The following is a 67509-nucleotide window of genomic DNA, read 5'->3' as shown; positions in this document are numbered from 1 at the left end:
CCTGGTGCGTGGTGCTGGCTTGGGATGTGCCAGACTGGAGACACGCACCTCGCGGCCAGTGCGAGGAGCGGGAACAGGATACACTGGACCGTGAAGACGCACTGGCGGTCTCGAGCGCAGCACTGGCTCCACCCTTACTGGCTGGATGCCCTTCCCCCTGGCAAATGCGGGGCACTGGCACCGCGCACACTGGCCTGTAAATACTTGGCCTTGACGCAGTGTGCATTACTCCAAAGCACGGGACCTGTCCAGTAAAAGGGGTTGTTTGTTATTGTAGTTTGGTCAGGGCGTGGCAGGGGGTGTTTGTTTAGTGTGTTTCGGGGTTTTTGGTTGATGTTTTCTATTTCTATGTAGGTTTTCTAGTTTTTTCTATGTCTATGTTAGTTTTGTCAATGACCTCCAATCAGAGGCAGCTGTTTGTTGTTATCTCTGATTGGAGGCCATATTTTGTGTTTGTGGGTGGTTGTTTCCCTGTATAGTCTGAGCACCTTACGGGACTGTTTTCGTCGTTTGTTTTGTATGAGTATTTTTTCCCTTCTAATAAAAAGATGAGCATTCTAACCGCTGCATATTGGTCCGATGATTTCTCCACCTCAGACGACAGAACCACCCACCATAAGAGGACCAAGCAGCGGAGGAAGGAGCTACAGAGGAGCAACTTAGAGTCGTGGACATGGGAGGAAATAATGGATGGAAAGGGACCATGGCACCAGGTTGGGGAGTCCCGGCGTCCAAAGGGGGAGCTGGAGGCAGCAAAGGCTGAGCGTCGGAGGTATGAGGCACTATATAATCCATTTCAGGAGGTAAGGAGACAGCCCCCCCAAAAAAATTTGGGGGGACACACGGGGAGTTGGAGTAAGTCAGGCAATAGGCCTGAACTAACTCCTCGTGCTTATTATGGGGAGCGTTTGGCATTGAGAGCACCGTGCTATGCGGAAGTGCGCACGGTCTCGCCCATCCGCACGCACAGTCCGGTACGGGTGATACCAGCCCCCCGTAAGTGACGTGCTAGAGTGGGCATCCAGCCAGGGAGAAGTGCATCTGGCCACCAGTGCGTCTCCTAGGCCCAGGCTACCCTGCGCCTGCTTTACGCACGGCAGTCATCATGCCTCAGCACAGCCCAGTTCGCCCTGTGCCAGCACTCCGCCCGTGCAGGGCTACAGTGACAATCCAGCCAGGACGGGTTGTGCAGGCTGTGCGCTCCAGACCTCCAGTGCGTATTCATGGCCCAGTGTATCCAGTTCCTGCTCCTCGCACTAGCCCTGTGGTGCGTGTTACTGTTCTAGCGCCCCCAAAGCCAGCACCACGCACCAGGCCTTTAGTGCGCCTGCCCAGTCCAGTACGTCCTGTTCCTGCTCCTCGCACTAGCCCTGTGGTGCGTGTCACTAGTCTGGCACCTCCAAAGCCAGCCCCAAGCATCAGGCCTTCAGTGCGCAGTCCCCGTCCAGAGCTTCCGGCAACAGTTCCCCGTCCAGTGCTTCCGGCGACGTCCTACAGTCCGAAACCGACACAGATGGCCCACAGTCCGGAGCCGGCAGAGACGGCCCACAGTCCGGAGACGGCCCACAGTCCGGAGCCCGCAGAGACGGCCCACAGTCCGGAGCCCGCAGAGACGGGCCATAGTCCGGAGCCTGCAGAGACGGCCCACAGTCCGGAGCCTGCAGAGACGGCCCACAATCCGGAGCCTGCAGAGACGGCCCACAGTCCGGAGCCTGCAGATGTCAAGCAAAGAGGCACTGAGTTTGAAGGTAGGCCTTGAAATATATCCACAGGTACACCTCCAATTGACTCAAATTATGTCAATTAGCCTATCAGAAGCTTCTAAAGCCATGACATAATTTTCTGGAATTTTCCAAGCTGTTTGAAGGCACAGTCAACTTAGTGTATGTAAACTTCTTGACCCACTGGAATTGTGATACAATGAAATAATCTGTATGTAAACAATTGTTGGAAAAAGTAGATGTCCTAAACGACTTGCCAAAACTATAGTTTGTTAGCCTCTTACATCTACACGTTCCGCTAGCGGAACGTCTGCTCCAATATCCAATGATGGGCGGGGCGCGAAATACAAACTCCTCTAAAGCCGAAAACTTCCACTTTTCAAACATATGACTATTTTACAGCTATTTAACCTGTCTGGGCTAGGGGGCAGTATTGAGAATTTTGGAAAAAATATGTTCCCATTTTTAACTGCCTCCTACACCAACTCAGAAGCTAGAATATGCATATTATTGTTCAGGTTTGGATAGAAAACACTCTGAATTTTCTAAAACTGTTTGAATGGTGTCTGTGAGTATAACAGAACTCCTATGGCAGGCAAAAACCTGACAAGGTTTCAAGCAGGAAGTACCCTGTCTGACAAGGAGTCGTGCGTCTTGCATCTTTTTATTGAAAAGTAAGGATCTTAGCTGTAACGTGACAATTCCCAGGGCTCCAATAGGCTCTCAGAGTCCGCGAAAAACCTGAAGGTTTACGAGGGAGCCTCAGGTTGAAACAGATTATCGCCTTTTGTAAGTGGATGCTCAGAGGACCTTTGAATGAGGCGCGTGCATGAGTCGCTCCCGAGGAGAAATTTTATTCGGCTGTTTAGGCTCAATGCATACTCCCGGTCGGAATATTATCACTTCTCTACGACATAAATGGCATAAAAATTGGTTTTAAACAGCGGTTGACATGCTTCGAAGTACGGTAATGGAATATTTAGAAATTTTTGACACGCCAATGCGCCATGCGCGGGACCGTGAAGAAGCATTCTAGAACTCACGAACAAAACGTCGCTGTTTGGATATGACGATGGATTATTTGGGACCAAACCAACATTTGTTATTGAAGTAGAAGTCCTGGCAGTGTATTCTGATGAAGAACAAGCAAGGTAATAACATTTTTCTTATAGGAAATGTGATTTTGGTGGAGGCTGACCTGGGTGGGTATCTAAATAGCTATCCCTGTAATGCCGGGCTATGTACTTAGATTATTGCAAAATGTGCTTCATCCGAAAAGCTATTTTAAAATCGGACATATCGAGTGCATAGAGGAGTAATGTATCTATAATTCTTAAAATAATTGTTATGCTTTTTGTGAACGTTTATCGTGAGTAATTTAGCAAACTGTTAGTAAATTCAACGGAAGTTTGCCGGGGGTTATGCGTTTTCTGAACGTCACATGCTAATGCAAAAAGCTGTTTTTTGATATAAATATGAACTTGATTGAACAGACATGCATGTATTGTATAACACAATGTCCTAGGTGTGTCATCTGATGAAGATCATCAAAGGTTAGTGCTGCATTTAGCTGTGGTTTGGGTTTGTGTGACATTATATGCTAGCTTGAAAAATGGCTGTCTGATTTTTTCTGGCTGGACACTGCTGACATAATCTAATGTTTTGCTTTCGTTGTAAAGCCTTTTTGAAATCGGACAGTGGGGTTAGATTAACGAGATTCTTGTCTTTAAATAGCTGTAAAATAGTCATATGTTTGAGAAATTGAAGTAATAGTATTTCTAACGATTCAAAAATCGCGCCACTGGAATTTCAGTAGCTGTTACGTAGGTGGGACGAAATCGTCCCACATACCCCAGAGAGGTTAAAGACAAGACTCTCCTTTATCTAACCACACTGTCCGATTTCAAAAAGGCTTTACAGCGAAAGCAAAACATTAGATTATGTCAGCAGAGTACCCAGCCAGAAATAATCAGACACCCATTTTTCAAGCTAGCATATAATGTCACAAAAACCCAAACCACAGCTAAATGCAGCACTAACCTTTGATGATCTTCATCAGATGACACACCTAGGACATTATGTTATACAATACATGCATGTCTGTTCAATCAAGTTCATATTTATATCAAAAACCAGCTTTTTACATTAGCATGTGACGTTCAGAACTAGCATTCCCACCGAACACTTCCGGTGATTTTACTAAATTACTCACGATAAACGTTCACAAAAAGCATAACAATTATTTTAAGAATTATAGATACAGAACTCCTCTATGCACTCGATATGTCCGATTTTAAAATAGCTTTTCGGATGAAGCACATTTTGCAATAATCTAAGTACATAGCCCGGCATCACAGGGCTAGCTATTTAGACACCCAACCAGTTTAGCCTTCACCAAAATCACATTTCCTATAAGAAAAATGTTCTTACCTTGCTTGTTCTTCGTCAGAATGCAGTCCCAGGACTTCTACTTCAATAACAAATGTAGGTTTGGTCCCAAATAATCCATCGTTATATCCAAACAGCGGCGTTTTGTTTGTGCGTTCTAGACACTATCCCAACGCTAAATCTCGGTCACGAGCATGACGCAGAATGTGACAAAAAATTTCTAAATATTCCATTACCGTACTTCGAAGCATGTCAACCGCTGTTTAAAACCAATTTTTATGCAATTTATCTCGTAGAAAAGCGATAATATTCCGACCGGGAATCTGCCTGTCTGTAAACTGAGGAAAAAACCGAAAGCCGGGGGCGGGGCGGGTCGCGAGCGTAAGGCTTACTCCACTGAGAGACCACTTAGCTTTTGCTCTCCTTTGTTTCAGCCAGGGCTTTGAATTACGTCATTCCTGTTTTTCCCGGGCTCTGAGAGGCCATTGGAGACGTGGGTATTGTCACGTAACAGCAGAGATCCTTAGTTTTTGGAAGAGATGTCAAAGAAAGAAAATAAATGGTCAGAGAGGGTACTTCCTGAACAGAACCATCTCAGGTTTTTGCCTGCCATAGGAGTTCTGTTATACTCACAGACACCATTCAAACAGTTTTAGAAACTTTGGAGTGTTTTCTCTCCAAAGCTAATAATTATATGCATATTCTAGTTTCTGGGCAGGACTAATAATCAGATTAAATCGGGTACGTTTTTTATCCAGCCGTGAAAATACTGCCCCCTAGCCATAAGAGGTTAACAAGAAATTTGTAGAGTGGTTGAAAACGAGTTTTAATAACTCCAACCTAAGTGTATGTAAACTTCCGACTTCAACTGTAACTAAATGATAACTGTCACACCCTGACTTGTTCCACCGGTCTTGTGCTTGTCTTCACCCCCCACCAGATGTTGCCTATTTTTCCCCATTATCCCCTGCGTTTTCTGTTGCCAGTACGTCTTACCAGTGTGTTTTCCTGTTTCTCAAGTTTTTGTTTCCTAGGTTTCCCGGTTCTGACCATTCTATCTGTCCTGACCCTGAGCTTGCCTGCCGTCTTGTACCTGCCTGACTCTGACCGGATTACAAACCTCTTCCTGTCCTCGACCTGCGCTTTGCCTGCCCCCGTGTTATAAATAAATAATCTGAAAACTATACTATCGCCTCCTGTGTCTGTCTGCATATGGGTCATATCCTAAGTCGTGATAGATAACACAGGATAAGCAAACACTTAATACATGAGAAAAGGTCCCTAGCGGACACAATATGGTGGCTTTTTACAAAGAAGATGAAGAGGGAGGGAGAGAGAGAGAAAAAGAGACGCTTATTATTGATACATTTTAGAAACTATTCTCACAGTAATCATAGACTTTGCACACGAACTGCCGCCATTTGGAGTAAGAAATCATGAATGTATTTATGTGTGAATGCCTTCATTTGCCGTTTGTCTCTGTTGGAACCAGGCCTTCTTAGGAAGGGTGTTGGGCCTTTAAACAGTATGCTTATAAGGCTCTAATTGTCCAAAAGGGTTCCCCCCTCTCCCGTCTTCTACTGTTGTTCAATCTGGAAGATGCTCCTTGGAAGATAGGCTAGCCAGACGTGTCGACGGTTCTCAGTGGTGATGAGAGTTGTAGAATATGTTGGTTTGAAGAGTAGTAAAGTGGTCCCACTTAAATTCGCTTTTGTCACGACTTCCGGCGAAGTCGGCTCCTCTCCTTGTTTGGGCGGCGTTCGGCGATTGACGTCACCGGCTTTCTAGCCATCGCTGCTCCATTTTTCATATGTCCATTGGTCTTGTCTTGTTTCATACACACCTGGTTTTCATTTCCCCAATCAATCTACTTGTATTTAACCCTCTGTTTCCCATCATGTATTTGTGTGTATTTGTTCATGTTATTGTGGTGTTTTGTTATGCGCCTTACTTTTGTTATGCTCCGTGTTTTGAGCACGTTTGATTTATGTAGTGCTCTCGTTTTGGAACAAAAATAAAAGTGCGCCTGTTATCATTAATCTGGTCTCCTGCACCTGACTTCGCCTCTAGTACACCCCTTGACAGCTTTTCTATATACTTTTCTTAGGACAGTTAATCAGCTGTGCCAGTGATTGTCTGAGAGGGGAGTTTTCTTCTATACCTTGTGTTGGTATTCAGGGTTCAAACCACTTTACATGTGCAGCTGCCTGGCGATGTTCTGATCTATATGTTAATTTCTTTACCATTCCTTTTATGCACTCTGGTCGAAATGGACAGTTCTGTCAGGCTGACATGCTCTCTGACCTCACTCATGTCGTGGCTACATACTGCAAAGTTTATAGGAGACAAATCCTCTTATGGCTCCTAAAATATATATCGTAACAAAAATACTCTCATCATATTTCATATACAACGTTAAGGATGAAGACTTCGTACATGTAGTGAATATACTTTCCAAGTTACAGTATTTCCTTTATAACACTTAATAACATCACAAAATAACATCCCATATGACATTATTATTCTTTAGATCACCACTGGCCATTCCCCACGTTCTCTGTTAAGAATATTTTTACAATCTTCACTTTAGAATATGTTAGAGTTTCAGCGGGAAAAGTTATCTGGAGACAAAGGAACATTCCTGTGTTCATTTGGAGAGGGATGTTCTCTGGATCGCCTTTCCTTTAATTTATGACAGGGTGTGAGCTGTTAACCCTATCGTAAACCCTGTCATGAGGTAACATACCGATTACAGCTCCCCACTAACTACCGGATCTCATCCTCTTTTCATGTTACTCTCCTCGGGCCGGTGGTTCCTGGTCCCCTGGCTGATGCCTTCCCCCTCGACACCCATGCGCCTCCCTTGGACATTGAGGGGAGTCCCGCCTATGCCGTCAGATCACTCATGGACTCCCGACGTTGTGTGGGTCGGCTCCAGTACCTGTTGGACTGGAAGGGGTGCGGTGCTGACTTCCGGGGGACGACATTCTAGATCCCAACATCATCCGAGAATTCCACCTTCGCCGTCCGGACCGACCTGCTCCCGGGGCCCTCCTCCTTGCACTCTATTGTATTCACCCCTCAGGTATTGGTTATGTTTCCTTGTCAGACGTTTCTCTTATTTTACATCGTTCTATGTTCGTTAATATTAAACTCACTAACTGCACCTGCTTCCTGACTCCCTGCGTCGACGTTACAGTAACAGAGATATGGCATGGCTGGCCCTTTTGAATTATGGCGTGTGGGGCTGTCTGTGGTGCCGTCTCTAGATTATGGAGTGTGTTACCATTTTAATAACGGTATGTTTTGCCGTACGTTTGCTGTCAGTCAAACTGTGCAAAAGTGGAACTGAAACTAACCTGGATAGTTAAGCTTAGGCATTAATTCAGAGATTTTGGTCAAATGTAGGCATTAGGGTTAACATTAGGAAATAATTCAGAGTGGTTAGGGTTAATGTTTGGGATAGGGTTAAAACAGAAAAAAATACAAATACAAAACGAGTGCCTAGCACTGGGATTGTACTCACTATCCTTTGAGCCGTAGCTCGCAGTTAAAGCCCATCCTTAACCCCATCCCCAACGCCCTAGCTCGTTGCGAGCCTACTAGATGGCAATGGGCGCTCACGTTGCCCCTAGTGGATGGTATGACATTGCCATGGAAATATAATGCCAGTCCATGCCATGATTTCACCATTTCAAATATGTCTAAAGACACCATAATCCACTAGACTGGCCTGTTATTTTCACCATCATCAACAGTGTCATAAAGATGGAATAAGCATAATGGTCATAATATCATATCACAATACTATAGCCTGGAGCCCTGAATCCCTGCATGGCCTCCTTGTAATGCTTCTGTTAATGGGTCTCACCTAAGATTGTATCGTAAAACACATACGCACACACACTCTGATGGCATCATCTATCCTTTCCTCTCCATCAACTGCCCCTTCGGTCCCCTAACGACTGCAGACCGTCCAGGCATGACAGATACCCCTGACACTAACTACAGACAGAGTTTAGCCTAATCACCTCACAGATATCATCTGAGGAGGGGTGAGGGGAAGGGTCAGGGAGGGGAGCTGATTCTTTAGACAGAGTTTAATCACCAAGCAGCTCTCTTATCTAAGGGATGAGGGGAGGAGAATGCAGTCATCAGAGCAGTCATTCCTAAAAACAATTATACATTATAGACAGAAGAGGGGTAAGAAGGGAGGAGAGGTAGGGGTGAAAAGGGTGATGAGGGTGGAGGGAAGGGTGAGAAAAGGCTGTAATGGACCCTTGTCCTCCCCTGTCAAACTGTAACGTCTCATTTCTGAATTACACTGAAGAATATCAATGGGACGAGAGACAGGGACACACACACATTCACTTTTTCTCCCCCCCACACACAAAGGCATGCACACACACACACATAGACACACACACACACACCACAGGAGGACTTGATTTTTCAATAATAACATCAATGTTCAAACCCAGTGAGTTGCCAGTGGGTATGACTGACATAATGTGACATTATGATAAATGTAGCTGAGCCTGTCCAAACTGGGAACAATCACTGAAAGTTCACGAGATACATATTCCGGCAAATAATACATAACATAAATATACAACTTAGATGCACCGCTCTTTAAAACAACCTACCTTTGCCTATAAGGTTGTGAAGTACGATTGTTGATTGTAGAACGCTTTCTAAACGAAGAATAGTTTTCCAAAATGTCCAAAATAAGCATTGCAAGTAACTGCATCAGCCAGGTATGAGACACATCCTCAAATTTCACTTCCTGGATTCACAGCGTCATTTATAATCATTAAACTCTTGAATTACTTTCTACTAAGTATACATCCTAAAAATGCATAAAGTGTTCCCTTAACGTTTCCTATTATGTGAGAAAGAGACTGGGTGTCAATGAGGTTCATGTTCCAGAGATACTGTAGGCATAATTCTGTGGCGGTTGGTGCCGTTTAAGATGAGGGAGGACGATTCTTTTTTTTTTACGAGCATGGCCTTATTTCTATTACAGATATTGGATGACTGTTATTCAAAATCCATTCACCCAGCTCAATGTAACATCGATAGGTTTAGGCTACTTTCTACTTGATACTTGAATTTTCCCTATACCTATCGTAAGATTGCTACAACCTAGCCTATGAATGAAAGTTTACAGCGTAGGTGCACAGGTCGAGAGAAATTTGAGTAATCAAGGTGACAGACGTTGCTCCATTCAATACCGCCTTGCACAATCTTCCCTGCATCTAGCTGATCTAGGGTGTAATCATTGGTCCAACATTTGCAAACAAGAGTTTCTATTGGACAAATTCAGGTACGTTTATCCATGTTTCGTTCTGTTTGTTTCCGTTTAAGAAATGTTTTTCAACAGAATGAGTACACCCCTGATCACACGCAAACGGAGTTCACTTTCATAGCAGCCAGATCATTGTACAAATCCTTCTCGCAACTACGCGCTCTCCTCCTCTCACTTTTTCCCGTTGCATGTGGACTTCAGTGCACAACACACCAGCTGTCTGTGACCAGGTGAAAAAACCTTCCAAGCAAACCTTATAACCGCTAAACGTTACACACACATATTGTCACCATATTAGCTAATGTCAAGTCAACATCAACATAGCTACTAGAACTAACGCATTGGTAAACCCGCTACAATCATGCAGTACAGTGTACAGATAGCAAGAAGTTTAACAGTTACACCGGCAGGCCCCGGTGGCAATAAATTAATAAAACAAAAAGCTTACCTTGACTTGGAAGAGTTCCAGTGTTGGATAGTCATATCCAGCTAGGTAACATAGCATCCCTCTCTGTTTGAGCTGGGTGTTTGAGTAGTAAAAGTGAAAAAACGAAACAAAATATACAGTAGTTATCTCTCTCTTGCTTCTCCTTCATTTTTGAAGAAATGAATTTATTAAAAACTGTTCAAATAGTTTCTTTCCCTCTCTGAGTCAACTACTCACCATATTTTATAGACCGCAGTGCTAGTTAGCTGTAGTTTATGCTTTCAGTACTAGATTCATTCTCTGATATTTTGATTGGGTGGACAGCATGTCAGTTCATGTAGCAAGAGCTCTGATAGGTTGAAGGATGTCCTCCGGAAGTTTTCATAATTACTGTGTAAGTCTATGGAAGGGGGTGAGAACCAAGAGCCTCCTAGGTTTTGTATTGAAGTCAAAGTACCAAGAGGAGGACGGAAGCTAGCTGTCCTACGGCTACACCATGGTGCTACCCTAGTGCTGTTGAGGCTATTGTAGACCTTCATTGCAAAACAGTGTGTTTTAATCAATTATTTGGTGACATGTGAATATATTTAGTATAGTTTTATCTCAAAAGGATCACTTTTTTAATGTTTCACTATTTTTATTTTTAATAAATTCACTGAGGAGGATGGTCCTCCCCTTCCACCTCTGAGGAGCCTCCACTGGTATAATTACACTTCTGATACTTACAGGGCAGCTGAGGTGTTTATTAACCACTGTATAATGTGACAATGTGTAATGTAGAATGGGAGACTTCTACTCTGGGATTCTCAGTGAGTGTGGTTACATGCACACAATAATGCGATTATTGTGGATAGTCCGATTAATATAATAGTTTGATTAAAACGTTTACATGCTTTGCAAGAAAATTGATTCCCCTAAAAATCCTGTTTACATGGACACATCTGAAATCAGGCTACCTGATGGCATTGAAAAATTCCCAAAATCGTCAATCAAAATAAATATTCTACCACAGCGAACATGTTACTTTTGGGGAGCATATTTGAATCGGAGTTCGGACATATACAGTTTGTATGTGAAAACCACTTCTAAGACGCATACATTCAGTGTTCCGAACACCCTTCACTCCTGCTAAAGTGGGAGGCTCGCTCGGCTGGTGCTGGCACATACACAGATCAAATACACCACTGGAACAGCAGTTAAGGTGTTTACCTATTCATTCAAAAGATTGCTCAGAAACCCAGATGTTTTACTCAATGTATGCTTACTTCAATTTTTACCTTATGCCGATTAAGATAAGCAGAGTAAGGTGTTTACATAGCTATTACATAATCTGCCTACTGCCATAATCAGTTTAATATCAAATTATTAGTGTGCAACTAAACATACTCAATGTCTTCATGTTATCTTGATAACACTGTGATAGTGGACCTTATCACGGCTCTGGGCTGAAGTTGACCCAGGCACATATCTAGGATCAGCTTCCCTTCCCACAATCCTAACCTCAACCATTAATGGGGAAAATGCAAAACTGACCCATGACCAGTGTCTAGGAGAAACTTCACCCTACACCTTATTGACATAATGGCCATGAGCGTTCAAAATCACAACTAAGGAGGTAGCAAGCTATATTGAAGTCAATGGAAAATTGTGAAAACTTGAATTCAGGAAGCCAGCGTATTGGGGATGTATGTGAAACCACAATAAGCTGCTCATTTTAATACACCAAAGGCTACGTCTTATTCTCTTACCAAACTTAAAGATGCAGTATACAGAAATTGCTCCGCCATTTCCTGGTTGATAGCATTCTAATAGTTTGGCTAATTTCAGTTTATGTGAGAAAACAGGTAAGTATAGTGTCATTGTACCATTTAAAAAGCTGTGAAATATACACTACATGATCAAAAGTATGCAAACACCTACAAGTCAAAGATCTCATTCCAAAATCATGGGCATTAATATGAAGTTGGTCCCCCCTTTTCTGATATAACAGCCTCCACTCTTCTGGGAAGGCTTTCCACTAGATGTTGGAACATTGCTGCGGGGACTTGCTTCCATTCAGCCACAAGAGCATTAGTGAGGTCGGGCACTGATGCTGGGCGATTAGGCCTGGCTCGTAGTCGGAGTTCCAAATCATTCCAATGGTGTTTGATGGGGTTGAGGTCAGGGCTCTGTGCAGGCCAGTCAAGTTCTTCCATACCGATCTCGACAAACCATTTCTGTCTGGACCTCGCTTTGTGCACATTGACATGTTGAAACAGGAAAGGGCCTTACCCAAACTTTTGCCACAAAGTTGGAAGCACAGAATCGTCTAGAATGTAATTGTATGCTGTAGCATTAAGATGTCCCTTCACTGTAACTAAGGGGCATAGCCAAAAGCATGAAAAACAGCCCTAGACCATTATTCCTCCTCCACCAAACTTTACAGTTGGCACTACTCATTCGGGCAGGTAGCGTTTTCCTGGCATATGCTAAACCCAGATTCGTCCATCAGACTGCCAGATGGTGAACCATGATTCAACACTCCAGAGAATGCATTTCTATTGCTCCAGAGTCCAATGGTGGCGAGCTTACGCCACTCCAGCCGACAATTGACATTGCGCATGCCAAGGAAACCCATTTCATGAAGCTCCCGACAAACAGTTATTGTGCTGGCATTGCTCCCAGAGGCAGTTTGGAACTCGGTAATGAGTGTTGCAACTGAGGACAGATGATTTTTATGTGCTATGCGCTTGCGCACTTGGCGGTCCCGTTCTGTGATTTGTGCGGCCTACCACTTCGCGGCTGAGTCGTTGTTGCTCCTAGATGTTTCGACTTCACAGTAACAGCACTTACAGTTAACGAACTGACTTGTAATGGTGGCATCCTATGACGGTGCCACGTTGAAAGCCACTAAGCTCTTCAGTAAGGCCATTCTACAGCCAGTTTGTCTTTGAAGATTGCATGGCTGTGTGCAATTTTATACACCCATCAGCAAAGAGTGTGGCTGAAATAGCCAAATCCACTAATTTGAAGGGGTGTCCATTCTTTTGTATATATAGTGCATTTTCCATAACCAAAAATATATTATTTTCACCTGTTTAAAGCTGGTGTACAAAACCAAAAGTAAAAGATGCAAATATGAAACTTAAGAACAGGAAGCATAGAAATAGCATACATGGAAGAGATCTACAGCTTCTTAAACTTGCTTTCAATGATAATGATAGATCTATAACACACATTTCATTGTGTGTTATATTCGGTTGGGTCGCCCAAAAAGTTACATATTGCAGCTGTAATAAGACAATTCACAATCACATATTTAATCAGTCCGTCATCATCTCAGCTCACTGTGCACACGCACACACAAACAGTGTTTTTTTTATGTCCATTGCGAATGATAGTTCCTCAGAATTTGAATAAATCTTTCCAACACGCACAAACACACCAGGCAGAAGGAAATTACAATCACGAGAGATCATTCAAAAACATGGCTCTTCAATTAAGAAAATGTGTCTACTGTCAGAAACAACTACTCCTCTATACCACACCTTTCTTTCCTCTCAACCACCCTCTCTACCTCTCTCCAGTCTCTACCTCTTTCCCCTTTTCACCCCATCTCACAAATCTCTCTACTGTACCCCACTCTCTCTCTCTCTCTCAGTAAATCATTGTATGTATGATGGCATGTTGATGTTAAGGCCTTTGGTTGCTGCTCTACTCCAAGTCTGGGCCGATTGCTTTGCTGTCTTGTCAGCCGCCTCACCAATCAATCAAGCTTCGCTGTGTGTGTGTCTGTGTATCACTAGTGTTTGTGTGTTTATTTGTGCGTCAGTGTGTTTGGAGACTCCATTAAAGCTGATCATATTCCAGCGCAGTGAACCTGGTGCCTTGGGATACCAACTCTTGGAACGGTGGAACATGATGTATGTAATCCATTTAACAGACCCTGGGGTTTTGGAAAAATAGGTTTCCCAGTGCCATTCCCAGAACCCAGAGCGCCGGAGCGCTGTGCCGTGCTGTTGGCTGTACACATGATTAAAGTAAAAGGATTTACAAGCTGACAAATAATTTCCCTGGGGTTTTCTTGTTTCGTTTGCCTGTTAAAAGTATTGATTTGTTTTTAGGGTTTGACTGACTGTGTTGTAGTAGAGATGGGAGTACTTTAGTAGCACAGTCAAGTCAAGATTCACACATTCTAGGCAGGTCTGTGCAGATTACATTTCCTTGAAAAGGCCCTGGAAAAGTGTTTAACTTGTCAAGAGCCATGTCAATATCATATAACGATCTAGCCATTTTATACTGTGTCTCAAAGAATCCTGGTATTGTTGTTTGAAGCTCTATAATTTGTATTATGTTGCAGGATGGATGTGTAGCATTTTATCATACCTTCACATCACACAGCTAAAGTACAAAGAAAACTGCACCTTGGTTATCAGATCATGGAGCACATTACAAGCATATCATATGTGCTTATTGCGAGTCTTGATCATGTGCTTGAAGTAAAGTGTTACCAAGTTTTATGTTCCTCTTAACTTCTTACCATGGCTTTTGCTGACCCCAGCATTGAAAGGGGATGAGCAGGGTGTGTGCAGTGTGTGTGTGCAGTGTGTATGTGTGTGTGGTAACGAGCTGTCAGTCAGGACATACAGTATCTCCTATGGCAACCTGGCCTGAGGCTGACAATGGTGATTGAAGCCATTTTGGAAAAGATACACACACTGTTCTGCCCCCTGGCAGTACCAGCAAGGCAGACAGAAACACAGACAGAGATAGGAATGGTTGGTTGTGACAAAATTACAGTTGGTTTGCAGTTAGTTTTGAAACTTTAACTTCTCAACATTTGGGTTGCTTATTTTGAGGGTCACAATCGCAGGGTGTAAAATCCACAAACTATTATCACTGAAATGGAGGTGGTTGCTTTCAGCGTTCTGCAACAGAACAGCAAGTGTTAATACATTTGTTACATTATGAGATTGTTGTGAGGATTCTAAGAACTGCATGAAACAGCTGATTCAACATTCCTTTAGCAGCAGCAAGTGTTCTCATATTTCCCACTGACACTTCTGCTCATTGATGAAACGAGTGTGTGAATTGTATATGCGTCAGTGTGTGTAAATTCTGTGTGTACTATCTGGGTCACATTAATCTTTGACTGTCTCAGTTGTTTTAGTTTGGTGTTTGTGTAAGGATGACGGTCATCATTATACTGTTTTCGGTAAAATGGGACTCAGGGTGATTTTTCCTTATGTTAAACTGGAACCTCGTTTAGAGTCCACCTTTTCAACTAAATTTAACCTATGTAGAATGCAAACCACAATCATTCATTATACAGTATCACTGAGCTATTAAGGGTGAATGACCAGTGCGGCTTGGACCAGCAACCCTGCAGTTATTAAAGGGCAAGCTCACAACAACCTTGACATGATATGTTTGAGTGGGCTATGAACTACTTGGGGGGAAAAGTTTATTTATTCTGTTTATAGTGACAAATGACTGAAAGACTGACAGTTTGACTAGGACCTGTCCACTTTAGTGTGTGTTTGTGTGTGTTTTGTTCAGATATTGACTAGAGCTGTTCTCCTGTCTAAACTAACTGACTGATTGACTACCAGTCCACCCACATTGTTTCCCTGTGGCACTATCTTTCAGCTTTCAACAGAACGTGTGTGTGTAGGTAGGGCTGTGGCGCTCATGAAATGTTGTCAGCTGGTTAGTGTCATGCAAATGTATGCCTGTCTCATGGTAATTGGCCGTTAATTAACATAAACATGTTTAGCATCTCCAGGCCTCCACACATACAAGCCGCTGATGCATGCCTTTGGAACGGCAACATTCTAAAAAGTCTATTAAATCCATGTAATATAGCCTACACCTTCACAATAAATCCATTATTTATTTTAGGCAGGTTTAAAGAAACATGATATGAAGATGAAGAACTGAAAATGTGACTCGTTTCAGGAAACTAGGTGTAGGTCGCACGTCACTAGTTCACAGGAGCAGCATTTAAACAAACATTTGGCAGAAATGCCTTCTCGAACATGTAGACTTTCATGTGCTTTAATAACATACGTGTATTCCATCCATAAATACAAATAAAATTGTTAAATTACGAGCCTAGTTGGTTTAGCTATAGAAAAAAAGACGAACCTTCCCACTAGCCATGATTGGCTGAGATAATGTATGGGCTGGACATGCCGGGAGATGAGTTTGGATTGGTCTGCCATGTACCACGCTTCTGTCTATAAAGTGAGCTGTTCAGTATGTGTTGACAGTACTTTCTACTGCACCGTTTTTGAAATATATAACGTTAGCCATCGAGAACTATGAAAGTTTTGCTACTTTTCTCAACAACATTTATGCCCTGAATTTAGCAGGCGCAATCGACAGATCAGTAGGAAAAAGTGATGGGCTACTTTTTGCACACGCCACGGTCAGTGTGAACCGGAGTGACTTGACACAAAGCTGGCCCAACAAGATGTAGCTACAAACAAAACTGAGTTAAATGGCTCCAGTCTGCCATGAAGCATTCATCTATGTGTACGGGTAAGAGTCTAGCTACATTTTACAGATATAAGTTTAAAATTTTTATTGCAAGTTATAGCATACTGTTTGTTAGCTAGCAAACGTTAGCTTGCTGGCACGTTAGCTAACATTACATGTATGATCTGTGTAGTAATATTATTCTAATCAGAAATCCATTTGCATTGCTAGTTATAGCCTAATTGTCACGTCCTGACCAGCAGATGGAGCTATTGTTTTAGTTTTGGGGTCAGGACGTGGCAGTTTTGTGTATGGGAATGTTTGTATTGTTGATTGGGACTTCCAATTGAAGGAAGGTGTGTTGAGTTGCCTTTGATTGGAAGTCCTATATAGGTGTGTGTGTTTTTCTTTGGGGTTGTGGGTGGTTGTTTTGCACTGCGTTTGTTAGCCTGCAAACTGTTGCTGTCGTGTTCTTGTCATTGTGGTTGCACCTGACAGGACTGTGTTGGCTGTCAGTTTTGTTGTTTTTGTGAATTGCATAGTGTTCGTTGAATTAAATATGACGAACCCTAACTCCGCCGCATTTTGGTCCACTTCCTCCTTAGACAGCCGTTACACTAATGTTAGCTAGTTAACATTGAACCTAGTTTGTTAGCTTACCTGCAGATTCCTCTCCTACCATTCCCTCTGTCGGAACATAATGGCACCGCCTCCGGTGCCATTATGTTCCGACAGAGGAGCTGGCTGCCATTTCCGACAGAGGAGCTGGCTGCCATTTTACTGGCTCCTAATCAACTGTGCTATTTTGTTCATTTTTCTGCATTGTTTGTAACTAATTTTGTACATAATGTTGCTGCTTCCGTCTCTTATGACCGAAAAGAGCTTCGGGACATCATACCAGCGATTACTCACCTCGAACTGGACTACGATTTTTTCTTTAATGAGTCCGACGTGAAGGATATACTGCTTTGTCAAGGCAAGGCCCAAATCCCATTATCAGCGTGAAGAAAAGACGGAGGAAAAGGGGGAGGAGGACGGGGTGCCTTGTAAGAATTCGCCGACGAATAGGTAAACCACCACTTCCCTCTGCCTAATTTTCCAATGTGCAATCATTCATAAAACAACCTGGACAATCTACGATTAAGACTATCCTACCAACAGGACATAAACAACTGTAATATCTTGTTTTTCACCGAGAAGTGGCTGAACGATGACACGGATCATATAGAGCTGGCTGGCATCTCTGTGTATCGGCAGGACAGAGCAGCTATGTCTGGTAAGACGAGGGGCGGGGGTGTGTGTCAATAACTGCTGGTGCGCGATGTCTAATATTAAAGAAGTCTCGAGGTATTGCTCGCCTGAGCTAGAACACCTCATGATAAGCTGTAGACCACACTATCTACCATGAGAGTTCTCATCTATATTATTCATAGCCATTTATATACCACCAGAAACCGATGCTGGCACTAAGAGCGCACTCAACGAGATTTATAAGGCCATAAGCAACATCCGCACAGAGCTAAAGGCTAGAGCTGCCGCTTTCAAGGAGTGGGACACTAATCAGAACGCTTTTAAGAAATCCCGCTATGCCTTCAGACGAACCATCAAACAGGCAAAGCGTCAATACAGGACTAAGACTGAATCCTACACCACCGGCTCTGACGCTCGTCGGATGTGGCAGGGCTTGCAAACTATTACGGACTACAAAGGGAAACCTGCCCGCGAGCTGCCCATTGACGCAAGCCTACCAGACAAGCTAAATGCCTTTTATGCTTGCTTCGAGGCAAGCAACACTAAAGCATGCATGAGAGCACCAGCTGTTCCTGAAGACTGTGTGATCACACTCTCTGTAGCCGATGTGAGCAAGACCTTTAAACAGATCAACATTCACAAGGCTGCAGGGCCAGATGGATTACCAGGACATGTACTAAAAGCATGGGTGGACCAACTGGCAAGTGTCTTCACTGACATTTTCAACCTCTCCCATATTGAGTCTGTAAAACCTACATGTTTCAAACAGACCACCATAGTCCCTGTGCCCAAGAAAGCGAAGGTAAGCTGCCTAAATTATTACCACCCCATAGCACCCACGTCGGTAGCCATGAAGTGCTTAGAAAGGATGGTCATGGCTCACAACAACATCATCATGCTGGAAACCCTAGACCCACTCCAATTTGCATACCACCCCAACAGATCCACAGATGACGCAATCTCAATTGCACTACACACTGCCTTTTCCCACTTGGACAATAGGAACACCTATGTGAGAATGCTGTTCATTGACTACAGCTCAGCGTTCAACACCATAATACCCACAAAGCTCATCCCTAAGCTAAGGACCCTGGGACTGAACACCTCCCTCTGCAACTGGATCCTGGACTTCCTGACGAGCTGCCCACAGGTACTAAGGGTAGGCAACAACACATCTGCCACGCAAATCCTCAACACTGGGGCCCCTCAGGGGTTCTTGCTTAGTCCTCTCCTGTACTCCTGAACAGGCCCCCATTAACATCGACATGGCTGAAGTGAGCCGGGTTGAGAATTTCAAGTTCCTTGGTGTCCACATCACCCACGAACTATCATGGTCCAAACACAGCACAAAAACAGTTGTGAAGAGGGCACGACAACCCCTTTTCCCCTTCACGAGACTGAAAAGATTTGGCATGGGTCGCCAGATCCTCAAAAAGTTCAACAACTGCACCATAGAGAGCATCCTGACCAGTTGCATCACCGCCTGATATGGCAACTGCTCGGCATCTGACCGTAAGGCCGTAAGGGTAGTGCGTACGGCCCAGTACATCACTGGTGCCGAGCTTCCTGACATCCAGGCCCAATATACTAGGCGGTGTCAGAGGAAGTTGTCAAAAATTGTCAAAGACACCAGTCACCCAAGTCATAGACTTTTCTCTCTGCTACCGCACGACAAGCTGTAACGGAGTAACAAGTCTAGGACCAAAAGGCTTTACCGTCAAGCCATAAGACTGCTGAACAATTAATCAAATGGCCACCTATATGCTAGATTTAGAGTTATTTGGGAAACCTTAGAAATCAAACATACAGTACCAGTCAAAAGTTTGGACAAACCTACTCATTCATTGGTTTTTCTTTATTTTTACTATTTGCTACATTGCAGAATAATAGCGAAGACATCAACACTATGAAATTACACATATGGTAACCAGAAAAAGTGTTAAACAAATCAAAATATATTTCATAATTGAGAATCTTCAAAGTAGCCACACTTTGCCTTGATGACAGCTTTGCACACCCTTGGCATTCTCTCAACCAGCTTCACCTGGAATGCTTTTCCAACAGTCTTGAAGGAGTTCCCACACATATTGAGCACTTCTTGGCTACTTTTCCTTTACTCTGCGGTCCAACTCATCCAAAACCATCTCAATTGGGTTGAGGTCAGGTGATTGTGGAGGCCAGGTCATCTGATGCAGCACTCCATCACTCTCCTTCTTGGTTAAATAGCCCTCTCACAGCCTGGAGGTATGTTGGGTCATTATCTTGTTGAAAAACAAATGATAGTCCCACTAAGCGCAAACCAGATGGGATGGTGTATTGCTTCAGAATGCTGTTGTAGCCATGCTTGTTAAGTGTGCCTTGAATTCTTAATAAATCACTGACAGTGTCACCAGCAAAGCACTCCCACACCATCACACCTCCTCCTCCATGCTTCACAGTGGGAACCACACATCCGTTCAACCAACTCGGATCATCCGTTCACCGGAGATCATCCGTTCACCTACTCTGCCTCTCACAAAGACGGTTGGAACCAAAAATCTCAAATTTGGACTCATCAGACCAAAGGACAGATTTCCACCAGTCTAATGTCCATTGCTCGTGTTTCTTGGCCCAAGCAAGTCTCTTCTTATTATTGGTGTCCTTTAGTAGTGGTTTCTTCGCAGCAATTTGACCATGAAGGCCTGATTCACGCAGTCTCCTCTGAACAGTTGATGCTGAGATGTGTCTGTTACTTTTCTTGTCTGTTAGCATTTATTTGGGCTGCAATCTGCGGTGCAGTTAACTCTAATGAACTTATCCTCTGCAGCAGAGTTTTGTGATTATGCTGCGGGATTTAGAGGTAATTTGTGGTTTAGTACGGTACCCTGCGTCACTACTTCATTGCTCCAGACCCGCGCACGCGGGAGTTAGAGCAATGATTATGCTTTTGGGTCCCAAGGTGCTTCTGTGTCTCCAACTGACAATGAATGGGCAACATAAAGCTAAATAGAAACTGATAAATTGTACACGACTTCAGTATTAATTACTAAAACTGTTCTTACACTAAGGTTTTTTTCTAAGAGAAACTTAGACTACAATTAGGATGTGGAAATGTTAGGATTATTTTGTTCTTACTGTAGTACTGTAGTCTACTCCCGACCGGTCATGTTGTACAGCCCCTGAGTGGTGCAGCAGACTAAGACACTGCATCGCAGTGCCAGCTGTGTTGAAACAGATGCTAGTTCAATACGCGTGCCGGCCTCGACTGGGAGACCCATGAGATGACTGTAGGTTTTTGGTTTCCCTCCCTCTCAAAACATAAATAAATAATTCTAAATAACAAACTGGCTTTATTTACAAATTAGTAACAATGTCTTACCCCATGTTCAAGAATGTCCTTTTTCTCACTCAAATCATCTCCAAAATATTGTTATTTTTTAAACAAAGCTATTATTATTATTATTATTATTATTAATTTGGAATTATATAAAAGTCCCTTGGATATTCTCACAGATATATTATTAACTCTGTTATTAGCTGGACAATATATATTGGTCATATTGGTCATGGCACCCGAGTTGCGAACAATGGGATTGCCTTGCAGTTCTCCAGCTCTATCCACTGTCCAACGGTGGGCGTGCGAGGTTCAAGGCACGAGGGCAGGGGGCATGGGATGGGCCGCAGAGCCGCGCACAGAAGACATACCTAGCCCATGGGGAAGGGAAGAGGAGGAGGGGGGGTGTACTCCCACCCCGCCCCACTGGGTAGCACAGAGCAACACTTTAAGGGGAATTGCACTAATAATGGCGCTGACTAGGGAAACGTTCCCGCTGTTCTTAGTGTCAGTCTGTACATTCAAACTAAAACAATGTAACTAATAATGCTGTGAAAAATGCCCCTTAGATATACATTTGGAGGGCAGATATTATTAAATATCAAAGCATTACACCTCTCACTAAAGGTGTCAGTGTCACATCCTGACCATAGAAAGATGTTATTTTCTATGGTAGAGTAGGTCAGGGCGTGACAGGTTTTCTATTTCTATATTCAGGTTCTAGTTTTGTATTTCTATGTTGGGGTTTTGTTTGGGATGATCTCCAATTAGAGGCAGCTGGTCCTCATTGTCTCTAATTGGAGATCATACTTAACTAGAGTTTTTTTCCACCTGGGTTTGTGGGAGATTATCTTTGAGACAGTGTATATTTCACCTCTGTGTCACGGTTTGTTGTTTTTGTCATTCAGTTTATTTATGTATTGCATAGTTTCACAGTGTAAATAAACTGTGGAACGACACACACGCTGCACTTTGGTCCGCTTCTCCTTACGACAACCGTGACAGAATCTCCCACCAAAGAAGGTGGAAAAAAACAATGAGGACCAGCTGCCTCTAATTGGAGATCATCCCAAACAAAACTAGAACCTGAACATAGAAATAGAAAAAGAAAACCTGTCACGCCCTGACCTACTCTACCATAGAAAATAACATCTTTCTATGGTCAGGACGTGACAGTCAGTCAGAAGTTATACTTCAATCCGAAAAATGACATGAAAAGCACACATTTGTAAATCCTAAACTCTAAAACTAATTGGAAAGGTAGATACAGTTGAAGTCGGAAGTTTACATACACTTAGGTTGGAGTCATTAAAACTTGTTTTTCAACCACTCCACACATTTCTTGTTAACAAACTATAGTTTTGGCAAGTAGGTTAGGACATCTACTTTGTCCATGACACGTCATTTTTCCAACAATTGTTTACAGACAGATTATTTCACTGTATCACAATTCCAGTGGGTCAGAAGTTACACTAAGTTGACTGTGCCTTCAAACAGCTTGGAAAATTCCAGAAAATGATGTCATGGCTTTAGAAACCTCTGATAGGCTAATTGACATAATTTGAGTCAATTGGCGGTGTACCTGTGGATATATTTCAAGGCCTACCTTCAAACTCAGTGTCTCTTTGCTTGACATCATGGGTAAATCAAGAGAAATCAGCCAAGACCTCAGAAAAAAAATTGGAGACCTCCACAAGTCTGGTTCATCCTTGGGAGCAATTTTCAAACACCTGAAGGTACCATGTTCATCTGTACAAACAATGGTAAGCAAGTATAAACACCATGGGACCACGCAGCCGTCATACCGCTCACGAAGTAGACGCGTCCCCTAAAGATGAACGTACTTTGGTGCAAAAAAGTGCAAATCAAGCCCAGAACAACAGCAAAGGAAAAAGGGGGAGGCTTGCAAGCCGAAGAACACCATCCCAACCAAGAAGCATGGGGGTGGCGGCATCATGTATTGTTGGTGCCTTGCTGCAGGAGGGACTGGTGCACTTCACAAAATAGATGGCATCACGAGGAACAAAAATTATGTTGATATATTGAAGCAACATCTGTCTCTCCTAGGTGAGGTTATCTTCTTCTGTAGAGATTGAGAATTTCAGAGTTTCACCACTTCAAACGTATAGACTACCGTCCCAAGTTTTCTGGTTTGTTGAGTTTAAACCATTTCGTAACGTTCAGCTCACGCTGTACGTCAGGCTGGACCATGGCATCACATATTTTTGGTCTGTATGTTCATTCTTAGCGAGTTCTTTTAAGCACTCTGGCCAAAGGGGGCATTCCGTCATGCTGACAAAGACCAGTTTAAATGAAAAGCAATTATCTCATTTACAAGGCTAAAATCACATTGCTATCTTCACAAAAGTATTTTCATATTTAATAATATATTTTATACAACATTTAGATGTAAACTTGATACATATGATGCGTACACTTTCAGAGTTACAGTTACTTTGTCATACCGTCCTTAACCTATTCACTCGTGAGTTCCAAATATCTCTAATGGTTGCCCCAGCGTGAGATGTTTTATGCACGTGACGTCAAAATGCACTCACTGTTCCAAAATGTGATTAATACGCAACAAGACAGTAAACACGCGCTCCTGCTAATTATCCATAGGCTGTTTCTCAACTTGTCAATTTCAAATTATTTTCTAACAACAATTTGAATTGAGGGGTGTTCTGCCTCCTCATTCATTCACATAGAAGTAGCCATTTTCAGCATTGCGGACAATTTATGTTTGAGGCTTTACTGAGCCGGATAAATCTCTCTTCGAGGAGAGCCCACCGCACTTCACTCATGTTTACGCAGATCAAGTATGCATATATTTGCGCAGTCTTGCAAGATTTGGAACATTTTCTTGCTGGCGCTCGCTTTGCCATCCGTATTATTTTCCTTGCAAATAATAACTTTGGACATGTGTGTGTTCCTCTCAAAGTGACTTCCTTATTTTCTGTATATCTGTAATGATGTGCGCTGAGAGTCGGGAAGCAAGTTCAGGGACTGAGTGATTTAATCAATAAACGAAACAATAAACGCGAACAACGCACAGACATGAAACAAACAGAAACAATAATGCCTGGGGAAGGAACCAAAGGGAGTGACATATATAGGGAAGGTAATCAGGGAAGTGATGGAGTCCAGGTGAGTCTGACGATGTGCAGGTGCGCGTAACGATGGTGACAGGTGTGCACCATAATGAGCAGCCTGGTGACCTAGAGGCCGGAGAGGGAGCACACGTGACAGTAACCCCTCCCTGACGCGCGGCTCCAGCCGCAGGACGCCGACCAAAGGGACGATCCCGGGGATCAGGAGCGGACTGGTCACCCCTGCTGATGCGCTGGAACCTGTCACCGGCTGGGGAGCGGGAACCTGAAAGACCTGCTGAGGCAGGGGAGCATAGCGATCCGGCTGAGGCATGAGAGCCTGACGAGCCGGTGGAAGCAGGGGAGCCTGATGATCTCGTGAAGGCATGAAAGCCTGACGAGCCGGCTGTAGCAGGGGAGCCTGGCGATCCAGCTGAGGCATGAGAGCCTGACGAACTGGCGCAGGCAGGGGAGCTTGGCAATCTGTCTGAGGCATGAGAGCCTGTAGCGACTCCCGGACAGGAGGTCATTCCCACCGAAACAAAAAAACACTCCTGATGCTTCCCTTAGGTGAGGCGTCATTCTGTAATGATGTGCGCTGAGAGTCGGGAAGCAAGTTCAGGGAGTGAGTGATTTAATCAATAAACGAAACAAAACAAGAAACACGAACAAAGCACAGACATGAAACAGAAACAATGACGCCTGGGGAAGGAACCAAAGGGAGTGACATATATAGGGAAGGTAATCAGGGAAATTATGGAGTCCAGGTGAGTCTGATGATGCACAGGTGCGTGCCATAACGAGCAGCCTGGTGACCTGGAGGCCGGAGAGGGAGCACACGTGACAATATTGTGTTGTAATTTCAACTGTAGGCGCATACAGTATGTATGTATGTATGTATGGAGCATAACGTATTTACAGTTTTATTAACATGTTTTCAGGTACTGGTGACATAATGCATATATTGTAATGGACACCTATGATGTGTGTAAAATACGTTTTTGAAGGTTGTACTGATTATAATGAGCTAAGCTATTTGCCAGCTATGTGTGGCACCAATGCATTCTGGGTGTCACATAATCTGTCAGACCAAAGATGCCATAATGAGGTAAAGGAATGGTTCACTCATCTTTCGGGCAAACTTCCGGAAGTGAATGAAGGGCAGTGGATGATCGTAGACGATACACCCCCTTCAAAATGCATACTGTAAACAGACCACACTCATCTTGTCTCCTCTTATTATCTTTGGTAATAAGAACCATTAAATGCTGGTCTGACCATTCGGAATCCTCGCTTCAAAATAGTTTTTATCATGCGGTCTGGGATATGTTCCGGGCCAGCCTCAGAGAACATCATCGATCTAAACGCTGACTCGGCGAGAGAGATTATAAGGAAATGCATTGGAGATGTTGTACCCACCGTCTGGGCCAGCAAGGCTGCTGGCCCAGACGGCATCCCTAGCCAAGTCCCCAGAGCATGCGCAGACCAGCTGGCTGGTGTGTTTATGGACATATTCAATCAGTCTCTATCCCAGTCTGCTGTCCTCACTAGCTTCAAGATGGCCACCATTGTTCCTGTTCCCAAGAAGGCAAAGGTAACTGAACTAAATGACTACCGCCCCGTAGCACTCACTTCTGTCATCATGAAGTGCTTTGAGAGGCTAGTTAAGGATCCTATCACCTCCACCTTACCGGCCACCCTAGACGCACTTCGGTTTGCATACCGCCCCAACAGGTCCACAGATGATGCAATCGCCATCACACTGACCTATCCTATCTGGAAAAGGAATACCTATGTAAGAATGCTGTTCACTGGTGCCCTTCCATGCCGTCCCTAGGAGGGGTGCATCACTTGAGTGGGTTGAGTCACTGACATAATCTTCCTGTCTGGGTTGGCACCACTCTCAGGTTCGTGCCGTGGGGGAGAGCTTTATGGGCTATACTCAGCCTTGTCTCAAGGTAGTTAGTTGCTGGTTTGAAGATATCCCTCTAGTGGTGTGGGATTATATCCTGCCTGGTTGGCCCTGTCTGGGGTATTGACGGACAGGGCCACAGTGTCTCCCGACCCCTCCTGTGTCAGCCTCCAGTATTTATGCTGTAATTGTTTGTGTCAGGGGGCTAGGCTCAGTCTTTTATATCTGGAGTATTTCTCCTGTCTTATCCGGTGTCCTGTGTGAATTTAAGTATGCTCCCTTTAATTCTCTCTCTTCCTCCCCTCCCGGGGGACCTGAGCTCTGGGACCATGACTCAGGACTACCTGGCCTGATGACTCCTTGCTGTCCCCAGTCGTGCTGCTGCTCCAGTTTCAACTGTTCTGCCTGCGACTATGGAACTCTGACCTGTTCACCGGACGTGCTACCTTGTCCGTGACTTGCTGTTTTTCGACTCTCTCCACCCCACCTGCTGTCTCTAACTCTGAATGCTCGGTTATAAAAAGCCAAATGATATTTACTCCTGAGGTGCTGACCTGCACCCTCTACAACCACTGTGATATAATTTAACCCTTCTGGTCATCTATAAACATTTGAACATCTTGGCCATGTTCTGTTATAATCTCCACCCGGCACAGCCTGAAGAGGACTGGCCACCCCTCAGAGCCTGGTTCCTCTCTAGGTTTCTTCCTAGGTTCCTGCCTTTCTAGGGAGTTTTTCCTAGCCACCGTGCTCTACATCTGCATTGCATGCTGTTTGGGGTTTTAGGCTGGGTTTCTGTATAGCACTTTGTGACATCGGCAGATGTAAAAAGGGCTTCATAAATACATTTGATTGATTGATTTTAAGGGTGGGTGTGGGCTGCGGGGTTGAAGCTACAAACCAGCTGTATAGTGATAGCGCAAAAAACAAAACGTGCACCCCTTGTGCAGTTTGGGAAACCCTGTGATAGAGGGACAATAGAGCACTAAGTACCAGGCCATTAGCGACCTATCGGTCGTGAGTTAGTTGGGTACTACCAACGTATGTCCAGAGTGCATAAAAAGAGATTACCGTGACTCAATGGTCACATGGAATTTGACTGCGGTCATGACTCATGACTGCTGATGTGGGTCAGTTCGTGCATGAGTGTGTTTGTGTTGTGAGTGTGTGTGCGTTTTTGTGCCGGCCTGGCCAATAAGCGACATAAGAAGCCACAGGGCCCGCGGCCACTAGGGGACCCAACCAAATCTCGCTTAGGGCCCCCAAAGAGCTAGGGTAGGATTCAATAATATTCAAAACTATATTGAAGTTAGTAGGGAAAAAACTTTATGTAATGAACATTTATTAATTTGCCCAAGTTTATCATAATACATGAACATAATGCATCAGTGATTCGTATTTCCGGAAACTTTCTGAAGAGGCAACAGGAATTCCCCGTCTGTATATGCGCAGTGCGCGTGTCTACCACTTTGTGTAGCCGTTAGTGATGATGCTAATGAAAAATCTTCTATCTCTCCCAAAAACCTTCTCAATTAAATATTAAAGAGTGACTGCCTCAAAATAACAACTATTCCTTTTAAAAACAGCCTATGAGGCATAATTTATTCAAGCGCCAAAGATAATTCGTAAAAATCAAAATAACTTCACATATCTTCATTGTAAACGGCTTAAACACTGTTTCCCATGCTTGTTCAATGAACCATAAACAATTAATGAACATGCACCTGTGGAACGGTCGTTAAGACACTAACAGCTTACAGATGGTAGGCAATTAAGGTCACAGTTATAAAAACTTAGGACACTAAAGAGGCCTTTCTACTGGCTCTAAAAAACACCAAAAGAAAGATTCCCAGGGTCCCTGCTCATCTGCGTGAACATGCCTTAGGCATGCTGCAAGGAGGCATGAGGACTGCAGATGTGGCCAGGGCAATAAATTGCAATGTCCGTACTGTGAGACGCCTAAGACAGTGCTACAGGGAGACAGGACGGACAGCTGATCGTCCTCGCAGTAGCAGACCACGTAACATCTGCAGGATCGGTACATCCGAACATCACACCTGCGGGACAGGTACAGGATGGCAACAACAACTGCCCAAGTTACACCAGGAACGCACAATCCCTCCATCAGTGCTCAGACTGTTCTCAATAGGCTGAGAGAGTATGGACTGAGGGCTTGTAGGCCTGTCGTAAGGCAGGTCCTCACCAGACATCACCGGCAACAACGTCGCCTATGGGCACAAACCCACCGTCGCTGGACCAGACAGGACTGGTAAAAAGTGCTCTTCACTGACGAGTCGCGGTTTTGTCTCACCAGGAGTGATGGTCTGATTCGCGTTTATCGTCAAAGGAATGAGTGTTACACTGAGGCCTGAACTCCGGAGCGGGATCGATTTGGAGGGTCCGTCATGGTCTGGGGCGGTGTGTTACAGCATCATCGGACTGAGCTTGTTGTCATTGCAGGCAATCTCAACACAGTGCGTTACAGGGAAGACATCCTCCTCCCTCATGTGGTACCCTTCCTGCAGGCTCATCCTGACATGACCCTCCAGCATGACAATGCCACCAGCCATACTGCTCGTTCTGTGCGTGATTTCCTGCAAGACAGGAATGTCAGTGTTCTGCCATGGCCAGCGAAGACCCCGGACCTCAATCCCATTGAGCACGTCTGGGACCTGTTGGACCGGAAGGTGAGGGCTAGGGCCATTCCACGCAGAAATGTCTGGGAACTTGCAGGTGCCTTGGTGCAAGAGTGGGGTAACATCTCACAGCAAGAACTGGCAAATCTGGTGCAGTCCATGAGGAGGAGATGCACTGCAGTACTTAATGCAGCTGGTGGCCACACCAGATACTGACTGTTACTTTTGAGCCCCCTTTGTTCAGGGACACATTATTCCATTTCTGTTAGTCACATGTCTGTGGAACTTGTTCAGTTTACAGTATTCTCAGTTGTTGAATCTTGTTATGGTCATACAAATATTTACACATGTTAAGTTTGCTGAAAATAAACGCAATTGACAGTGAGAGGACATTTCTTTTTTTTGCTGAGTTTATATACACTACCATTAAAAAGTTTGGGTTCACTTAGAAATATCCTTGTTTTTGAAAGAAAAGCAATTTTTTTTGTCCATTATTAAAATAACATCAAATTGATCAGAAATACAGTGTAGACATTGTTAATGTTGTAAACGTGTTAATGTTGTTCAACAGTGAAGAGGAGACTCTGGGATGCTGGCCTTCTAGGCATAGTTGCAAAGAAAAAGCCATATCTCAGACTGGCCAATAAGAAGAAAAGATTCATATGGGCAAAAGATCACAGACACTGGACAGAGGAGCTCTGCCTAGAAGGCCAGCATCCCAGAGTCGCCTCTTCCCTGTTGACTTTGAGACTGGTGTTTTGCGGGTACTATTTAATGAAGCTGCCAGTTGAGGACTTGTGAGGTGTCTGTTTCTCAAACTTGACACTCTAATGTACTTGTCCTCTTACTCAGTTGCGCACCGGGGTCTCCCACTCCTCTTTCTATTCTGGTCAGTTTGCGCTGTTCTGTGAAGGGAGTAGTACACAGCGTTCTACGAGATCTTCAGTTTCTTGGCAATTTCTCGCATGGAATAGCCTTCATTTATCAGAACAAGAATAGACTGACGAGTTCCAGAAGAAAGGTTTCTGGCCATTTTCAGTTTATGTCTCAAATGTTGAATCTTATGTTCATACAAATATTTACACATGTTAAGTTTGCTGAAAATAAACGCAGTTGACAGTGAGAGGACGTTTCTTTTTTTGCTGAGTTTATATGTGTCAGATATCACCGATCTCTTACTGCCATTGGTAATAGAACAGTGACTGTGTGTTTCTTAACAGATGCATGAGATGCAGAGAGACCTGGCACTCAACACATTCACAATGAGGTGATTACTAATAATACAAATGTCCAGTAATAGCAACGCCCTTTTCATTACATGTGTCACTGATAGGCAGTTGAGGCAGACTTAACTTCTACAGATGGAATGAAGATGCTTTTGCCAGATGGCAGCCTCAGTCGTTTTATGGGGAGACCATAATTGCGTAGGTTTTAAATGACCTGTTCAAACTTCATCATAGTACCTGTTTGTGTATCAGATATTACCTATCCTAACTGCCATTGATAATAGATCATTAACTATCTGTGTATGGGTTCACAGAAACATGTATGGAGCCAGTACATGGAGACTTGCAAGATGATGTGATGAAGTCCAGACTGACAGACAGCTTGATACTGATGTCTCTGAATGGAGAGAGACCTGGCACTCTGCATATCTTTAAAAAAATTGCATCAATCAAGCACGGAGGGTCTTGCCTCCATGTGTTGTTTGTGCTATTCGACGCAAATATCCCTTGCCGACAGGAGTCTACGTGGGATTCAGAGGCAGATCTGATTGGCCTATAGTAATTACACTACGATGACTCAGCTTCTCAGCCAGACATTGCCTAAACAACCAATTTTGTTAAATCACTCCAATAAACCAGTACATTCTATTTTGTTACAATCACAGTAATAAGTGCCATTATTTGAACCAGTAACACCTGTTTTGTTACTATCTACTATTAGTGATTTATTACAGTATGCCACATGATAGTATTGTGTATGTAATAAAGCAGTCAGATCAATGTATCAGTGACATTTGAATACTGAAGTTATATTGGTAAAACCCCAAACATCATAGATGTTGTAATGTAGATATGTAATGACAACAATCAATGAACTGGCAAAGACCGCTATAGATTTTTTACAACACAGACTTGGGGTCTGTATAATGAACAATACACAGTGTAGACAAGGCATTCTCAAAATTCGCATCAATAAAAGGTCAAATATACAATAAAATAGACAGTATAAAGTAGGTATACTTTTATGTACAGTAGCAGCCTACATTGAATGGATTTTTATCAAATGCTACAGATGCAGAGTGATAAGGACCAGAGGCTAACAAATTATGTTACAATAGAATGTGTTTGTATTAGGTTGTAGTGCAAGGAGGACAATGTTGGGATGGGGGCCATGTTGTCAAGACCACAGCCTCTTCCACAGGATTTTGGCTCCTAGTATTTCAATTATTTGTCCATGCGTCTCTGTAAGACACACTCCATCAGGACATTCCTGAATGTTTGAGTGATGGGCGATATATTGGCCAGGCAATCCACTGTTTTGATTGTTTAGGGTAAACAATGCATCTTGGAGTGCCTGAAATTAGGAAAGGAACATAAACCAGTGAATACAATATAAACACAAGGACACTTCTTGGTTTCCTACATTGCACTCAGGCTGGATGCAAATGATCAGATAAGTGTAGTGATTAGTGTAGTGGAGATAGTCAGGCCCCCGTATCCCCCACAGAGGGAAAAAAGGTGCCTCTGAGCACAATTGAAAGGGAGCACCATCCCCCAAGGAAACCCCCCACTTTCCCCAAGCCAACCAAACTATCCCGGAGGGGGAATTACCTGTCCTTTTGTTAGACTAGATCTGTCTGGACAGGCCAATGATTGTATACCATGCCAATATGACTGGTGCCAAATAGACATTAAGTATTTGCTTTTGAACACCTACACACAAATCAGAGCCCAATAATAATAGGATTAAAAGAAAGCATTTCTCATCAGTGAAAAGGAAAGGTTATATGTGTGTTTCATTTGATATACATGCTAATTCAATGCGGAACACACCTGTGTGCTTGAACAGTGCCATCTGATCAAGATCCTTCTGCAGGTGTTTGTCCATGACCAGAGAGTACAGTGCTTTGTAGGTTGGTGAATCTTCCTGTAGCTACCTCTTCTTCCTCTGCTGGTCCTCTGTTAGCTATCCATGGTAACAGTGGCGTTCCACTCCGTCCTCTTACCAGCGATGGACCCAACAGATCTGATGGAGCATTGACTTGAACTCCTGAAAATGACATTTGATCAGAAACAGGCATGAGTTCAACAGACAAGCATTGCTGATATCTGCACACTGTTCTGGGAAATGAAGTGGTGAAAGAGTGGGGACTCTCAGGGTGAGTAGGTTGTTGGCACCTGATAGACAGGGCAGATTTATATCCCTAGACCTGTCACAAACACTTCAATGTGGTCTGAGACCAACTGAGGGGAGTGAGACATGGGTGGGGTTGTTTTTCTACAGTTACACGATTGATTTATGTATTTCCCTCCATCTCCTCCACATGAGCTACAACTCCACCACAGATGAATGCATATACTCTTCACCCAAGGCATGAGGTCTTTGTGTTTGGCCAGAGCCACCAATTTCCTCTTCAGTCCTATTATTCAACAGAGAAAAATGACAAGGCAGAGTAAATCGAGACTAATGAACTAATTCAATACAGTCTAGCTGGAAGACAAAGGTTGTATGTTGAATAAACATAAGACATTGACAGCATCGAATATTAACCTTTATGTGAACAAACTTGAAGGCCATAGGGTGCATTCTGAAAGTATTCAGACACCTTGACTTTTTCCACATTTTGTTACGTTACAGCCTTACTCTAAAATTCATTACATTGTTTTCCCCCCTAATCAATCTACACACAATACCCCATAATGACAAAGCAAAAACAGGTATTTAGAAATGTAAAAAACAGAAATATCACATTTATATAAGTATTCAGACCCTTTACTCAGTACCTTTTTGAAGCACCTCTGGCAGCGATTACAACCTCGTGTCTTCTTGGGTATGACGCTACAAGCCTGGCACACCTGTATTTGGGCAGTTTCTCCAATTCTTCTCTGCAGATCCTCTCAAGCTCTGTCAGGTTGGATGGGGAACATCACTGCACAGCTATTTTCAGGTCTCTCCAGAGATGTTGTATCGGGTTCAATTCTGGGCTCTGGCTGGGCCACTCAAGGACATTCAGAGACTTGTCCTGAAGCAACTCCTTCGTTGTCTTGGCTGTGTGCTTAGGGTTGTTGTCCTGTTGGAAGGTGAATCTTCGCACCAGTCTGAGGTCCTGAGCACTCTGGAACAGGTTTTCATCAAGGATCTCTCTTTACTTTGCTCCGTTCATCTTTCCCTCGATCCTGAGTACTCTCCCAGTCCCTGCCTCTGAGGGAAATCCCCACAGCATGATGCTGCCACCACCATGCTTCACCGTAGGGATGGTGCCAGGTTTCATCCAGACATGACGCTTGGCATTCAGGCCAAAGAGTTCAATCTTGGTTTCATCAGACCAGAGAAAATATTGTTTTTCATGGTATGAGAGTCCTTTAGGTGCCTTTTGGCAAACTCCAAGCGGGCTGTCATGTGCCTTTTACCGAGGAGTGGCTTCCGTCTGATCACCCTACCATAAAGGCCTGATTTATGGAGTGCTGCAGAGATGGTTGTCCTTCTGGAAGTTTCTCCCATCTCCACAGAGGAACTCTGGAGCTCTGTCAGAATGACCATCGGGTTCTTGGTCACCTCCCACACCAAGGACCTTCTCCCATGATTGCTCAGTTTGGCCAGACGGCCAGCTCCAGGAAGTGTCTTGGTGGTTCCAAACTGGTTCCATTTAAGAATGATGGAGGCCACTGTGTTCTTGGGGACCATCAATGCTGCAGAAATGTTTTGGTACCCTTCCCCAGATCTGTGCCTCGACACAATCCTGTCTTGGAACTCTACAGAAAATTCCTTTGACCTCATGGCTTGATTTTTGCTCTGACATGCACTGTCAACTGTGGGACCTTATATAGACAGATTTGTGCCATTAGATGAAAAAACAATTTATGAACCAAGATGTATTGTATGACAGGATTGGATGCTGAAAGCAACTTCAATTGCGTTTGAGTTGCTTCTTTTATCAGCAAATTTGCATGAGATGGTGTGACTTGCAACTTGAATCTGCAACAGAAACTGCATCCAAATAGTTGTGTGACACACACTACATGACTTGGACAGCCTATCCACAAGGAAATTGACAGTCCTATCACATTTTATCATGAGAACAGCTGCTATTCAATCAATCAATCAATCAGATAATGTTAGATCAACTTCGCACTTATTCCCAGTCTTTGTTTTGAACGTGTATAGAATGCCCACTGCTTTTGGACAACACTGTGCATTGATCTGGTGGGTGGCGACAGAAAATAACCATACCACAATATAGCAGGCTTCACCCCCAAAAACTTTCCTGTCCACAAAGGCATATTTGAAAATACTTGAAAATACTTCCAGCAGTAACAACAATCTTCAGTCACGGTTGCAAGGTAAAAATATTGCTTTGGATGAGCAATGGCAGTCTGTTGATGTACTCTTCCCACACTTTGCTTACTTGATATCTAGCGAACTCGGTCAAAACTGTCTCAGCTGGCCAACTATGTTTACACTCGAGCACAGCCTAACCTTGTACCCACTGTCTCAGCGAATGAATAAAGTGAGTAGTTCGGATTAAAAAATGTCAAAATAAATGCTTATAAAATAACCATAATCAAAACATTATAATTTTAGATATACTTGTAAATAATACTTAGTGTACAAAGTGCTAGCCGCAAAGCTTTGGAGTAGTTAGAAGGTCTATAGCTCTTCTTTTGAGAGGAGCTGGAAAGTACACACCAATTGACTTTCAGCAATTACACTAAGCTAACGATATGTTACATTCAACTTCCTTCAAACTGCATGCAAAGACATACGAATGGTGTCCATGACTTTGTCTGACTCTGGGTAAGTAGGAAATTACCCAAAATCACCAAATCCCAAATTATCCCTTTAAATCAAATCAAAATTGAATGGTCACACACATTTTTAACAGATATTATCTTCAGAAATGACTGTCAAAGCAACAACATAACTAGGGCTTTATAGGGCTGGACGGTATACAATATTTTACAATATACCGGTATTCATGCACAGACTTTGGGTTTTTACTTTACATTGTATAACGGTATTTCACTGTTTGGTTTGTTAACCCATTAAGGGTCTATCAGAGTACCAAACGTGTACACGTACGCACAGCAGTGTTCTAGAATATTGGACCGTTGACTTTCATACTTTTCGAATTATCAGCGCAGATCAAGCAATTTCTCCAACTGTCAACACATTCAAATTAATAGGACGCATTGGTAGGGAATTGTGGGGAAGTGCACGTTCGGGCTGTGTGTCCCCGGCAGATGGTAGTCTCAGAGGCGCGTAGCCATGTCACAATGGGACGCCGAACTATCGGGTCTCAGCAACTGTGGACTATGATTGAAATATTTCTAATAGAAGAGCTATAGGTGGAATCATATAACACAGGCTCTGATGCCCACCGCATGTGGCAGGGGCTACAGTTCATTACGGATTACAAAGGAAGACTCAGCCAGCCGCGATCTGCCCAACGATGCCTCTCTACCAGACAAACTCACTGCATTTTATACACGCTTTGACAATAACAACATTGTGCCGGGTGTGAGGGGCCGCCACCACTAATCTTGAAGTGCGTTGAGAGGCTGGTTATGGCACACATCAACTCCATCATCCCAGGCACCCTAGACCCACTCCAATTTGCATATCGCCCCAACAAATCCATAGACAACGCAATCTCAAATGCACTCTACACTGCCCTCACCCACCTAGATAAGAGGAATACCTATGTGAGAATGCTGTTCATTGACTACAGCTCAGCGTTCAACACCATTATCCCCTCCAAGCTTGTCACCAAGCTTAGGACCCTGGGACTGAACACCTCCCTCTGCAACTAGATCCTGGACTTCCTGACGGGGCAACAGCTCCTCCGCCATGCTGACCCACAACACGGGGGCCCCACAAGTGTGTGTGGTTAGTCTCCTCCTGTTCTCCCTGTTCACCCACGACTGTGTGGCCATGCACGACTCCAACACCATCATAAAGTTTGCTGATGACACGATGTGGTAGGCCTGATCACCGGCAACGATGAGACAGCCTACAGGGTCAGTGACCTGACAGTGTGGTGCTGGAACAACAGCCTCTCCCTCAATGTCAGTAAGACCAAGGAACTGATAGTGGACTACAGGAAATGGGGGCTGCAGTGAAGCGAGTCGAGAGCTTCATGTTCCTCGGTGTTCAAATAAGGTCCACACTAGTGATTAACACGGGAGTGAAAATTAATTTCTGCCCCATCTTGTCCTGTCTTACCTATTTTAGTTAAATGCACTGACTGTAGGCCTCTGGATAAGAGCGTATTCTAAATGACCTAAATGTAGATCGATTAAGGCTGTAGAATGAGGACAGAGACCCCAGCAGGATGGTATGCCCAGCACAGCACCGGCATAAATCTGTAGCCTACAGCTGAGCACTGAACATTTGCAACACATTAACATTTAAAAATGTAAAAAAAAATCTGAGCGGCAGTACTGCATAAGTCAATCAATTTTTATTTCACTCTTCACCTCAGATTGCATGGTTTAGTTAAATACACAGACAATCGGGCTTGTGGGTAAAGTTGTTAGGAGTAGAGCACCTATGATCCTTCAGGCCGCTTGTCCCGCTCTCCGGAAGGTAGCCTATTTGATTCAATCACAGCATATTTTTTTACAAGTGTACTCTGTTCCTTCCTTGTCAAAGAGAACTCCATCACTCCATCAAATTTAGCTAAAACATTGCTCTTTCCTTGGCTCTAATGTTAATGTTTGTGATGCGTCCTTGGCTGCAACAAGACACTGCAATTCCTTGAAGGCTTCATCATTTAGCCTACTGACATAGGTTGGCATCAGCCTAGTGACCGGCAACAACTGGAGCAAGGCGCGAGTGAGCCAACAGGAGGGGGGAAATGTCCTTTTTATTTTTTTTATGATATTAGGCCTAGCCTACACATTTGTTTTTTTAATACTCCACACATTACATATTTCCGACAAAATAACTATTCCTATACTGCCCATTCCTGTAGACTGTTGATCCTGTCCCGGAGTTGACTCCAGAACTTCACTCATTTCAACCTCTAGTCCACACATGCGCGCCCTGCCGTGAAGAAGCCGTGACAGAGGTTGAAAAGGTTTGGCATGGGCCTTCAAATCCTCAAAAAGTTCTACAGCTGCACCAATGAGAGCATCTTGACCGGCAGCGTCAATGCTTGGTATGGCAATAGCACCGCCCTCGATCGCATTGTCGACTACAGAAAAAGGAGGATCGAACATCAAGTTCCTTGGTGTCCACATCACCAACAAACTATCATGGTCTAAACACACCAAGAAAGTGTTGAAGAGGGCTCGACAACGCCTATTCCCCCTCAGGAGACTGAAAAGATTTGGCATGGGTCCTCAGATACTCAAAAAGTTCTACAGCTGCACCATCGAGAGCATCCTGACTGGGTGCATCACTGCCTGGTATGACAACTGCTCGGCTTCTGACCGCAAGTCACTACAGAGGGTAGTGCGTACGTCTCAGTACATCACTGGGGCTGAGCTCCCTGCTACCCAGGACCTCTATATCAGGCGGTGTGAAAGGAAGGCCCGGAAAGTCATTAAATACTCCAGCTACCCAAGCCATAGACTGTTCCCTCTGCTTCCACACGGCAAGTCTGACACTAACACAGTCCTGAATAACTTCTATCCCCAAGACATAAGACTGCTAAATAGCTTAAAAAATGGCTACACAGACTATCTGAGTTGACCCTTGTATTTTATTTTTGCACTGTCTCTATGCACACTCACAGGGCCCTACACACACACACACACACGCGCACACACACACGCATACGCACACACACACACACACACACACACACACAAAAACACACACTGTGGCGGATGAATCAGAATAAGTTGGGTAACATAGATAATTAAGATGTTTTATTTGCATAATATGCTTATGTGAGATACTTGTCATTAGAATGTATCCCCTTGGACTCTGGTGTTGACAGTTGCACGTCTTCCCTTAGCTAGGGCTCAGTCACTTGGGGCCCATAGAGGGGAGAGGTCAGACTTGTCTTTCACATGTCCCTGGTGCTATGCAGAATATCAGAAAGGGAAGAGGACAGAAAGGAACATTGTCTTCATATGTGAATGTGTCTTTACCTATTCTTAAACCATATGAAGGGATGGCGTGATTAATGGGGAACCAATTATTTGTCTCCACAATGTCTGTGCGCAAGTCACTCCCCTCAGTGAGCTTGTCCAGGAGTGGGATCAAGAGGGGTTTTACTTGAGATGGGAGTATCTAGAGTTGACAATTCTATATATGCCATTGGATGAGTTGGTGTTTTTGTACTATGAAGTACCAGGAACGAGATTAGAACCTCGTCTTAGGGACCAAACTGAACGATAATTTATTGCGAATGTTATCTGGCTAAGGGATACTCCTTTCTCAAATATAAAGTCCCTTTGTGAACTGTTTCAAAGATCTGTGGTTCGTCATGTACGTTGAGAGGGGTGTATCTTGGCTATAAAAGATCTTTGTACATTTGTGTTGTCACTTTCAATGGTTCATTAGAGATGGCGCATCTTTGAAAGTCAAGTGCTATTGCAAAGCTCTTAATTATTCAAAATGTAGTTTAACTCTGACTGGTGTGTGAAGTTTGTTTCTCCTCATTTGGTAATACAGAAATTAGCCACCACAACACACACACACGACTGAAACAGGAACCAATTTGTACTGATTGATGTGTACAGTGGATATCTAAAAATAAATATGATATTTGAGGCGCTCACTAATTGATTGTACAATGTGTACACACATTATATTATGATTTCAGTTTGTGAGTGTGTGATATCAGGGTTACTGTTACGACCCGCAAAATAAAGTCCTGAACCCGGTTCGACCCCCCCCAAAAAAGTAGTGGTTTATATTGTTCCTTTCTGTTCCTTATTAAACTTCTGGAGTCAACATTTTTTTACATTTACATTTACTCAGAGCAAACGTAGCTAGCTAATACAGCATGATACTAGTACTGGTGTAAGCTTAGATCAGCATGCTGTTTACGCAACAGTATATACTAAATCAGAGAGGAATAGGCGAAGCATGAATATTTTAGCTACATCAAAGCTACATTAGGTAAGATAAAACTTTTAATATAACATCTAATTAAGGTCCACTTGGAAACACTGACCAACACTTTGGTTCCTAGCCTGTCATAATAATCCCTCCTTGGCTTTTTCATTTGTTTACATGTCAAACAAACAACACTGTATTCAACGCGCCCACTATATTCCAACTTTTGGTTGAAGTTCAATTGAACAGTATAAATGATTGAACAATATTAAACAATCAGAATTGAGAAAGACCCATTAAAAACACTTAGAATATACAGTGCCTTCAGAAAGTATTCACCCCCTTGAGTTTTTCCAGATTTTTGTTTTGACTGAATCTCCTTTTGGATATTTGGTAACAATTAGGATGGGAAAATGTTAGCTAAGTTGAAGTGAGTGCTCATGATCATCTTTATCCTAGTTTGTTCATACAGTGCCTTTTTATGTTTTATGTTTGGGGTTAATCCAAATCTCACTAGAGCTAAGCATAGACAAAATCCTAGAGGAAAACATAGTTCAGTCTGCTTTCCAACACTGTATTCAAAGTGCCCAATATATTCACCTTTCAACATGACAATAACCTAAAACACAAGGCCAAATATACACTGGAGTTGCTTACCAAGACGACATTGATTGTTCCTGAGTGGCCGAGTTACAGTTTTGACTTGAAAATCTAGGCAAAAACTTGAAAATGGCTGTCTAGGAATGATCAACAACCAACTTGACAATAATGTGCAATTATTGTACAATCCAGGTGTGCAACGCTCTTAGAGACTTACCCAGAAAAACTCACTGCCAATGGTGATTCTACCACGTATTGACTCAGTGGTGTGAAACTTATGTAAATTAAATATATATATATTTCATTTTCAAATCTCTAAAAATGTGTTTTTACTTTGTCATTTATGGGGTATTGGTCCACAATTTTCTACATAAAATATCAAAAGGCACTATTTTTGTGGAAAAACCCAGAAGGTAACACTGGACCAAAGTCTCTATAATAGTTATTGCTGTACTGTAGGGCCTTCTCTACTATGTGGGACACTCCTGTCTTCTGTTTCTAAGGCTGTGCCAGACAATAATTATGCGACCGAAAGCTGTCTGTTCTTTTGAGCCTTCAATTGGTCAAAATGTTAAAACATGTATTTTTCCAGATATAGACATCTCTGTGTTTGAATAAAATCAACAACAGTGAGGGAAAAAAGTATTTGATCCCCTGCTGATTTTGTACGTTTGCCAACTGACAAACAAATGATCAGTCTATAATTTTAATGGTAGGGTTATTTGAACAGTGAGAGACAGAATAACAACAACAAAAATACAGAAAAACGCATGTCAAAAATGTTATAAAATGATTAGCATTTTAATGAGGGAAATAAGTATTTGACCCCTCTGCAAAACATGACTTAGTACTTGGTGGCAAAACCCTTGTTGGCAATCACAGAGGTCAGACGTTTCTTGTAGTTGGCCACCAGGTTTGCACACATCTCAGGAGGGATTTTGTCCCACTCCTCTTTGCAGATCTTCTCCAAGTCATTAAGGTTTCGAGGCTGATGTTTGGCAACTCGAACCTTCAGCTCCCTCAACAGATTTTCTATGCGATTAAGGTCTAGAGACTGGCTAGGCCACTCCAGGACCTTAATGTGCTTCTTCTTGAGCCACTCCTTTGTTGCCTTGGCTGTGTGTTTTGGGTCATTGTCTTGCAGGAATACCCATCCACGACCCATTTTCAATGCCCTGGCTAAGGGAAGGAGGTTCTCACCCAAGATTTGACGGTACATGGCCCCGTCCATTGTCCCTTTGATGCTGTGAAGTTGTCCTGTCCCCTTAGCAGATAAACACCCCCAAAGCATAATGTTTGACGGTGGTGATGGTGTTCTTGGGGTCATAGGCAGCATTCCTCCTCCTCCAAACACGGCGAGTTGAGTTGATGCCAAAGAGCTCCATTGTGGCCTCATCTGACCACAACACTTTCACCAAGTTGTCCTCTGAATCATTCAGATGTTCATTGGCAAACTTCAGACGGGCATGAATATGTGCTTTCTTGAGCAGGGGGACCTTGCGGGTGCTGCAGGATTTCAGTCCTTCACGGCGTAGCGTGCTACCAATTGTTTTCTTGGTGACTATGGTCCCAGCTGCCTTGAGATCGTTGACAAGATCCTCCTGTGTAGTTCTGGGCTGATTCCTCACCATTCTCATGATCATTGCAACTCCACGAGGTGAGATCTTGCATGGAGCCCCAGGCCGAGGGAGATTGACAGTTCTTTTGTATTTCTTCCATTTGCGAATAATCGCACCAACCGTTGTCACCTTCTCACCAAGCTGCTTGGCGATGGTCTTGTAGCCCATTCCAGCCTTGTGTAGGTCTACAATCTTGTCCCTGACATCCTTGGAGAGCTCTTTGGTCTTGGCCATGGTGGAGAGTTTGGAATCTGATTGATTGATTACTTCTGTGGACAGGTGTCTTTTATACAGATAACAAGCTGCGGTTAGGAGCACTCCCTTTAAGAGTGTGCTCCTAATCTCAGCTCATTACCTGTATAAAAGACACCTGGGAGCCAGAAATCTTTCTGATTGAGAGAGGGTCGAATACTTATTTCCCTCATTAACCTGTTAGGGACAGACGTTCCGCTATGCAAAAACTTCAATTTCTCAAACATATGACTATTTTACACCATTTTAAAGAAAAGACTCTCCTTTATCTAACCACATTGTCCGATTTCAAAAAGGCTTTACAACAAAAGCAAAACATTAGATTATGTCAGGAGAGTACCCTCCCAAAAATAATCACACAGCCATTTTCAAAGCAAGCATATATGTCACAAAAACCAAAACCACAGCTAAATGCAGCACTAACCTTTGATGATCTTCATCAGATGACACTCCTAGGACATTACGTTATACAATACATGCATGTTTTGTTCAATCAAGTTCATATTTATATCAAAAACCAGCTTTTTACATTTGCATGTGATGTTCAGAACTAGCATACCCACCGCAAACTTTCGGTGAATTTACTAAATTACTCACGATAAACGTTGACAAAAAACATAACAATTATTTTAAGAATTATAGATACAGAACTCCTTTATGCAATCGCGGTTTCAGATTTTAAAATAGCTTTTCGGTGAAAGCACATTTAGCAATATTCTGAGTACATAGCCTGGCCATCATGGCTAGCTAATTTGACACCCACCAAGTTTGGCCCTCACCAAGTTCAGATTTACTATAAGAAAAATTGGATTACCTTTGCTGTTCTTCGTCAGAATGCACTCCCAGGACTTCTACTTCAACAACAAATGTTGTTTTGGTTCGAAATAATCCATAGTTATATCGAAATAGCTCTGTTTTGTTCGTGCGCTCAAGTCCCTATGCGAAGGGTGACGCGCCGGCGCATTTCGTGACAAAAAAAATGCAAAATAATCCATTACCGTACTTCGAAGCATGTCAAACGCTGTTTAAAATAAATGTTTATGCTATTTTTCTCGTAAAATAGCGATAATATTCCAACCGGGTGACGTTGTATTCGTTCAAACACTGAAAGAAAAAAATGGAGTCATCTCGTGCACGCGCGCTCCAGTGTCATTGTTCTCAGCAGGACCACTCACAAAAACTCCTGCTTTTTTTCGCCCAGAGACTGGAGAGCTCTCATTCCACTTTCTGGCACCTTCTGAGAGCCATTGAAAGCCTTAGAAAATGTCACGTTACAGCAGAGATGCTGTGTTTTTGATAGAGATGCCCTAGAAGGAGAAGAAATTGTCAGACAGGGCACTTCCTGTATAGAATCTTCTCAGGTTTTGGCCTGCCATATGAGTTCTGTTATACTCACAGACACCATTCAAACAGTTTTAGAAACTTTAGAGTGTTTTCTATCCAAATCTACTAATTACATGCATATTCTAGGGCAGGAGTAGTAACTAGATTAAATCGGGTACGTTTTTTCCGGACGTGAAAATACTGCCCCCTATCCCAAACAGGTTAAAATGCTAATCAATTTCTATTATTTTTGACATGCGTTTTTCTGGATTTTTTTGTTGTTATTCTGTCTCTCACTGTTAAATTAAACCTACCATTAAAATTATAGACTGATCATTTCTTTGTCAGTGTGCAAACGTACGAAATCATCAGGGGATCAAATATTTTTTCCCCCTCACTGTATATGTACTGAGTTTGTTGGATGCTTTAAGGACACTGTTTGATCAAATAAGACATACAAATGACTCAAGAGGGAGACTGAGATCAAGATAATGAAATCAAATTTAAAAAACTTGTTCTTAACCAGTCCCTCCTACCGCTGTTGCTGGCCTTCGCAGATTCTGCCATTACACTCCTGAAGTTGCCAGTAATAGGCTACACCAGGGGTTGGCAACCTTTTTCTATCTGCGTGCCAGTCATGATTTCCACACATTCTTGGAACAGTTTCATTTCAATTATTATAATGTCTTCGTATCTCAAATTCAGTTATGTGGTTAAATCTAAATTATACAAATCTAAATGTTAAAATAGATCTAATGCACAAGCACCTGCCTCTGCCAAATGGACACATTGTATGAAAGCCTACACCATGAGCCATTGGCAGCTAAAGAATTTAGCACAGAACACAGAGAGACCTATATAACAATGCAAGTAACTATTGCCAACTAGGTAAAAAATAGATTACATAAAGTCCCAGGCATATGACCATGTAAACAGATAATAGTTTCTGTAAAACATGAGAAATAATGATACAAGAGAAAGTTGGCTGGTTTCAGGAAAAGTTCTCTCAATAGAATGAGTGTTAATTAACCAGTGTAAAGGCCACCAACCAACATCTGCTGGCTCAATCTAGTGGTACCAATACCTTTCAGTGCATATTAATACATAACCGTGGAGGACTCCAATAATGAAATAAATGTAATACAAGCTATGACTCACAAATAGTTAAACAATTTCTTTAAAAAGTCTAAAACATATCAAATAAACACAAAATTGTGCGTCACACAAACAAATAAAACCATTGTTCATCTTTCAATCACATTCACCTCGCTACTCCGCCTGTCTGCAACGAACTTCACACATGATCAACTGTCAACTGGGTCTGGCCCGAAGCTCATACTCGTAACCTTGCAATATCATATCAACTATTCTGGGCCCTCAGAGTTTCCTGCGCCAGTGCGCTCCAGACAGACACAGTTGTATTTGTGTCATAAAAACCTGACTACTTGAACTGGTGGAGGTTTGGAGCACTAGGACTCATAACTGTAAAAGGTTTGAGTTCTAGTGGGTAGTTGGAAACCACAGTAACCATGAAACACAAGGAGGCAAGATTTAAGCAAAAAGGATGAACATTTATAAAAAATAAATAAATAGGTTGATTAGAAATGTATCAAAACATGAAGTAGGCCACCCACTAAAAGGGTTAGAGTTGAATCGATTCCACAAAAGTAAAAAAAATGTTTAGCAGGTATTAGGGGGTAAAAAACAATACATTAGTTGGGCAGCCACCCGCTCCTTATTTTACTCTTGCTCTATCTAGTAGAGCACAGATCAGTCTCTTCTGAATGGGCCAGAAGCACAAAGAAACAGGGACCAGTAAGTATATCTCACCTGTTTGGTTCAATATTCACAAGGTTGAGGAATTGTTGCTGTCATGATAATCACCTCTTAACAGTAACAGTCCAGTCTTCAAATCAATAGATACAATAGTCATCCCATCTTCAACATCAATTGTCCATCCTTTAAAAATACTTGTCCATTCATTAAAAATATGAGCATGTTTCAATGGTATGTTTAAAAGGGGTGAGATTAACCCCTGGTGACATCCAGCGAAAAATCCTATCGCCATTAGCATAACAAAATTTATTTTTATTTTTTTTCAAATATAGGACTATGTTATATCGTTTTATAGATACACCTCTCCTGAATCGAACCACGTTGTCCGATTTCAAAAAGGCTTTACAGCAAAAGCAAAACATTAGATTATGTTAGAGGACTATATCGTAAAAGTAGCCACATAGCCATTTTCCGACCAACCACATGCATCACAAATAACCAAAAAAACAGCTAAATGCTGCACTAACCTTTGACAATCTTCCTCAGATGACACTCCTAGGACATCATGTTACACAATACATGCATTCTTTTGTTCGATAAAGTTCATATTTATATATAAAAACAGCATTTTACATCGGCGCGTGACGTTGACTAACTATTTTCCCTCAAATGCATCCGGTGAAACAGCGCTACAATTTACTAAATTACTATTCGAAAACATTTTTAAAATGTAATATTGTCATTCTAAGATTTATAGATGAATATCTCTTGAAAGCACCTGTAATGCCAGATTTAAAAATAACTTTACTGGGTAATCACACTTTGCGATAAAAGGGGATGCGATACTCAGAAAAATAGGCTACCGTTACAGGTCAGCGCCATCTTGGAACAATCGCATATCAAATCTACTCTTGTATACTATTGTCAATAATCCCTTACCTTTGATTATCTTCATCAGAAAGCACTTCCAGGAATCCCAGGTCCACAACAAATGTATTTTCGTTCGAAAAAGTTAATCCTTTACGTCCCAATAGCTTGTTCTTGTTAGCGCGTTCTGAAGGCTGCTCCAAAACTTCCGTCGGCTGCGGGACTCCTCTTTCAATAAAATGCTTTTTTTTTATTTAGGTTCGTTCAAACATGTCAAACGTTGTATAACATAAATCTTTAGGGCCTTTTTCAACCAGAGCTCCAATAAGATTCAAGGGGGACGATTGCATTGTCTTTCAAAACGTTTCGAAAGGGGAGGGTAGCCAGGGGCGCCGGCGTCATAATGGTGATGGCCCTCCTCATGTGACCACTTTCCACAGCGTCTCATTCAGTCAGTTTTCACAGTAGGACACTCAAACCACTTTGTAAAGACTGGGGACATCTAGTGGAAGCAATAGGAAGTGCTCAATGAACCATTGCTCACGGTGTGATTTATAGGCAAAGTGATGAAATTGAGTCCGCAATTCAGAATTCCACATCTACGATCGGTCTCGGGGTTTTGACTGCCATATGAGTTCTGTTATACTCACAGACAACATTCAAACAGTTTTAGAAACTTTGGGGTGTTTTCTATCCACAAGTATTAATTATATGCATATCCTAGCTTCTGAGTTTGAGTAGGAGGCCGTTTAAAATGGGCACAAATTTTTTTCCAAAATCGCTGTAGCGCCCCCTATCCTAGGCGACCGTCAAGAGGTTAAAAGCCAGCAATATTGGTCTTTCAACAGTCTAGTAAAAGCATTTAAAACATTTCACTTCCCTGTTTACTTTGTGATCCAGTCCGGATTTTGCCACTGATCCGTCTGTTGCATTTGTGAACTCCATTTTTTAAGGCTCCATTCTCATCTCTGTGCTGGAGTTCTTTTACAAATTGTTGCTTACTGGAACACCCAAAGTCATCTATTTGTTATAATAGGATTTGAAGCAATAGCCTACCCGTGTGTGGTCAACTATTTCAGCACCATTCGTGCTGCTCTGAGACAAGCATGGGGACCGGTCTTGATAAATCAACAAGATTTTTTATTTTCACTGAATCTCCGTATTGGTTAGCCTACAATTAGGGTGTGGAAATGTTAGGATTATTTTGCTCTTCACTTGCAGTCACTTAGTAGCCTACTCCCGACCGGTCACATTGAACAGTGCCATATTTTCATAACGGAAACCCTGAGGGTTTAGTTTTTCGTTTTTCTTGGAATAGAAACACCATAATATTAATAAAATTAATTAAGGTACATTTCTTAAAATTAATCCCATATACTATGTTCTTTACAAAAAAGTTTTTAAATTCTCTAGTACAGCCAATATTAAAAACAGTCAAATGCTTCTCAAAGATACCCTCTGGTGGTAAAACTAGCACTAACTAGCATTAATGGCAACCATGGCTGACACTTAAATAACGTGCCATATAATTATGTGGCAGCCCACAAGCTGTGCTGCAGTAAAAAGCAACTTCGAAAGGAAGAACCACTGTATGTGTTTGATTCAAAGTGAGCTACCACCGTGATTTAAGGCTATGTATGATGATTTCATGTTTTCATGCCTGCCTTGGTAGGCCAGGTTTATGTTTGCTGGTTCAAGTGAGCTATTGTATTCATACTCGCTGTGGTATTATGTTTAATGATTTCATGCCTGAATATACAGTAGCGTTTGCTTATTCAAAGTGAGATATTAATTTCATACCCACCGTACAGTTCAAGATATAGGCCTAAAGTGTTTGTATTGTATTGGGTGTGGCTGTTTTCATATGGGAAAAAGTGTGCTCTTCTGGACTTAATGAAAACATTTACAGGGCTTTCTATTCTTCTTTGCTTCTTTGTTCAATAAGCTGTTTGCACATATTCCAATCCAGTGCTGAGCTGGTGTCCGGCCGATGCGTTTACCATGGTCCTGAATACACCTGCTGTGCCTGTACTGTAGATCACTCATTTGAGTGGGAGTGGTAGATCTGATCTGATTATATGCTGATTATTTCATGAGCTCGCAACATGACGGACTGGATACTTCATCCATTTGTGACAGTACAATTTTATCCTCAGGACTACCTGGCATGATGACTCCTTGCTGTCCCCAGTCCACCTGGCCGTGCTGCTGCTCCAGTTTCAACTGTTCTGCCTGCGGCTATGGAACCCTGACCTGTTCACCAGACGTGCTTGTTGCACCCTCGACAACTACTATGATTATTATTATTTGACCATGCTGGTCATTTATGAACATTTTAACATCTTGACCATGTTCTGTTATAATATCCACCCGGCACAGCCAGAAGAGGACTGGCCACCCTCATAGCCTGGTTCCTCTCTAGGTTTCTTCCTAGGTTTTTGGCCTTTCTAGGGAGTTTTTCCTAGGGAGTTTTTCCTAGCCACCGTGCTTCTTTCACATGCATTGCTTGCTGTTTGGGGTTTTAGGCTGGGTTTCTGTACAGCACTTTGAGATATCAGCTGATGTACGAAGGGCTATATAAATACATTAGATTTGATATCACTGCACTTGTCTGCTGCTGAATAATCTCTCTCTCTCTCTCTTTGAATATGTAGGTGATAGACATGTTGTGTATTTCATTGTTTGTTTACTGTCTGACTTGGACTGTCGGCCTGTTTTGTCAGCGGTGTTGTTGTAAGCGGTTGTCTAGTTGCACACTTCCGCTGCCTACTTAATAATAACGGGGAAATTGGTTGTTTTTTGGTCATATTTATCTTGTGTTATGTGTTAAATGATGCAATATTATTGCACAAATTTTCACTTAAATATGTCAGGCAGTGGTGTATATACTCACTTCTTCATCCCCACTGATGCATAACAAGGTAGTTTAGTGGAAGTATATGACGTATCAATTATGCAATACAATACAGAAATCATGCACAAAGTAGCCTACACAAACACAAATCACGTGAAATATTTAAGCAATAAGGCCCGAGCGGGTGTGGTATATGGCCATTATACCACGGCTAAGGGTTGTTCTTAGGCACGACGCAACGCGTACGCAGCCCTTGGCCGTGGTATATTGGCCATATATCACAAACCCCTGAGGTGCCTTATTGCTATTATAAACTGTATGTAGTTATGTTTTGTCATACCCATTGTATACGGTCTGATATACCACGTCTTTCAGCCAATCAGGATTCAGGGCTCGAACCACCCAGTTTATAATTGGCAATATAGCATATGCCTATATTATTCTGTACCAGAGGCAGGTAATGCGGCTTGGCAGGCGCTGGCTGAGCCTGTGAATATCATATCAAAGATTTCAGCAATGGACAGCTCCGCACTCCGCTCTATACTCTGACTCCTGATATTCGCAGTCACAACGAGAATTGTGTATTTATTCCCATGTCTCATGAGTTCTATAGTTTAGCCTCTTTATTTTGCATCTCGATAGAAGAGCTTTAGGGACAGGCTATGAGGTTTATGCCAGGGCGCTGACTCGATCTGGTAGTGATCACTATTTCCCCTATAGACGATATAGCCTCGGCCTACAGAAAATCAGACTACAGCCTAGAAAAGTTAGGGTAGAAATATGTGGAAACCATGGAGTATAGAACTGAATGTAGCCTAGGCCTTTTTTTGTAACCCATAAATCTCCTGTAGCAAAACGCACAATACAAAGATGAATCAGCAGCAACTGGCATCCAAGCCTTCAGCTGCTGGGAAAGTGTAGGAACCCCTCGAGTATCCCGTTCTCATGTAACCAACCACCACGGAAATCTGTTCAATTTCTTACGGCCGTGTTTATCTGGTCCCTTAGCCTAACATATCAGCCATAAGGGCTAGGCCTATTATTTAATTCTGGATATAATGGTGGATGTATTTCTCATTGCCATGATTTTAGGTCATTCAGAGTAGCCTACATCTGTTTCTCATAGAATATTTCACACAAGTCACCTTTCAGTCGCCAGGCAGGCAAGCAGTTTGGAAAATGTTTGGCAAAATTACAGTATACCCACTTCTCCATACACCATGACTACACCACTGATGTCTGGGTATTTTTGCTGGAAAATGTTGGCACAGTCACTTTTACTCAGCCCCAGCCACACGGCTATCTCTGCCTACGCCTCTGACTCAAAGGGCAAACAATTCATATAATGAAATATAAGAAAGTGGCATTTAGCTCAACAGACCACTGCTGAGGGGCTGCCACACACACACACACACACACACAAACAAAGTGTGAGGAAGGAGTTTAAGAGAATCGAGAGACTAACCGTCTGTGTTTGAGCATGTGTGCGTGCATGCATGTGTGTGTGTTGGTGGGTTGAAGGATCAAGTCCAGCTCTCAAATTAATTGGATATTCGTGTCTGGCAGAGAAAGCAAACTGCCCACCATCCACTGTAGTCAGCAACATCCTACTTATGCTCTCACACACAACTAATGTGTGTAAAGAACACTCACTTAACTTGCACACACCCACTCACTCAAACAAACAAACAGATAACTCATACAGAGGTACACACTACATGACTAACAAGTTCCCACACGCGAGAAAAAACATCACCCAGATAGGCCAGTCGTGTGAGAAACTCGTCATCATGCAAGCGGTCAGACAAGTGAAAAATATTGTCAGTAAAGAAAACTTTAAGCTCGTCTCTCAATTTAAAAAAAACGTGTCGATACTTTGCCCCTTGTTAACCACTTCTGTGTGTTGTAAAATCGTTACATGGTCGCTGCCCATATCATTGCATATTGCAGAAAATGTACGAGAGGTCAGGGGCCTTGCTTTAACAAAGTTAACCATTTTCACTGTAGTGTCCAAAACGTCTTTCAAGCTGTCAGGCATTCGCTTGGCAGCAAGAGCCTCTCGGTGGATGCTGAAGTATACCCAAGTGTCGTCGGGAGCAACTGCTTGCACGTGCATTACCCCTCCACTGTGTCTCCCTGTCATGGCTTTTGTGCCATCAGTACAGATACCAACGCATCTTGACCACCAAAGTCCATTTGATGTTACAAAGCTGTCCAGTACTTAAAAAATATAATCTCGTGTTGTCCTGGTTTCCAGTGCTTTGCAGAAGAGGATGTCTTCCTTAATTGACCCCCATAAACGTAACAGACATATACCAGGAGCTGTGCCAGGCCCACCACGTCCGTTAACTCATCCAGCTGTAACGCGTATAATTCACTGGCTTGTATGTGAAGCAGTAATTGTTTCAAAACATCTCCTGCCATGTCACTGATGCGTCGTGAAACAGTTTTGTATGATGAAGACATTGTCTGTATAGTTTTTTTGGCCTTATCCCTCAGCATTGCCCCAGCCATATTTGTGGCAGCAGGAAGAATTAAGTCCTCCACAATAGTATGGGGCTTGCCTGTCCTAGCCACTTCGTTAGCTCACCATATAAGACACTTCTAGCCCCTTTTTATTAATGGTATCTGTTGCTTTCATACATGTCTTACTACTCGAAAGTCGTCTTTATACTTGCTCAAAAACTCCTGTGGCTTATTTTTCAAATTCTCACGTTTCGTTTTTAAATGTCTGTGCAAGAGTGAAGGTTTCCCACGAGAGAGTAAAGGTTAATGTGATTGTATGTTAATTATTTGACTAGGCTACCTGTATTTGACATTGTGTTGTTATTTCACTGAACACTAGATGGTTCAAAAGGAAATTGGGCAGTGAAACGAGGCTACTCAGGTGAGAAAACTCAACCAAATGTACATTTGGGGGTACCCCCGACGGCATTGCTCGTACCCCCGCAATTTGGGAATACCGGTGCTAGAAGAATTGACCTTCCACGGAGTTGCATTATTTTCCAGAGAACGCATAGAGCCCGAGTTGGTTATCCCTTTTATACCATGGCTATAATTTAACACATTTGCCATAGAAATGTGTTCAACAAGTAGTAGCTTACTAGTTTAGCTAACCAAACCATCAGTCCTGTAATGAGGTCTGTGTGGAGCTTGTGTAGAGGAGTCAGGTGCAGGACAGCAGATATGAGTAAATAAAAGTAATTTACTCAAAATAGGCAAATACTATACAATAAAGCAAGCCCAAAATACGGACCGTATAACATACCATCAATCACTCACAAAAAAACATGGGGGAACAGAGGGTTAAATAATGAACAAGTAATTGGGGAAGTGAAACCAGGTGTGTTAAACTAAGACAAAACAAATGGAAAATGAAAAGTAGATCGGCGATGGCTAGAAGGCCGGTGACGTAGACCGCCGATCGCCGCCCGAACAAGGAGAGGAACCGACTTCGGTGGAAGTCGTGACAAGTCCTATCTTCCTATTATGAAAATCTTATTCAACAATACCAATACTGTTTTCAATTCAGTTTTTGCTTTCAAAAGCAGCTCAAGCAAAACATGGAAAAATTAACTATAGCCATTGAATTCTACCGTGTATAAATATACTGTCCGTTATAGGGAAATAATGCAATCTCTAAAATGCCCTTCAAGCCCATCAGACATTAGTATTCAACAATGCCATGGTATAAAGTCACATAAAGATGTATTTTTACAATTTCCTTCTACAACCATTGTTCAATCTGACCAAGATGTTCTGAAAGACGAAATAATAGCGCCATGTACCAAATACTGCCTGCCAGGTAGACTGTTGACATGGCATAGTGGAGCAGTGATGACTGTGTTTGCGTGCTTGGGTTCATTTGTGCGTGTGTGGTAGAGTTCCCCTTTGTGTTTAAGAGCACTAGCTGAGAGACGAGAGGTAATTATAGAAACATTGGCCTCCCGAGTGGAGCAGTGGTCACTGCATCACAGTTGCTAGCTGTGCCACTAGATATCTTGGTTTGAGTCAAGGCTCTGCTGCAGCCGGCCGTGACTGGGAGACCCATGGGGTGGCGCACAATTGGCCCAGCGTCGTCCGGTTTCGGGGAGGGTTTGGCTGGCATTTATGTCCTTGTCCTATCACGCTCTAGCGACTCCTGTGGCGGGCCGGGTGCATGCACGCTGACATGGTCGCCAGGTGTACAGTGTTTCCTCCCACACATTGGTATGGCTGGCTTCCGGGTTAAGCGGGCATTGTGTCAAGAAGCAGTGTGGATTGGTTGGGTCGTGTTTCGGAGGACGTGTGGCTCTCGACCATCGCCTCTCCCGAGTCCGTACGGGAGTTGCAGCGATGAGACAAGACTGTAACTATCAATTGGATACCACAAAATTGGGGAGAAAAAGAGGTAAATGTAAAAATAAAAAATATATAATAGAAAATAATATACGGTAATTCTGCTCTTCCACCACATATACAATACTCAATACATCACATCACACACACAAACACGTACACACACAGACTACGCACACACATTAAGAGAAGGATTCACCATTCCTTCTTCCCAAAAATGCACTCTTTTTTTTATTAAGAAATGCTAGTGTCCATGACTGAAGGCAAACGACAGTTGTCTTGGGGGTGTAGTTTGATGTGTGTGTTTCTTGAGTGTGTCTTTGCCATTCAATCACAAGAAACAAGTCCAGTAGTGAGTACAGCAAGGTAAGCTAAGCTATCTTTGCTATGAAGAGTACAAAGTTTGAAGTTGAGGACTTCTCCCCTCTTGACTGGCTATCCTATCTAGCTGATATTTCTCCGTCCAATCAGTTATCGCAAGATAGCAACAGCCAGTGTCTGGAATGTGTTTCATAAGACCTTGCTACAAAAGTAGCTTGCAACTTAGTTTCAACATTTCATCACGTCATGTAAATACATGTTACTGTGGAAATGGTATCATCTGCGAGGTGAATGCCGGTTAAGAGTCAGCTCAGCTGTTCTACACCACAATATTCTGTCTTGTTGTTTCATCTCATCTCTCTTTATGTTCGCTGTTAGATCTTTCCCATGAGACAAATCCCAGAACTGCTAATATCCCTACAACAGGTGTAGGCTACATGTGAAAATTGCACAAACATCGGCCAGCTTGAGTGTAGATACATTTGTCAACAACAAAAATCGATGATTGTGTTGTGTTACAAAGACATAACATTTTATGCTGTAAATATCACATTGATGTGCTTATGAAGACAGCATGCATACACTTACCTAGCAAATAAAAATAAGTTGTGTGTAGAGTACAAGTAGACAAGTACCATCCTTAATTTACTTTTGCCCTAGAAAATACACATACAACTTTTATGAGAACAGGCAAGCTAGCTACCTAACTTGCAAATCTGGGTTAGATATATCTTTGTCAGAGTTTAAATCAGTTGGCTAGCTAGCTAACGTTAGCTAGCCAGTTTGCTTGAAACATTTTTCAAAGCTAGCTGGCTACATCCTATGATTAGCTAACAGGCTAGTATCCAAGTGCCTGCCCTGGATTGACCCTAAATGGAAATGGGCTACAGTTAGCTTTTGTTAGCAAGGTATCTACCTAACATGAGCTATGCACATCTTCCTCCAGGGCCGGTCCTGGCCCTTGTGCCGCCTAGGCAAGACAAAAAAAACTAGTAGAATAGTCCCAAGTTAGGTTCACTCTAGGTTCTGAATGAAAGGTAAAAAGATGTCTTGTCCAAACGTTGAAAACAGGTTAATTTTTGGTTCTGAATGACAGTTGAAGAGGTATTTTCTGGACGTTGAAAATACGTATTATCCTAATGTTAAAATTAGGTTCATTTTCAGTTCTGGATGAAAGTTGAAAAGACGTAATTTATAGACATCAATGTTTGGGCCAAATCAAGGCTGGTCAAAACCGGACAAAATACTGAACCAAACATAGACATCATGGATTGTCTCAGATTTCGTCCGATCCGGACCAAAAACCAACATCAGTGGACGTGGAAATTAAGACCAGTCAAGACCAAAAAAAGATGTCCAAAAGACATCAGCGTCAGTCCATGCTTACTGAGGTATAGCCTACAGTGTCGCCTGAAATATCATTTTAGGAATGCCCATGGTAGGTCTACCATTTGTAAAACACCAAAAAAAGACTGCCGGTCCGGACATGACCAAAAAAAGACGTCTGAAAGATGTCAGCCTGTGCTTACTTGGATGTAGCCTACTATGTCGGCCAGCAATGGAATTTTATGAACGCCCATCCATGTGGTAGGCCCACCGTTTATTAAAAAAAAGGCCATTGCATTCGCTTTACTAGTCCTGATTCCTGTGACTTATCAATTTGGCTATTAAAGCTCTGAATATCAGTTACCCAACTTTATCAGGAGGAGTTATCCTGAGCCTATTTACAATGTGTTCACACAGTGGGAAATGCAGAAGTACTTTATTTTTTGCTGTGATCAGCTCATAAAAATTTAAGGATACAAACTTGAAATCACTGATCATGACAAATTAGCCCACGGGAATAAACTCCTGGACAGCAGCTGTGAGTAGCCTGATTGTCCATTCCATATTGTCCATTTTACTTTGGCCTGTCCTGTTTAAGGATATGTTGTTTGTTAATGTGTCAGCGCATTTTTTATTTGATTGGGCACCAATTAGGTTAGGCCATTTGATCTGAGAAACCTGATGTAAAAGGTTTCTGTCTCATTATATTGTCATACATTTTATCTCCAGTTTGTAGGCTATAGAAAAAGCCACATATGCTACTCTTTCTACCATATGCTTTTTCTGCTACATGGTTTTTGGATGTTGGTGGAGCGCTGGAGCGATACATTTCTCCAACAGCACCCTGGAGAGGCGCACTTGGAATGGACAAGATAAATATTTGGCATCCCTGCCTTTGACAAAGTGGGCCTTGCTTATCACAGGGCAGAAACAGCGCTCACCTAAAAAGCCCATATGCCACTGATGAGAGAAATTGTCATTGTTTTTGGGCAGAATTACATGTATGTGAGGTTTTATGTGTTGTTGGAGGTGTGTCTTGATGCATTAAGCTAGCTAAGGTATCATCCCCCTTTCATCTGTGGTATCATATAGCTAGCCTGGCTCACTAGCATTATCAAATAATGTTGTATAACCAAAAATAGCTACTAGCTAGCTAGTACCAGCTATCTACTTAGCTAACGTACTCACCAACACCAGTGGTTTGACAGTTGACAGGCAGCAGAAGTGATCATGTCGGATGTAATCCATTCTTGGCCATCTGGCAATATTGTTGAAATGCATTGGAAGTTTGCACCGACTTCATGGAAGCCCATTTTCACTCCTATTTGCAGAGGGAAATGTGTGTACATTGCACCCATATGCAGACTGGACAACAAATGCCCACATGGCAGCTGGGGTGGACCACAACATGTTGTCTCTGAGCAATTGAGCATCATTGGCAAAAGTGGGCATGTAAGTAATCCATAGCAAACCCTCCAGTAAGTAGTGACAAACTCACTTACAAAACTCAGTTTTAAACCAGACTGACTTCATGGCAAAAATTATTCTATTTACACTTTGATGTCTTTAATTAATGTTTCTGGCTTATTTCGATGCCACATAGGCCGTTTAAAACCAAAGAAGTTGGTTCTAAGGGGCAGTTGACCTTTAAAGGCAAATAATACAGGCATGCACACACAAACACACACACACACACACACACACACACACACACACACACACACACACAGCAGTCCTGTCAAATCCTATTTAGTGTGTTTGTTTCTTTAATAGACTCAGGTATGGAGACTAGTAGCTAATCTGCATCTATTGCTTTACCACAGAAAGCTGATATATATAAAACCCGTCTCAACACATACCATTAAAACACACCACATTACTGTCTACCAGCACTGTCCTTATAGGCTTTAGCTCAGCAGGCTAGCACAGTTGTGTGGCATGCGGAGGACACAGGTTCCATTTTTCAGTTACTAATTCCTAAAAGCCCATCTAGGGACTGGTGTTAAACATGTACATAGACCCTGTGTTGCAGTGCATCATGATAGGCCTAGTTGTGTTGTCAATACATCAATGTACTGTATATGCAATATGTCAATGTAGATGTCAAATGTTTAATATGTCACATCATGTTCACAATACAGCCCAGTCAACAATAATAGCTCTCATGCATTGAGGAAAAATCATATTAACCATGTCAAGAGCTTGGCTGGAAGAATGAAAGCTCATACTCTACAAAGATAAATGATGTGTGTGCAGGTGTGCGTGCATCAGGCAGCCAGTGCAAGGCTTGCCTCTTGTAGAGTAACAATGTGTTTGGGCACAATGCTATCGTTTTAATCTGTCAACTAGCACTAAACAGACAAATGGTGTTTCATGGTACTCTGTCAAACATCACATAAACCGCATCTAATTACATATTCTAATAACACCTTGTAACAACACTGACCTAATGGAACTAAGGAAGACAGCGTTTGGAAAGGTCGCTATGCACACACAGATTACTTATAAATAGGCATGTGCGCACGCACACACGCACTTTCACATATAGGCCATTAATTATGGACCAATAATATAATTGTCTGCCGTTCCTCTGCTGGGCTCCGTTTATATTATTTATATTTGGCTTTACTGACAGTCTGCACACACACACACCAAATTCGGTTTTTGTTTATCATTGAAAATGTCTTGACATTTAGCTCCATCTGCATGACATTCTAATATCCTGATGGACACACACATTAGCAAAGGCACGTGGCAATAAAACAATCGCACTAGAAACTCAAAAAGATTAGTGCAGCACACTAAATGTAGAATCCAAGACAATTCAGTCCAAAACTATTTAGCAAAACAGTCCTATAAAGGAGAAAGCACATCGTGTGATTCGAAAATGCACACTTTCACTAATATGGCTCGTTTCATTTTAGGCTATATCACCAGGACTTCAGGCCAGCACCAACGTCTCTAATCCAGATGTGCTTTGAGCATCCCAACATGACAGCCAATGGACTCCTGTTGAAAAGCCAAGTCAGCAAAACTGCGCGCCTCGCACACATTCCATCGCCATGCAATCATAGGTGGCTGAGCAGCTTCAGCTCCGAGCATCACGAGTACGCGCCCAGTGTTGGGCAAGCGTTTTTAAAACAAATTGTGAGCACAGAGGAAGGCAAATGTCAACCTTCTAATGACCTTTTCAAACATCCTAAATCGAAGTCTATTTCCAGGAATCAGGCTACAGACGTCACACATCAACATGCACGCAAATACTAACAATAAAATATACAATATGACATATATAAATTCATACATTGTGTGATAAGACATGGTTACTATAGGCTGCTCGCTTTTTAAAACGATATAGCCTACATTATCTAATGTAACACTATTTACATCAGGTCTTGCATGACCTGAGAATTGTGAAGCATCTTAAGTAGCCTAAGCTTCATAAACAATTTTATAGGCAACAGTTTTAAGCTATATTGGCTAACCAACTATTTCAGTTTTTCTAGTCATACGGCATCCTTAACCGGTCTAATAAAGCCGGGGCTGCGAAAGCCCATCACTCACCACCAGTCAGCTGGTCATACGATCCATCCAATTCTCTGGAATCAGACAAGCTTTGCTCCAGGTTTTTAGTCTTCATCTTTCCCCGCGCTGGAACGGAAAACTATGGATAATAAATCAATCTCTGTAGTGTTTTTCGTTTTGCCTCCTTTAACGATGTGTCATTAACGGTTGATAGGATGTTATGAAATGACAATCCTTTGGTAGTTAATTCGTTATTTCTGTTATAGTCTCGGCTGCGCTGGAAGTGTGCGCTCTCCGCTATCCAAGCTGGCTACCCGATCTCTCCACCCGCCTGTTGCCTGCTAACACACACATTTACACACAGTCACTCACACTAGGATTTTCGAGCGATTGGGAACCAGACTGATTCAAGCAAGCGCACTAAAGCGATTCTCTCTCGTATCAGTTCGGAATGTTGGTGTGTGCTGAGGGAGTGAGTGGTTCGAGCGCGTGGTCACGCGTGGTCACTGAATCATCTTGACGTGAGAATGCGCGGTGCACGTGCTGGTGACCGCACTACCTCAGGTGTGTTTGGTGAAGTCGGCAACACCTCCGATCACCACCGATTAAATACCAACAACAATCCGATTCTTAAATATTTAGCCTCTAATCTGTATTGACTTTGTCAGTAGAGCAAAAGATCCGATTGTGTTTAAGGAAACAAATCAGCTGTAATAGCGGCGATTGGAGATTCAGCACCACAGAATCATATTTTTGAAGTTCACCACCACAGGGCAATGGACCACGAGCATCTCAAGCGCAGCGCATTGAGGGAGTCCCAGGGCGTAAACCAATTTCAGATTTTAACCGTATAGATATAGGGAATAATTAAAATAATTTAAATAGACGTTATTCTTTGAAAATTGATTTCCAGTATCAAGTCCATATTACATTACCCCATGTATCCCACTCAACAATATTTCAAATGAAGATTAATGCAACAGTGAAACATTGAGGTCATGTAAATTGTAATAATCACCACTAGTGATAGTAGTGGACAGATAAGGCAGAAACGCAGTGGAGGCTCTGACTGTCTGATCTATAAATTCCAGCCAGAATTCTACCATTCAAGTGTTTAATTGCTATATTGTAATTACTTCGCCACCATGGCCTATGTATTGCCTTACCTCCCTTAACTTACCTCATTTGCACACAATGTATATAGACTTTTTTTTCTATTGTATTATTGACTGTATGTTTGCTTATTCCATGTGTAACTCTGTGTTGTTGTAAGTGTCGAACTGCTTTGCTTTATCTTGGCCAGGTTGCAGTTGTAAATGAGAACTTGTTCTCAACTAGCCTACCTGGTTAAATAAAGGTGAAATAAATACATGATACAGATCTCTCTCTCTCTCTCTCTCTCTCTCTCTCTCTCTCTCTCTCTCTCTCTCTCTCTCTCTCTCTCTCTCTCTCTCTCTCTGAAAGACAAGACTCTCGTTAATCTAACCACATTGTCCGATTTCAAAAAGGCTTTACAGCAAAAGCAAAACATTACATTATGTCAGGAGAGTGCCCTGCCAAAATAATCACACAGCCATTTTCAAAGCAAGCATATATGTCACAAAAACCAAAACCACAGCTAATTGCAGCACTAACCTTTGATGATCTTCATCAGATGACACTCCTAGGACATTATGTTATACAATACATGCATGTTTTGTTCAATCAAGTTCATATTTATATAAAAAAAACAGCTTTTTACATTAGCATGTGATGTTCAGAACTAGCATACCCACCGAACACTTCCGGTGAATTTACTAAATTACTCACGATAAATGTTCACAAAAAACATAAATTACTTTAAGAATTATAGATACAGAACTCCTTTATGCAATCGCGGTGTCCGATTTTAAAAAAAGCTTTTCGGTGAAAGCACATTTTGCAATATTCTGAGTAGATAGCCCGGCCATCACAGGCTAGCTATTTTGACACCCACCAAGTTTGGCCCTCACCAAACTCAGATTTACTATAAGAAAAATTGGATTACCTTTGCTGTTCTTCGTCAGAATGCACTCCCAGGACTTCTACTTCCACACCAATGTTGTTTTTGTTCCAAATAATCCATAGTTATATCCAAATAGCGGCGTTTTGTTCTTGCGTTCAAGACACTATCCGAAGGGTAAAGAAGGGTGACGCGCCCGGCGCCTTTCGTGACAAAAAAATAGCGTATTCATTCAAGGAGCCTTAGGAAGTGCAACGTAACCCCACAGATACTGTAGTTTCGAAAGGGACTAGACAGAAGAACTACAATTCTCAGATCCTCCACTTCCTGGTTGACTTTTTCTCAGGTTTTTGCCTGCCATATGAGTTCTGTTATACTCACAGACACCATTCAAACAGTTTTATAAACTTCAGAGTGTTTTCTATCCACATCTACTAATAATATGCATATTCTAGTTTCTGGGCCAGAGTAGTAACCTGTTTAAATTGGGTACGTTTTTCATCCAGCCGTGAAAATACTGCCCTAACCCAGACAGGTTAAATATAGAGGGCTATGTGTCTCACCACTTGGTTATTGCAAGGCTAACCCCCAGGGAAATCATGACTTGGCAGCAACAGGGGCTTGATAGTCCAGTGAAAATGGCTGAGTGTTAATGTGGTGTAAATCTTAAAATTAACATCTGACATCTTCAGGGGTTTTTAATTCATGCATGTGAGACAGGTTCCATGTACAACAAGACAGGCAGAGAGGAAGAGAGAAAAAGAACCCAGAACATTTTAATTTCCTCTGGTTATGGACACTTTTGCCAGAAATAAAGCTTCCACGGCCTGTTCCTCGGACAGTGAACATACATCTGGTAATATTTACATTTTCCACCCGTTGAGCAACTCTCACTCTGAAAGTAAAGAAAATAGCTTATTTTTTTGTAGATATGAAAACAATAACTGAGATATGACCGTTCAATCTAAAGCAACAGATGTAATTTTCAGGATACGTTAATACAGCACAGAAAGCAATCTTAGGAGGTTTGATGAGGAAGATGTCATGGGTTTTTATACAGAAAGTAACTCCTCACAAGATGTAACAATACATTAGTGGTTAGGCTGAATATGCATAATACAAGTAATTTTTTTTTTCATTCTACTATATCAATATTTACCTTGAAGGCCATCCATTTCTGCTGACTCCATCCATAAAGTATCCAAAAGCAGTTGCTGCTTTGTTATTGGCCGCAGTGTCCAGATAGAACATTACAAGAGGTAACCTACACTTAACACCAGACTCGTATTGTGGTTGTTCATTAGGTGATGGGAAATATGCAATATGCATACAAAATAATATACATACCTTCCTTTAAAATAGCTCTGGCTACCTACTCCGATTTCAGACCGTTGAATATGGCCGGTGTCAGTAAAATTCGGCAAAAAAGCGTAATTAAATTGTTTCCAGCAGCACAGTTACAGTCACCAACGCTCTGGGTAACACGAAAACTGCCTAACCAGCTTTGCTAGGGCGAGTAAAATGATCAGAGTGGTCTCATTTGTGTCTGGAAGTAGCTAGCAAGTTAGCAAACGCTAGCTGGGGTGCTTGACTGTTGTTGTAAGGCCAGAATGCTCAAATCAACCCTACTCCTTGGCCCAAACGAGTGTGCTCTCCGAGAGCGAAACGGTCTGAACTGACAAACTGACAAAAAAAAAAAATCACTTCCAGTGAATTAACTAAATTACTCACGATAAACGTTCACAAAAAACATAACAATTATTTTAAGAATTATAGATACAGAACTCCTTTATGCAATCGCGGTGTCCGATTTTAAAATAGCTTTTCGGTGAAAGCACATTTTGCAATATTCTGAGTAGATAGCCCGGCCATCACAGGCTAGCTATTTTGACACCCACCAAGTTTGGCACTCACCAAACTCAGATTTACTATAAGAAAAATTGGATTACCTTTGCTGTTCTTCGTCAGAATGCACTCCCAGGCCTTCTACTTCAATAACAAATGTTGGTTTGGTTCCAAATAATCCATAGTTATATCCAAATAGCGGCGTTTTGTTTGTGCGTTCAAGACACTATCCGAAGGGTAAAGAAGGGTGACGCGCCCGGCGCCTTTCGTGACAAAAAAATTCAAAATATTCCATTACCGTACTTCGAAGCATGTCAAATGCTGTTTAAAATCAATTTTTATGCGATTTTTGTCGTAAAAAAGCGATAATATTCCGACCGGGAAACCCTGTTTTCGTTCAAAGACGAAAAAATAAAAACATGGTGTCGGCTCGTGCACGCACCCCCAGTCTCATTGTTCTCAGATCGACCACTATCCAAATGCGCTACTGTTTTTCAGCCATGGCCTGCAAAGTCATCATTCAACATTCTGGCGCCTTCTGAGAGCCTATGGGAGCGTTAGAAAATGTCACGTTATGCCAGAGATCGCCTGTTTTGGATAGAGATGATCAAGAAGGCCAAGAAATAGTCAGAGAGGGCGCTTCCTGTTTGGAATCTTCTCAGGTTTGGCCTGCCAAATGAGTTCTGTTATACTCACAGACACCATTCAAACAGTTTTAGAAACTTTGGAGTGTTTTCTATCCAAAGCTAATAATTATATGCATATTCTAGTTTCTGGGCAGGAGTAATAATCAGATTAAATTGGGTACGTTTTTTATCCGGCCGTGAAAATACTGCCCCCTATCCATAACAAGTTAAATAATTGTTATATATTTTGTCAACGTTTATGATGAGTATTTTTGTAAATTGATGTGCACTTTCACATAATGTAACATAATTTCCTAGGAGTGTCATCTGATGAAGATCGTCAAAGGTTAGTGCTTCATTTAGCTGTGTTTTGGGTTTTATTGACACATTTCCTTGCTTGGAAAATGGCTGTGTGATTATTTTTGTCTATGTACTCTCCTAACATAATCTAATGTTTTGCTTTCGCTGTAAAACCTTTTTGAAAGCGGACAATGTGGTTACATCAAGGAGAAGTGTATCTTTAAAATGGTGTAAAATAGTTGTATGTTTGAGAAAGTTGAATTATGACATTTTGTTGTTTTTGAATTTGCCGCCCTGATATTTCACTGGCTGTGTCCCACAGGTGGGACGCTAGCGTCCCACGTAGCCCATAGAAGTTAAATGTTTCAGGTACGCTCAGACAGGTGTCTGCATCACATACAGTCAGTAACCACTCACAGACGCTCACACAACTTGCATTTCTATAACCTCGGACCCACCTCAGTGTTCACTATTCATGGAGGAAGACCACAGAACCACAGAGAATAGGTTGTAGTACTGACAATAACATGTCAGTACCACAACTTGCTGCACAGTTTGGAGGAAGAAGGCTACCTTGACCTGTCGAATTCTATCCACCTCTTCTGTGTGGAATGTGTGTTCCTACCTCGTCTGCGGGCAGATCTGCAGCATTTCATAAATAATCACCCTTTAAGTACAGAGGCAAACCTAACACCTCACCAGCTGTGGTATATCAGAATGCTCCCAACACCTATGTCTGAGCCAGACTATGCAGAGGTACAGTGCCTTGCAAAAGTATTCAACACCCCTTGGTGTTTTTCCTATTTTGTTGCATTACAACCTGTAATTTAAATTGATTTTTATTTTTATTTCATGTAATGGACATACACAAAATTGTCCAAAATGGTGAAGTGAAATGAAAGAAATTACTTGTTTCAAACAATTCATAAAAAAATGGAAATTGGTGCGTGCATATGTATTCACCCCCTTTGCTATGAAGCCCCTAAATATGATCTGCTGCAACCAATTACATTCAGAAGTCACAGAATTAGTTAAATAAAGTCCACCTGTGTACAATCTAAGTGTCACATGATCTGTCACATGATCTCAGTATATATACACCTGCTCTGAAAGGCCCCAGGGTCTGCAACACCACTAAGCAAGAGGCACCACCAAGCAAGCGGTACTATGAAGAACAAGGAACTCTCCAAACAGGTCAGGGACAAAGTTGTGGAGAAGTACAGATCAGAGTTGGGTTAAAAAAATATCTGAAACTTTGAACATCCCACGGAGCACCATTAAATCCATTATTAAAAAATGGAAAGAAAATGGCACCACAACAAACCTGCCAAGAGAGGGCGGCTGCCCACCAAAACTCACGGACCAGGCAAGGAGGGCATTAATCAGAGGCGCAACAAAGAGACATAAGATAACCCGGAATGAGCTACAAAGCTCCAGTGGAAATTTGAGTTTCTGTCCATAGGACCACTTTAAGCCGAACACTCCACACAGATGGGCTTTATGGAAGAGTGGCCAGAAAAAAATAAGCAAACATGTTTGGTGTTCGCCAAAAGGCATATAGGAGATTCCACAATTGACTCAAAAATTTAGTTTTTTGGTCATCAAGGAAAACGCTATGTCTGGCGCAAACCCAACACCTCTCATCACCCCGAGAACACCATCCCCACAGTGAAGCATGGTGGTGGCAGCATCATGCTGTGGGGAGGTTTTTCATCGGCAGGGACTGGGAAACGTCAGAATTGAAGGAATGATGGATGGCGCTAAATACAGGGAAATTCTTGAGGGAACCCTGTTTCAGTCTTCCAGAGATGAGACTGGGACGGAGGTTCACCTTCCAGCAGGACAATGACCCTAAACATACTGCTAAAGCAACACTCGAGTGGTTTAAGGGGAAGCATTTAAATGTCTTGGAATGGCCTAGTCAAAGCCCAGACCTCAATCCAATTGAGAATCTATGGTATGACTTAAATATTGCTGTACACCAGCGGAACCCATCCAACTTGAACGAGTTGGAGCAGTTTTGCCTTGAAGAATGGGAAAAAATCCCAGTGGCTAAATGTACCAAGCTTATAGAGACATACCCCAAGAGACCTGCAGCTGTAATTGCTGCAAAAGGTGGCTCTACACAGTATTGACCTTGGAGGTGTGAATAGTTATGCACGCTCAAGTTTTCAGTTTTTTTGTCTTATTTATTGTTTATTGCACAATAAAAAATATTTTGCATCTTCAAAGTGGTAGGCATGTTGTGTAAATCAAATGATACAAACCCCCCAAAAATCTATTATAATTCCAGGTTCTAAGGCAACAAAATAGGAAAAATGCCAAGGGGGTGAATACTTTCTCAAGCCACTGTATGTGTCTTTGTGATATGTGAATGGCTTGACAGATCTTCCTTTAAATTTATCGGCACTAACACAAATTTGTTTCTTTTGAGCCTTCTAGATTCAGTAGGTGGAGGGCATGCTTTATCAGGACGATAATCTGGAATCTGTAAACACTGCCATTGGAGTCCTTGTTCCTGACATCCCATGCCCCCTGTCTATTGAGAATATTGCTGTGCTGCAACGTCAAGTGAACCCTACCATTGACTCCTCATCTTATCATTAAATAGATGCTTTACTGATAATTTTGATGACTGACCATGTTAGAATTAAAAAAAGAAAGCTTAATAATGCTCTCTCTCTCCATCTGTCTATCGTCTGCAGGTATGTTTTGATGTGAGAGAGGAAGCCAGTCCCGTCATCGCCACCTCACCCGCTTTTAAGATAAACTTTGGGCTGACTGGGAGCCGAAGGCTGGTTAGGAGACCCCGCTAGAGACACTATGTAATTGTGATGAACTGAGAGAATATTAGGGTAGCACTGTAATTCATTAATCATATGCTGTCTTCCCTGCTCCTCTGTTTTACCTCTTTCCTTTTCTGTCTTCTACACCTCTCTCCCTACCTCCTCTTTCTTCCTCTTTTTTTATAATGCACACCATATGTGCATTGAAGTACAGATTGAACTTGTATTTATAATATATTATTACAATTATAATATTTATAATGCATGTATTATGTATTTATAACACCTGGATAATGAACTTTCAATAAAGCCTTTCACATTCTCCTCTGGTTGAAATTAAGTATCCCATTGAAATACTACACCTATCCCGTGTCTTCAGATTAATGCAGATAATGGAGTTAGATATGCATGTTTCTAGTCTATTGCATAGTTACAATGTGAAATCATTGATGTTCCAGGAGCAGGAGTGGTAAACACTGATGAAGTGTATAATTGTAATAGATACCTGCAGACACAGCATCATTCAAATAATGGAGTTTGCAACACCTGGTATTTGATATGACTGAAAAAGAATGTCTCAGAGATTCATACCTGAACCTCACCTTTATTTGCCAAGGAAGAGTACATGATCAGTGAATATATTCAATGTACAGGTTACAATGTGGGGGATCTCATGCGTGGTAATAACTACAGTACATGTATATAAGACTTGCATCCTCGGCACAATAAAGTTATTATATTCTACTCAATCCATAGGCTGCATTAATGCAATTCAGACTCATAGTCGATACAACAACTATGATAGCTCAGGTTCATAGATAGGTTCCTAAAACATTTGGTATATTCATACCAAATGTTTTAGGGTCCATACACAGATTGGCTACATACTGTAGCTAGCTACACAGCCATAGGAATACAGTTATTTTTATCCTCCACTACACAGTAAACAAATAAATAGTTAACTAGGTATGTTACTTCAGCTGCATTGCATGGCAAATATAAGCAAGGCAAGCTTACACAATTGTACATTCAATTTGCAGTAAATGTTTAGCTAGCTAGATTCTTTACATCCACTGTTTCACAAGATGACAGCCTGGTTTGTTGGTTTTCTCAGGAGTCCCTAACACATTAAACAACAAGAAATACAATTTCATACTCATGTCATAACACTAGCTAGCTAGCTGGCTAATGTTAGCTAGTCAGCTAACTTGCTAAATAGTGATTTTCGTATATTAACTTTATAACAAAAATATGCACAATCATTTGTATCTACATTAACTAACATATTCCTCTCAATTGTACATTTTTGCTTGATGTTATGATTGTTATGATTTTATGCTAGTTATGATGTTATAATTACTTACATTTGCTTCCACCGTAATGTTTTGTCAGCCATCTTTGCTGAAGAAAGTCACCAGGGACGGGTGGTTTGCGTCAAATTCGTCATTGGAACCACTCGATATGATTTGTCAAATATAAACCTTGGGAACCAAATGCATAATGAGTGCTCTAACTCTCCCTTGCGGTGGTCTGTAGCCATGACGCTGGGTACCTCTAAGTCCCGCGGTGTAAGCTAATGTTAGCTATCTCACTAGCTAACATTAGCCAGCTAGCTAGGTAGTGTTATGACAGGAGTATGAATTTGTAATTCGTGTTGATTAATGTTTTAGGGACTCCTGAGAAAACAAGAAAACCAGGCTGTCGTCTTGTGAAACAGTGGATAAAAGAATCTAGCTCAACAACTACATCATACCAGTCATCCAACAGACTCCCATTCAGAGCGACACACAGAAGCATCCAAGGTCAATGCCCTGCTCAAGGGCACATTGACAGATCTCCCACCAGGCTAAAAAACGTGAACCCGAACCCTCCAATATCGCCCCACAGTTCCCCAATAGCTGTCCCTAAACCATTTGAGACCCCTCCCACAGCCCCACCCCCAGGAAGAAAAATAAAAAATGCAATTAATTCCATTCCTCACCCCCAAGAACCCCACCAATGCACCAACAACCAAGAGAATGAACTAAAGAGAAAAAAGACAGAAGAAAACGGCAAACAACAATGCAAAAAAAAAAAAAAAAATATATATATATATATATATATAAAAAATATTTCAAACAAAGGAAATCAAGGACAACTGAAATCATAACAGCAATGCCAACTATATATGTTTGTGTGCATGTCTGGCACTATTACATGTATGTGTGTGTTCTTGCATGCGTTTATTTGAATGAGTATGTGTATATACATGTGTACCAACACCTGCACGGCATTAGCCTCAGGCAAACCGGCATTAGTTGTCCCTCAGTGGCATTCAAACATACTTTTTATTATGTTTTATTTAGACTTTTATCTTTTTTTACTTTTATCTTTGACCATCATTCTATCTCCCGCACAGCAACTCCACTCCCACTTGTCTCCAATTCC

General features: G+C 42.3%; 1 long non-coding RNA gene across 1 annotated transcript; it reads right to left on the bottom strand.

The window, feature by feature from the left end:
* Positions 1-30486: 30486 nt before the first annotated feature.
* Positions 30487-58049, bottom strand: LOC115152992 (uncharacterized). Its single transcript, XR_003867622.1, has 3 exons — positions 57584-58049; positions 31564-31780; positions 30487-31084 (listed from the first exon to the last, which is right to left on the bottom strand). It is a non-coding gene; the product is annotated as an uncharacterized LOC115152992 (long non-coding RNA).
* Positions 58050-67509: the final 9460 nt, after the last annotated feature.

The sequence above is a fragment of the Salmo trutta genome, chromosome 18 (genome assembly GCF_901001165.1).
Source record: "Salmo trutta chromosome 18, fSalTru1.1, whole genome shotgun sequence".
Lineage (NCBI taxonomy): Eukaryota > Metazoa > Chordata > Actinopteri > Salmoniformes > Salmonidae > Salmo > Salmo trutta.
This window is presented reverse-complemented; position numbering and strand designations above follow the sequence as displayed.